The 72089-nt window shown below is 40.5% G+C and overlaps 2 non-coding genes across 2 annotated transcripts; both read left to right on the top strand.

Moving 5' to 3' along the window:
* Window positions 1-40829: 40829 nt before the first annotated feature.
* Window positions 40830-40933, top strand: LOC112740051 (small nucleolar RNA R71). The gene has a single exon (XR_003170986.1). It is a non-coding gene; the product is annotated as a small nucleolar RNA R71 (small nucleolar RNA).
* Window positions 40934-49958: 9025 nt separating this feature from the next.
* Window positions 49959-50062, top strand: LOC112740050 (small nucleolar RNA R71). Its single transcript, XR_003170985.1, has one exon. It is a non-coding gene; the product is annotated as a small nucleolar RNA R71 (small nucleolar RNA).
* The last annotated feature ends 22027 nt before the right edge of the window (window positions 50063-72089 follow it).

Below are 72089 nucleotides of genomic sequence, written 5' to 3'. Positions count from 1 at the left end.
TTTAGGAGCTTGTCCTCTAGCTCTCGTCATCGCCTAGTTTCTCTCCGGAGGTTCCTCTCAGCATCACGTTGATGCTCGGCCTCTTTTTCGAGCTATTTGAGGTGATCTGCTGTTCTCGGAGGACATCTAAAATTTGTGTATTTGGAGAATGCTTGTCTCCATTCGGTTGAGATGTATCCTTTGGTGTGATATCCGTGTTCTTATGCGGTGTTCTTTCTTCCAAACCGGAGTTGTGATCGTTGTCAAGGTTATCCGCCATGATGATGGGATGACTTCCAGGTCCTCGGCAACGGCGCCAATGTTCTGAGGGTTACCTGAAACTATGGGTCGATCTCGGATGATATCTACTTTGGTGGTCAGAGCTGTCGTGTCCGACTTGTTGGACCTGGTGGTGCTGCTGATCCTTGATCACCGGTGGGTGGTGGTACCTGCAAGAGACTCTGATGCTTAAGTTAGCATGGGCTTTTAGCAGGTTTTTAGTAGAATCAGAGTATGAGTTATACCTGGGTGCTCCAGTGTATTTATAGTAGTGTGGGCTGACCTTTCTAGATAAGATAAGTTAGTTATCTTATCTTATCTTTAAGTGAAGTCATCTTATCTCTAACGGGAACTGCCTTTATCTTTTTAGGCTTTAGCTGCCTTTAGATTGGGCTGTGTCCCTTTGTTTGGGCCTGCTTAGGCTTCTTGTGGCGATTTGGCTGAACTCTTTTAAGAAGAGGTCGGGGGACCTGACCTGAAGAGGTCAGTCGCTTTGTCTTCAATTAGCCCGGGTCAGATAGCTCGACCCAGGGTATGAACAGATAGCTTGCATATAGTTAGTCTGCATTGAATAAATGTTGATACCCTTTGCTTCTTTCTTGATTTTAGCATGAGGACATGCTTGGTTTAAGTGTAGGGAGGTTTGATAAACCCCAATTTTGTGGTTTATCTTGTGCTTAATCAAGGGAGAATTGCAAAACCATGCTATTTCATTGAATAAATGTGGGAAAAGGTGATAAAATCCCCCAAATTAAGCACAAGATAAACCACAAAATCGGGGTTTATCAGTCACCTACGCGTATGCGTGACGCTCGGTACGTGACCCACTTAAAGTGAAATCGCTGGGGGCAATTTCTGAGTTGCCCAAGCATAAATCCAACTCGTTTCTGAGGGTATTTCATGCAGAATTTAAGCTTGAGCAAAAGGGGAGCAGTTAGTTAGTCATGATGAGCCTTTAGTTAGTTTTCTAGAGAGAGAAGCTCCCTCTTCTCTCTAGAATTAGGTTAGGTTTATGTTGATTTCTCTTAGATCTAGACTTAATTCTTGTTCTCATCTTGTTTTCTTTACAATTTCTTGTTTCTACATCTTGATTCTCTTAGTTTGTAGTGTTAATTTCCCTTTTCATGCTCTCTTTTATGTTGATGAACCATTGTTGGATCTTGATTTCTTCTAATGCAATTTTATGTTTCCATGTCTTCTTTTATGTTTCTCTTCATTGCTATTGTTTATTTCTTACTCATGATGGTTATGGATCTTGTTAATTCTTGCATTTTGTGATGTTTACTTCTATTGCACTCTAGGTGTTTGATAAAATGGTTTCTATAGTTTTTGAGTAGTTTTCTTGACTCTTGGCCTAGGTTAAGGGAATTGAGTGACCTTGAGTCATTGCGTCTCATTGAATTGGTAATTTGAGAACCCTATGTGGTCAATTTGATGTCCATTGACACTAACCTACTATTAAGTTAATTAATAGCTAGGTTGGGACTTATGGTTGATGTTGATCAAGCCTATTTGACGTACTTCAAGCTTAGGAGTAGACATTAAACGTACTTAAAGCTTTTAGAAGTAGACTTAATGGGTTGGTCCCTCGTAATTATCAATATTTGGTTTGTAGACAAGGATGGTGATCTCAATTACCTCTGTCTAGCCAAGAGTTCTTTTCTTCTTTTATTAGTTCTTGTTATTTACTTTCTTGCCTTTATATTCTCTTGCCAATTATAAATCAAACCCTCTTGCATCTTCATAGCCAATAATTAAACACTTCATTACAATTCCTTGTGAGATGACCCGGAGTTTAAATACTTCGGTCAATTCTTTTCGGGGTTTGTACTTGTGACAACCAATTCTTTTTATTTGAGTATTGTTAGTTGGTTGGGATCTATACTATCAACGAGAATTATTTTGTGTGAAATTCTTAACCATACGACAATATTTCAGTTATCAGCATGATATTCTATTGTATATTCATCTGCTCCTTTTCTGTTGGCCCTAGAGGTCCTTTAGGCCCAAGTTCACCTACAGTGAGTTGTTATTCCTGTAGGCCGAAGTTCACCTACAGTGAATATCAATTGTGTATCTCAGGGTGTTCCTCCTGTAGGCCGAAGTTCACCTACAGAGAGTTGTGATTCCTGTAAGCAGAAGTTCACTTACAGGGGCGCCATTTCTGTAAGCCGAAGTTCACTTACAGGGGTACCATTTCTGCAGGCCGAAGTTTACCTACAGAAAGTTGTTGTGTTGTGTTTAGACTATTCGTGTAAGCCGAAGTTCACTTACGGGAGTGCTATTTCAGTAGGTCGACGTTCACCTACAGAGAATAAGCCATATCTAGGACTAGTTCCTAGGTAATGTCGGGCTGTAGGGTGTAAGCCGACATGTGATCTCATGGCCTGCATGGGACAGAGATGCATCATACTTGGTTGTGCATTTATGACTGTTGAATGAATGTATGTTTTGTTTGTTTGTATTCTATTCTTTGTGTCTGTGTTTTATTTTCTTGTATTCTTTTTTTCTTGTATTGCTTTCTGTTTTCTCTATTTTCTCTATTTATCTGTGTCTTCTATTTACTACTTCACTATATTCTGCTATTCGTTTGCAAAACAACACAGAATTAATGAACTTAACTAATAACCCTGACCCTACTAAGAACTCCTCAGTTCTTACCCCTTCTCTCTCCTTTTCTCCTCCATATGGAAGCAAGAGTATCCTTCCGTAGTCCACTGATGATCGTTCTATAAAAGCGTTCTGGCTTGGGTAGTCTTCTGAGTCTAAAGCGAGATTTGTTTTCTATTTATATGTATATACTGTGAGACAAGCCAATGTTTACACCTCGTTTGTATGCGAACTTTAACCTAAATCCTGTGTACGAGACTCCTGTTATATGCCTACGTGATGAAGTACCAGTGAGACGTCATATGACAATGTATGATCGTGCAGAGGAGTAGTAGACGATCTTCCACCTTTGATGACATTCCACTTGACTTGAGTTTTGAAGACTTAGAACATACTTTCCCTCGCTTTAGTAGTTTAGAGGGACTAGGTGAGTATAGAGCCTAGGCTAGCCTGGGCACTAGCTTAGGGACTTCTTGAACAGGTCAGGGCCTGAGATGTTGTATGTATATATATATGTATATAGTTATTACCTAGCTATATCTAGGGATGTTCTAGCTAAAAGTCTATACTCTAAAAAGGCTGAATCACCAAATATTGTCAACTGCTTGTGATGTACTTATGTGTGGTTGTTTATAACTGTTTTATTATTTATCATTTATGAATTGATTATAAATGATTCTGTTTATTAATCCAAACATTTTCAAAAAAAAAGTACCTCGCAAAATAACTACGCTTTTAACAACGAATCAGGCTTATATGATAAATAATAGATAATAATTAGGAAGACAAGTTAGTAGCGCTCAGTTTCTAGTATGATCATGACGTACCAGAAATTGGGTTGTTACAATTTGGTATCAGAGTAGTTCATTCCCAGTAGAGCCTGGGGAGTGGGCTGACTATGCTTCGTTGCATACTCTGCTTGTGTGTCTCATGATGTTAGGGTATCTTTAAGATACATTTGGCATGAATGTCTATGTGTGCTCATTTTGGGAATGTTGGTGCCTAACTTGAGATTTTAAGACTGATCACCTTAATGTTGATTGTTTGGTGCGGATAAGACCTCAATGACTGTGAATAGGCAAAGTTTAATCGAGCTCCGAATAACGAATTGATGCGAGGCACAACTATCCTTATAGCTGTTATAATCTCCATGGCTATGACTATGTGAGATTTAGGTGTTGTAAGGAACAGACCGATCTCTTCGTCAGGATGGCTTGAAGGAAATAGATCGCTTGAAGATGGGATGGATTCTTGCACGTGGCTGAAATTTTGAGGGAAAAATTTTCTTTTAGGAGGGTAGAATGTAACAACCCCGTTTTTCGAGTATGCGAGATCTTTTCTAAAGGCACGGATTTCTCCGAAAGATCAATAAAGGAAACACCTCTGCTGTATCATCAAGAATCTCAATCTTCATTGTCATTATGTCATCTTTAAGCTAGAACCTCTTTTGAGATAAGCTCAACAATGCAATCATGAAGAACCTAGTTTTTGAACTGTATCGGTTAAGAGTTTTGATTATAGTTTCCGTAAATAGTCTCAGTTTGACGAACCGGACTCGATTCATGAGAGAAGAGAGATAATAGTATAATATTATAATTATATTAGTATTAGAAGATGCTTGAATGATATTATAAGGTTACCTGGTTTGTTTTAGTTAAAAATAGGAAATCGGTTTAACCGGGTTCACAGTTTACTGGTGCAGCTTAGCACCAGCACTCTCTGATGATTTTAGCAATGCTAATGCCTTAAGATACATGTTCTATTCTCATATTAAATATGTTACCAGTGTCATTTATGCTAGTAGCTCAGAAAAGTATTTTTAGAGATGTTTTTACAAGTGTTCCGATACATCTAGTTTTAGCAGTTATATACTTTAGATATTTTAATATTATTTTAATCCACCTCCAAGCCAACCAATCACAACTCACCTTACACCCCCAAATCCTCCAAGGCTATCTCATTTCTTGATTTTGGCCGAAAATTACGAGAGAGAAAAGAGAGAAACTTTCATGACACTTAAATCTTCAAAGCTTGATTTCTTCTGAACTAAAACTCAAATCAAAACTCTGATTACACCAAAATGATCCTCTCTTACTCCTCTACATAACCATGTAACTTATCAAGGGTGGAAATAAGGTTAGATGGCTGTCCCTTTATGCTTTGAATTTGATTTTCAAGGAAGCATGCTTAAAACATGTGTTTTCTTGATGTTCTTCCTTAGATCTCTTGCTTAGCTTGACTTGTGAGCCAAGAATCTTCAATCCTCAGCACGTCTAAGGAGAGGAATCCGTTCCTAACATGTTGGTTAAGGTTTGATCAGTTGAGGTTTTATGGATTCAAAGTTTTTCTTGATGTGTTTTACGAGGAAAAAGTGCAAAAATAACACCTAAAAGCATAACCGGATTTGAGGCAGCAAATCAAGGTAGGGTTTGGTAAAATTAATCTTGATTAATTGTGTTTGAGTTTTGTGATTATAATATGGTTTGGTTATGCTTGAAATTGATTGTTTATATGAGTGATTCTTGTTTAAATTTTGGTGAAAATTTGATGAAATTTGATGATATTCAAGCTATGAATGCATGTTCTTATGACTGCTAGAATTTTGAATCCTAGGACTCCAATTAGGGTTGAATTATGGTAAAAGTTGGTGTTCATGCCCTGGGTCGAGCTGTATGACTCGGGCTGATCGAAGACAAGTCGACCGACCTCTCCAGGTCAGGATTACCCGACTTCCTCTCAAGGAGTTCGGCCAGAACGCTACAAGGAGCCCAAGCAGGCCCAAATAAAGGAACATAGCCTAATCTAAAGGCAACTAAAGCCTAGAAAGATAAGGGCGGTTCTCCTTAAATATAAGATGACTTCACTCAGATGATAAGATAAGATAACTAACTTACCTTATCTGGAAAGGTCAGCCTACACCATTATAAATACACTGGAGTACCCAGGTATAACTCATACTCTGATTCTACCAAAACCCTGCTTAAAGCCCATGCTAACTTAAGCATCGGAGTCTCTTGCAGGTACCACCACCCTCTGGTGATCAAGGATCAACAGCACCACCAGGTTCAACAAGTTGGACATGTCAGCTCCGGCCACCACCGCAGATCTCGTTCGAGATCGACCTACAGTTTCAGGTAACCCTCGGAACATTGGCGCCGTTGCCGGGGAACCTGGAAGTCATCCTATCATCATGGCGGACAACCTTGACAATGACCGTGACTCTGATCTAGAGAACAGGACACCGCATAAGAACGTGGACACCACACCCAAAGATACACCTCAACAAAACGGAGAGAAGTAGTCTCCAAACTCAGAAATTTTAGAAGCCCTCCGAGAACAACAAGATCGGCTTAAGCAGCTCGAACAGGAGGCAGAACACCAACGTAAAGCCGAGACGGACCTCCGAAGAGAAACTAGACGACGCCGAGAGCTAGAAGATAAGCTCCTAAAGCTTGAAGCTGATCTCAAAGCTAAAACAGCTCAACCCGGTCACGGCGACAGCCCCCACAAGGATCAAGATCGCTTCACCAAAGAAGTCATGAAAACTAAGGTTCCAAAGGATTTTAAAGCTTCCGACATGACCCCATACGATGGTACCTCCGATCCAAGCCATCATCTCAGCAACTTTAGAAGTAGAATGTATCTCACCGATGCCTCAGACGCTATTCAATGCAAAGGCTTCCCAACTACTCTAATAAAGACGGCAATTAAGTGGTTCGACAGCTTGCCTCCCAGATCCATCACCAGTTTTGATGACTTAGCTAAAAAGTTTCTTGCTAGATTTTCCATTCAGAAGGACAAAGCCAAATACGCCCCAAGGCTATTAGGAATCAAACAAGGAGATCGGGAGAGTCTTCCCTCTTACATGGAAAGATTCAACAAGGCTTGCCTAGACATGCAAAGCCTACCAACAGAAGCAGCCATCATGGGTCTCATCAATGGCCTATGAGAAGGACCCTTTAGTCACTCTATATCAAAGAAACACCCAACATCTTTAAATGAAGTTCAAGAACGGGCAGAGAAATTGATGAGCGGATAATTTATACGCTTTTTGGCATTGTTTTTAGTAGAATCTAGTTACTTTTAGGGATGTTTTCATTAGTTTTTATGTTAAATTCACATTTCTGGACTTTACTATGAGTTTGTGTGTTTTTCTGTGATTTCAGGTATTTTCTGGCTAAAATCGAGGGACTTGAGCAGAAATCAGATTCAGAGGTTGAAGAAGGACTGCTGATGCTGTTGGATTCTGACCTCCCTGCACTCAAAGTAGATTTTCTGGAGCTACAGAACTTGCAATGGCGCAATTCCAATTGCGTTGGAAAGTAGACATCCAGGGCTTTCCAGCAATATATAATAGTCCATACTTTGGCCAAAAATAGACGACGTAAACTTGCGTTCAACGCCAGCTTTCCACCCAAATCTGGCGTCCAGCGCCAGAAAAGGATCCAAAACCAGAGTTGAACGCCCAAACTGGCACAAATATTGGCGTTCAACTCCACAAATGGCCTCTACACGTGCAACACTCAAGCTCAGCCCAAGCACACACCAAGCGGGCCCCGGAAGTGGATTTATGCATCAATTACTTACTCATGTAAACCCTAGTAGCTACTTTATTATAAATAGGACCTTTTACTATTGTATTAGACATCTTTGGTCTCAGTTTTAATCCATTGTTCATCTTAGGAGACTATTGATCACGTTTAAGGGGGCTGGCCATCTCGGCCATGCCTGGACCTTTCACTTATGTATTTTTAACGGTAGAGTTTCTACACTCCATAGATTAAGGTGTGGAGCTCTGCAGTTCCTCAAAGATTAATGCAAAGTACTACTGTTTTCTATTCAATTCATCTTATTTCGCTTCTAAGATATCCATTCGCACCCAAGAACGTGATGAAGGTGATGATTATGTGTGACGCTCATCACCATTCTCCCCTATGAACACGTGCCTGACAAACACTTCCGTTCTACATGAAATAAGCTAGAATGAGTATCTCTTAGATCTCTTAATCAGAATCTTCGTGGCGTAAGCTAGAATGATGGCGGCATTCAAGAGAATCCAGAAAGTCTAAACCTTGTCTGTGGTATTCCGAGTAGGATTCAATGATTGAATGACTGTGACGAGCTTCAAACTCGCGAGTGCTGGGCGTTAGTGACAGACGGAAAAGGAGGGTGAATCCTATTCCAGCATGATCGAGAACCGACAAATGATTAGCCGTGCTGTGACAGAGCATGTGAGCATATTTTTCACTGAGAGGAGGGGATGTAGCCACTGACAACGGTGATGCCCTTGCATAAAGCCAGCCATGGAAAGGAGTAAGACTGATTGGATGAAGATAGCAGGAAAGCAGAGGTTCAGAGGAACGAAAGCATCTCCATTCGCTTATCTGAAATTCTCACCGATGAATTTACATAAGCATTTCTATCCCTTCTTTTATTTATTATTCAAAAACACCCTTATCAATTTATATCTGCCTAACTGAGATTTGCAAGGTGACCATAGCTTGCTTCATACCAACAATCTCCGTGGGATTCGACCCTTACTCACGTAAGGTATTACTTGGACGACGCAGTGCACTTGCTGGTTAGTTGTATCGAAGTTGTGAACCATGGTATTGGCACCATGTTCTTGGCGCCATTGCCAGGGAAAGAAAGAGCCGTAAATTTTACATAATCAAAGTGTAATCACGATTTCGCGTACCAAGTTGCTCACGTTGCCAGGGATTGTTTGAGCCTGGACATCACAATTTCGTGCACCAAGTTTTTGGCGCCGTTGCCGGGGATTGTTCGAGTTTGGACAACTAACGGTTCATCTTGTTGCTCAGATTAGGTAATTTTCTTTTTATTTTATTTTCAAAAATTTTTCAAAAATATTTCTAAAATTTTCTCATCTGTTTTCGAAAAAAAATAAAAAAGTTTTCAAAAATTCTATTCAAAATTTTTAAGAATGAATTCTAGTGTTTCATGAAGCATGTTGAAGCCTGGCTGGCTGTAAAGCCATGTCTAATTCCTTTGGGAATGAGTATGTCAGGCGTGTCATGTCTGAACTACATGCTGAAGCTTGGCTGGCCATTGGCCATGTCTAGTGTTTTGGACCGGAGCTTTCATTGAAAGCTTGGCTGGCTCATGAGCCATGTCTAATTCCTGGACTGAAGCTTTAGACTAAGAATGCAAGATTCCTGGAATTCGTGTTAAAAATTTTGGAATCCTTATTTTTTCTTTTTCAATTAATTTTTCGAAAAAAAGTCCAAAAAAAAATTAGAAAATCATAAAAATCAAAAACATTTTTTGTGTTTCTTGTTTGAGTCATGAGTCATATCATAAGTTTGGTGTCAATTGCATATGCATCTTGCATTTTTCGAAAATTTCATGCATTCATAGTGTTCTTCATGATCTTCAAGTTGTTCTTGGTAAGTTTTCTTGTTTGATCTTGATGATTTTTTGTTTTGTGTTGTATGGTGTTTTTCATATGCATTCTTGAATTCTTAGTGCGTAAGCATTAAAGAATTCTAAGTTTGGTGTCTTGCATGTTTTCTTTGCATTAAAAATTTTTCAAAATTGTGTCTATGATGTTCATCTTGACATTCATAGTGTTCTTGGTGTTCATCTTGACATTCATAGCATTCTTGCATGCATCACATGTTTTGATTCAAAATTTTCATGCATTGAGTCTTTTTGTTGTTTTTCTCTCTCATCATAAAAATTCAAAAATCAAAAAAATATCTTTCCCTTTTTCTCTCATCAAATTCGAAAATTTGGATTGACTTTTTCAAAAATTTTTAAAATCAAATTGTTTCTTATGAGTCAAATCAACTTTTCAATTTGAAAATCTCATCTTTTTCAAAATCTTTTTCAAAAATCAAATCTTTTTCAAATTCTTAGTTATTTTCGAAAATTTCAAAAATTTTTCAAAAATCTTTTTCTTATTTTTATCACAAATTTTCGAAAATAACATAAACAATTAATGTTTTGATTCAAAAATTTCAAGTTTGTTACTTGCTTGTTAAGAAAGATTCAAACTTTAAGTTCTAGAATCATATCTTGTGATTTCTTGTGAATCAAATCATTAATTGTGATTTCAAAAAAAATCAAATCTTTTTCAAAAACTAATTTCTATCATATCTTTTCAAAAATATCTTCTTATCTTATCTTTTTCAAAATATGATTTCAAAATATCTTTTCTAACTTCCTAACTTCTTATCTTTTCAAAATTTGTTTTAACTAACTAACTAACTTTTTGTTTGTTTCTTATCTTTTTCAAAACTACCTAACTAACTCTCTCTCTCTAATTTTCGAAAATATGTTCCCTCTTTTTCAAAAATTCTTTTTAATTAACTAATTATTTTATTTTTATTTTGAATTTTCGAAAAAAAAAACTACTAACCTTTTTCAAAAACTATTTTCAAAAATCACTAACTCTTTTTCAAAATTTATTTTCGAAAATTCCTTCTCTCTCATCTCCTTCTATTTGTTTATTCATCTACTAACATCTCTCCCTCACTCAAAAAAAAAAAAGAGGATCTCTATTATTATTATTTTTCTGTGCCCTCTTCTTTGTCATATGAGCAGGAGTAAGGACAAGAATATTCTTGTTGAAGCAGATCCAGATCCTGAAAGGACTCTGAAGAGGAAACTAAGAGAAGCTGAATTACAACAAACCAGCAAGCACCTGTCAGAAATTATCAAACAGGAAGAGGAGATGGCAGCCGAAAATAATAATAATGTAAGGAAGATGCTTGGTGACTTTACTGCACCTAATTCTAATTTACATGGAAGAAGCATCTCCATTCCTGCCATTGGAGCAAACAACTTTGAGCTGAAACCTCAATTAGTTTCTCTGATGCAGCAGAACTGCAAGTTTCATGGACTTCCATCTGAAGATCCTTTTCAGTTCTTAACTGAATTCTTACAGATATGTAATACTGTTAAGACTAATGGAGTAAATCCTGAAGTCTACAGGCTCATGCTTTTCCCTTTTGCTGTAAGAGACAGAGCTAGATTATGGTTGGATTCTCAACCCAAAGATAGCCTGAACTCTTGGGATAAGCTGGTCACGGCTTTCTTAGCCAAGTACTTTCCTCCTCAAAAGCTGAACAAACTTAGAGCTGATGTTCAAACCTTCAGACAGAAAGAAGGTGAATCCCTCTATGAAGCTTGGAAAAGATACAAACAGTTGACCAAAAGTTGTCCTTCTGACATGCTTTCAGAATCGACCATCCTGGATATATTCTATGATGGTTTATCTGAGCTATCAAAGATGTCACTGGACACTTCTGCAGGTGGATCCATTCACCTAAAGAAAACGCCTGCAGAAGCTCAAGAACTCATTGACATGGTTGCTAATAACCAGTTCATGTACACTTCTGAAAGGAATCCTGTGAGTAATGGGACGCCTATGAAGAAGGGAGTTCTTGAAGTTGATACTCTGAATGCCATATTGGCTCAGAATAAAATATTGACTCAGCAAGTCAATATGATATCTCAGAGTCTGCATGGAATGCAAGCTGCATCCAACAGTACTTAAGAGGCATCTTCTGGAGAAGAAGCTTATGATCCTGAAAACCCTGCAATAGCAGAGGTAAATTACTTAGGTGAACCTTATGGAAACACCTATAACTCATCATGGAGAAATCATCCAAATTTCTCATGGAAGGATCAAAAGCCTTAACAAGGCTTTAATAATGGTGGAAGAAACAGGTTTAGCAATAGCAAGCCTTTTCCATCATCCAGTCAGCAACAGACAGAGAACTCTGAACAAAATACTTCTAATTTAGCAAACTTAGTCTCTGATCTATCTAAGGCCACTTTAAGTTTCATGAATGAAACAAGGTCTTCCAATAGAAATCTGGAAGCACAAGTGGGCCAGCTGAGTAAAAGGATCACTGAAATCCCTCCTAGTACTCTCCCAAGCAATACAGAAGAGAATCCAAAAGGAGAGTGCAAGGCCATTGACATAAGCACCATGGCCGAACCTGTGAGGAGAGGAGAGGACGTGAATCCCAAGGAGGAAGACCTCCTGGGACGTCCAGTGATCAATAAAGAGCTTCCCTCTGAGGAACCAAAGGACTCTGAGGCTCATCTAGAGACCATAGAGATTCCATTGAACCTCCTTATGCCCTTCATGAGCTCTGATGAGTATTCCTCTTCTGAAGAGAATGAGGATGTTACAGAAGAGCAAACTGCCAAGTTTCTTGGTGCAATCATGAAGCTGAATGCCAAATTATTTGGCATTGATGCTTGGGTAGTTGAACCTCCCTTGTTCATCAATGAATTAAGTGATCTGGATCAACTGACATTGCCTCAGAAGAGACAGGATCCTGGAAAGTTCATAATACCTTGTACCATAGGCACCATGATCTTTAAGGCTCTGTGTGACCTTGGTTCAGGAATAAACCTCATGCCCCTCTCTGTAATAGAGAAACTGGGAATCTATGGGGTGCAAGATGCTAAAATCTCATTAGAGATGGCAGACAGTTCAAGAAAACAGGCTTATGGACAAGTAGAGGACGTGTTAGTAAAGGTTGAAGGCCTTTACATCCCTGCTGATTTCATAGTCCTGGATACTGGAAAGGAAGAGGATGAATCCATCATCCTAGGAAGACCTTTCCTGGCCACAGCAAGAGCTGTGATTGATGTTGACAGAGGTGAAATAGTCCTTCAATGGAATGAGAACTCCCTTGTGTTTAAAACTCAAGGATCTCCCTCTGCAACCATGAAGAGGAAGCAGAAAAAGCTTCTCTCAAAGCAGAGTCAACCAGAGCCCCCACAGTCAAACTCTAAGTTTGGTGTTGGGAGGCCACAACTAAACTCTAAGTTTGGTGTTGAACTCCCATATCCAAACTCTAAGTTTGGTGTTGGAGAGTCTCAACAAAGCTCTGCACATCTGTGAGGCTCCATGAGAGCCCACTGTCAAGCTATTGACATTAAAGAAGCGCTTGTTGGGAGGTAACCCAATTTTTATTTATCTAACTATATTTTCCTTAGTTATATGTCTTTGTAGGTTCATGATCATGTAGAGTCACAAAATAAATATAAAAATTGAAAACGGAATCAAAAACAGCAGAAGAAAAATCACACCCTGGAGGAGCATCTGTCTGGCGTTCAGCGCCAGAACAGAGCATGGTGCTGGCGCTGAATGCCCAAAATGGGCAGCTTCTGGGCGCTGAACGCCAGAACAGGCATGGTTCTGGCGTTCAACGCCAGAAATGGCACACAAATGGGCGTTGAACGCCCAAAATGGCCAACAACCTGGCGCTGAACGCCCAGAGTTGTGTGCAAAGGCATTTTTACATGCCTAATGGGTGCAGGGATGTAAATCCTTGAACACCTCAGGATCTGTGGACCCCACAGGATCCCCACCTACCCCCACTCACTTCTTCTCACCACTCTCTTTCACACAACCCCATAAACACTCTTCCCCAAAAACCCTTCACCAATCACCTCAAACTCTCTTCCCCATCACCTCTTCACCACTCACATCCATTCACTCTTCCCCATAAACCTACTTCATAAACTCCACCTACCTTCAAAAATTCAAAACTAATTTCCCACCCAAACCCACCCATATGGCCGAAACCTTTCCCCCCCTCCCTTCCCTATATAAAGCCCTCCATTCTTCATCAAATTCACACAACACACCCCTCTACACCCTTCTTGGCCGAAACACTCCCCACTCTCCCTCTCCTCCATTTCTTCTTCTTCTTCATCTATTCTTTCTTTTATTGCTCGAGGGCGAGCAATATTCTAAGTTTGGTGTGGTAAAAACATAAGCTTTTTGTTTTTCCATTACCATTGATGGCACCTAAGACCGGAGAATCCTCTAAGAAGGGGAAAGGGAAGACAAAAGCTTCCACATCCGAGTCATGGAAGATGGAAAGGTTCATCTCCAAAGCCCATCAAGACCACTTCTATGATGTTGTGGCCAAGAAGAAGGTGATCCCCGAGGTCCCTTTCAAACTCAAAAGAAATGAGTATCCGGAGATCCGACATGAAATTCAAAGAAGAGGTTGGGAAGTTCTAACAAATCCCATCCAACAAGTCGGCATCCTAATTGTTCAAGAGTTCTATGCCAATGCATGGATCACCAAGAACCATGATCAAAGTAAGAACCCGGATCCAAAGAACTATGTTACAATGGTTCAGGGGAAATACTTAGATTTTAGTCCGGAAAATGTGAGGTTGGCATTCAACTTACCAAACATGGAAGAGAACGCACGCCCCTACACAAGGAGAGTCAACTTTGATCAAAGGTTGGACCAAGTCCTTATGGACATATGTGTAGAAGGAGCTCAATAGAAGGTTGACTTCAAAGGCAAGCCGGTTCAACTAAGAAAATTGGACCTCAAGCCTGTAGCTAGAGGATGGTTGGAGTTCATTCAATGCTCAATCATTCCCACTAGCAACCGGTCTGAAGTTACTATAGACCAGGCCATCATGATCCATAGCATCATGATTGGAGAAGAGGTGGAAGTTCATGAGATTATACCTCAAGAACTCTACAAGGTGGCTGACAAATCCTCCACTATGGCAAGGTTAGCGTTTCCTCACCTCATTTGCCACCTATGCAATTCGGCTGGGATTGACAGAGAGGGAGATATCCTCATTAAAGAGGACAAGCCCATCACTAAGAAGAAGATGGAGCAAGCAAGAGAGCCCAGTCATGGAGCTCAAGAGGCGTATGAAGCTCATTTCCATGAGATCCCTGAGATGCCTCAAATGCACTTTCCTCCACAAAATTATTGGGAGAAAATCAACACCTCCCTAGGAGAATTGAGTTCCAATATGGGACAACTAAGGGTGGAACATCAAGAGCACTCCATCATGCTTCATGAAATAAGAGAAGATCAAAAAGCAATGAGGGAGGAGCAATAAAGACAAGGAAGAGACATAGAAGAGCTCAAGGACATCATTGGTTCCTCAAGAAGGAAACGCCACCATCACTAAGGTGGATTCATTCCTTGTTCTTGCTTTCTCTGTTTTTCGTTTTCTATGTTATGTGCTTATCTATGTTTGTGTCTTCATTACATGATCATTACTAGTAGTAACTATGTCTTAAAGTTATGAATGTCCTATGATACCATCACCTCTCTTAAATAAAAACTGTTTTAATTCAAAAGAACAAGAAGTACATGAGTTTCGAATTTATCCTTGAACTTAGCTTAATTATATTGATGTGGTGACAATGCTTCTTATTTTCTGAATGTATGCTTGAACAGTGCATATGTCTTTTGAAGTTGTTGTTTAAGAATGTTAAATATGTTGGCTCTTGAAAGAATGATGACTAGAAGACATGTTATTTGATAATCTGAAAAATCATAAAAATGATTCTTGAAGCAAGAAAAAGCAGCAAAGAACAAAGCTTGCAGAAAAAAAAGGGGGGGCGAAAAAAAAAATAGAAAGAAAAAGCAAGCAGAAAAAGCCAAAGCTCTTAAAACCAAGAGGCAAGAGCAAAAAGCCAATAACCCTTAAAACCAAAAGGCAAGGGCAAATAAAAAGGATCCCAAGGCTTTGAGCATCAGTGGATAGGAGGGCCTAAAGGAATAAAATCCTGGTCTAAGCGGCTAAACCAAGCTGTCCCTAACCATGTGCTTGTGGCGTGTAGGTGTCAAGTGAAAACTTGAGACTGAGCGGTTAAAGTCAAGGTCCAAAGCAAAAAAAAAAAAAAGAGTGTGCTTAAGAACCCTGGACACCTCTAATTGGGGACTTTAGCAAAAGCTGAGTCACAATCTGAAAAGGTTCACCTAATTATGTGTCTGTGGCATTTATGTACCCGGTGGTAATACTGGAAAACAAAGTGCTTAGGGCCACGGCCAAGACTCGTAAAGAAGCTGTGTTCAAGAATCATCATACTGAACTAGGAGAATCAATAACACTATCTGAACTCTGAGTTCATATAGATGCCAATCATTCTGAACCTCAATGGATAGAGTGAGATGCCAAAACTATTCAAGAGGAAAAAAGCTATAAGTCCCGCTCATTTGATTGGAGCTATGTTTCATTGATAGTTTGGAATTTATAGTATATTCTCTTCTTTTTATCCTATTTGATTTTTAGTTGCTTGGGGACAAGCAACAATTTAAGTTTGGTGTTGTGATGAGGGGATAATTTATACGCTTTTTGGCATTATTTTTAGTATGTTTTTAGTAGAATCTAGTTACTTTTAGGGATGTTTTCATTAGTTTTTATGTTAAATTCACATTTCTGGACTTTACTATGAGTTTGTGTATTTTTCTGTGATTTCAGGTATTTTCTGGCTGAAAATGAGGGACTTGAGCAGAAATCAGTTTCAGAGGTTGAAGAAGGACTGCTGATGCTGTTGGATTCTGACCTCCCTGCACTCAAAGTGGATTTTCTGGAGCTACAGAACTCGAAATGGCGCGCATTTAATTGCGTTGGAAAGTAGACATCCAGGGCTTTCCAGCAATATATAATAGTTCATACTTTGGCCAAGAATAGATGACGTAAACTGGCGTTCAACGCCAGCTTTCCACCCAAATCTGGCGTCCAGCGCCAGAAAAGGATCCAAAACCAGAGTTGAACGCCCAAACTGGCACAAATATTGGCGTTCAACTCCACAAATGGCCTCTACACGTGCAACACTCAAGCTCAGCCCAAGCACACACCAAGTGGGCCCCGGAAGTGGATTTATGCATCAATTACTTACTCATGTAAACCCTAGTAGCTAGTTTATTATAAATAGGACCTTTTACTATTGTATTAGACATCTTTGGTCTCAGTTTTAATCCATTGTTCATCTTAGGAGACTATTGATCACGTTTAAGGGGGCTGGCCATCTCGGCCATGCCTGGACCTTTCACTTATGTATTTTTAACGGTAGAGTTTCTACACTCCATAGATTAAGGTGTGGAGCTCTGCAGTTCCTCAAAGATTAATGCAAAGTACTACTGTTTTCTATTCAATTCATCTTATTTCGCTTCTAAGATATCCATTCGCACCCAAGAACGTGATGAAGGTGATGATTATGTGTGACGCTCATCACCATTCTCCCCTATGAACACGTGCCTGACAAACACTTCCGTTCTACATGAAATAAGCTAGAATGAGTATCTCTTAGATCTCTTAATCAGAATCTTCGTGGCGTAAGCTAGAATGATGGCGGCATTCAAGAGAATCCAGAAAGTCTAAACCTTGTCTGTGGTATTCCGAGTAGGATTCAATGATTGAATGACTGTGACGAGCTTCAAACTCGCGAGTGCTGGGCGTTAGTGACAGATGCAAAAGGAGGGTGAATCCTATTCCAGCATGATCGAGAACCGACAGATGATTAGCCGTGCTGTGACAGAGCATGTGAGCATATTTTCACTGAGAGGAGGGGATGTAGCCACTGACAACGGTGATGCCCTTGCATAAAGCTAGCCATGGAAAGGAGTAAGACTGATTGGATGAAGATAGCAGGAAAGCAGAGGTTTAGAGGAACGAAAGCATCTCCATTCGCTTATCTGAAATTCTCACCGATGAATTTACATAAGTATTTCTATCCCTTCTTTTATTTATTATTCAAAAACACCCTTATCAATTTATATCTGCCTAACTGAGATTTGCAAGGTGACCATAGCTTGCTTCATACCAACAATCTCCGTGGGATTCGACCCTTACTCACGTAAGGTATTACTTGGACGACCCAGTGCACTTGCTGGTTAGTTGTATCGAAGTTGTGAACCATGGTATTGGCACCATGTTCTTGGCGCCATTGCCAGGGAAAGAAAGAGCCGTAAATTTTACATAATCAAAGTGTAATCACGATTGCGCGTACCAAGTTGCTCACGTTGCCAGGGATTGTTTGAGCCTGGACATCACAATTTCGTGCACCAGAAATACATCAACATGGAGGAAAATTCTCGATTATGAGAGACCTTAAAATCCGGATTCTCTTACTCATCTCGGGATAAGGATAAAGAGTCCAAGAAAAAGGAAGATCAACACGAAGAGAAGCCTAAAAAATATCACAATTATACCCCTTTTCGGGTGTCTCTTGTGGATGTTTTTTGAGAAGTATGCAAAACCGAGAAGATTCCACCACCTCGTCAAATCAAAAGTAAAAAAGGAGGAGGAAATCAGACAGAATACTGTGAGTACCATCGAATCTATGGACATCCTGCAAACGAGTGCTTTGACCTGAAAAATGTCGTAGAAAAATTGGTAAGAGAGGGATGACTAGATCGATACTTAGCCAACAAAATGGATGAACCCAGAAAAAGAAGAAGGGATGAAGAGGTCGGACGAGCTAAATGACCACCCCGCACCCCGGAGAGGCACATTCACATGATAAATGGAGGATTCGCAGGAGGAGGGATCTCCAAATCATCTCACAAAAGGCACCTTAAAGAAGTATACCATGTTGGAGGAGAGGAAGGATCACCCAACCTTCCTACCATTACTTTTACACAAGAAGACGCGGCAGGCGTCATCTCGGGACATGATGATCCCATGGTCATTACTATCATATTGGCCAATGCCAACCTCCACCGCACACTGGTGGACCAAGGGAGCTCGGCAGATATCTTGTTTAAATCCGCCTTCGACAAACTCGGCCTACAAGAAAAAGAGCTCAAAGCATATTCGAACAAGTTATTTGAATTAGGAGACACTCCAATCCAACCTCTTGGATATATTTCACTACACACAACCTTTGGAAAAGGAACCCGGTCAAGGACACTCAACATAGACTACATCGTAGTCGACGTGAACTCAGCCTACAATGCCCTAATAGGTCAGACAATGCTAAATCAGCTTGCTGCAGTAGTGTCAACTCTACATCTATGCATGAAGTTTCCAACCCCAGAAGGGATGGCCACGATAAAAGGAGACCAGAAAACTGCGCGATGCTGTTACAATGAAAGTCTGAACTTTAGAGGCAAAGGAGAAGAAATTAACACTATCGAGCTCAGGGAAATCCGAGGTTGGGAAAAACTTCGTCCACAACTGGAGGGCGAGATCAAGGAAGTCCAGATCGAGGATGTCCTAGATAAGACAACACGTATTGGGGCGACTTTGAAAGGAGACATAAAGTAGTCTCTGATACAGTTCCTAAGAGACAAATGTCGACCTCTTTGCGTGGAAGGCCGCAGACATGCCGGGCATAGATTCCAAACTAATGTGCCACAAACTCGCAGTATACCCAGGATCTTGGCCAGTACAACATAAGCATCGGAAGCTTGGACCAAAGAGATCCCAAGCTGTGTAAGAACAGGTACAAGCTCTACTGGAGGCAGGATTCATAAGAGAAGTCAAGTACCCACTATGGCTGGCCAACGTTGTATTGGTAAAAAAGTCAAATGGAAAATGGCGAATGTGCACTGATTACACCGACCTCAATAAAGCATGTCCAAAAGATCCCTATCCAATTCCAAGCATAGACACTCTAGTGGATGCTTCCTCCGGATATAAGTACCTTTCCTTCATGGATACTTATTCAGGATATAATCAAATCACGATGTACCCACCCGATCAAGAGAAGACCTCATTCCTAACCCCAAAAGCAAATTACTATTATGTCGTCATGCCATTCGGTCTCAAAAACGCAGGAGTTACCTACCAAAGATTAATGAATAAAGTCTTCACAGACCATATCGGGAAACTCATGGAGGTATATGTGGATAACATGTTGATAAAAACACGAAGTGAGGAATCATTACTGTCCGACTTTGCCAAAGTGTTCAACACCATCAGAAAGCATGGCATGCGACTTAATCCTACAAAGTGTACCTTTGCAGTAGAAGCCAGCAAATTCCTGGATTTCAAGCTAACACAACGAGGAAGGATCCCCCAGAGTGATCTACTACAATGAAGAGGCCAACTCCCAACTCCAAAAGGAAGAGCTCGACCTACATCCGTAGAACAGCCACAAGCTAATGGACAAGCAGAAGCAGCTAACAAAGTCATATTGGCTGGGTTAAAACGGAGATTACAGGATGCAAAGGGATCCTGGGATGAAGAACTCTCACAAGTCCTATGGGCATATCGGACAACTCCACACTCCACCACAAAAGAATCACCTTTCCGATTGGCTTATGGAATGGAGGTAATGATCCCGGTAGAAATCGAAGAAGGATCCCCCAGAGTGATTGATAAACCACTATTTTATGGTTTATCTTGTGCTCAATTGAGTGGTTTTTATCTACTCTTTACCCACTTATTCATACTATTTGCATGGTTTTACATTTGCCTTCCTAATTATGTGCTTTGATTGAAAACATGCTTCTTTGATCTTATATTTGCTTATTATTAATCCTCTCTTATCACCATTAGATGCTTTGATATATGTGTTAAGTGATTTCAGAGATTACAGGGCAGGAATGGTTTAGAGGATGGAAAGGAAGCATGCAAAAGTGGAAGGAATACAAGAAGTTGGAAAATTGCTAAGCTGTCCAGCCTGACCTCTTCGCACTCAAACAGCTATAACTTTAGCTACAGAGGTCCAAACGACGCAGTTCCAGTTGCATTGGAAAGCTAACGTCCGGGGTTTCGATTTGATATATAATATGCTGTAGTTCCCTTGATGCTAGGCGACGCGACCGCGTGATCCATGCGGCCGCATCGCAATGACAGAAATCAGCGTGTTTGAATTCTTCTCCAGCAATTTCCGAGCTGTTTTCGACCCAGTTCGCGGCCCAAAAAACACATATTAGAGGTTATAAAGTGGGAAAATGCATCCATTTATAAGGAGGCTCTCATATTTACAATTTTAGGAGTAGATGTAGTTTTTAGAGAGAGAGGTTCTCTCCTCTCTCTTAGGATTATGATTTAGGATTTCTCTTAGTTTTAGGAGTGACTCTCAATCCCAGGTTCTTTATTTTTATTTATTTTCTCAATTTAATTTATGAACATCTATGCCAGATTTAATTTCTTTTGTTAATGCAATTCGAGGTATTTTCAGATTTAAGATTGCTTTGCTTATATTGATGCTTTTAATTTAATTTAGATATTTTTCTCCCTTTTGTCTTTGGTCAAGTGATTGGTAGTACTTGAGTTATCGAACTCAGCAAGTGATTGAAATTGGCAGATTTTGCTTTAGCTAGGATTGCTCTAACACTAGTCTCTCCACAGGAGTTGACTAGGACTTGAGAATCAAGCTAATCAGTCCACTTAACCTTCCTTTGTTTAATAAAGGCTGACCAAGTGGGATTAAAACCCAATTCTCTTCACACTTGATAAGGATAACTAGAATAGGAATTCCAATTCTAATACCTTGCCAAGAGTTTATTTTACAGTTATTTATTTATTTTTATTGCTTGAAAATATACCTATGCGCATTGCCCAAACTCTAGAACCCCAATTTACAAACTCATAACCAATAATAAGAACATACCTCCCTGCAATTCCTTGAGAAGACGACCCGAGGTTTGAATACTCGGTTAACAATTTTTAAGGGGTTTGTTACTTGTGACAACCAAAACGTTTGTACGAAGGGATTTTTGTCGGTTTAGAGACTATATCTACAACGCGACTGTTTTTATGACATTCTTTACTGGCAAAAATCACAACGTCAAAATGGCGCCGTTGCTGGGGAATTGCAAACGTGTGCCTTATTATTGGTTATTGTAAATATTTGCTTTTTACTTGCTTATTTGTTTTTATTTTTATTTTTATTTTTTGCTTTTTCGTAAATTAAAAGGTTATTGGTTTTTAAAAAATTTTTTCAAAAAATTTTTTTTTCTTGGTGTTCATCTTGATCTTCAAGTTGTTCTTCATGTTCATCTTGACCTTCAAGTTGTTCTTAGTTGTTTTCTTTATTTTGATCTAAAAATTTTTAAGTTTGTTATCATTTTATTGTTTTTTTGCTTTCCTTATTAAATTCAAAATTTAAAAAAATCAAATTTCAAAATTCAAACTTAAAAATTTTCAAAATTCAAATTTAAAAATTTTCAAATTTCAAAATTCAAATTTCAAAAATTTAAAATTCAAAATTTCAAAATTTCAAATTTCAAAATTTAATTTTCAAAATTTAAATAACCTTTTAATTTAAATTTATTTTTATTTTCATTTTTTTGCTACTATGAACTCTCACCCCTTTGGCTATGAGTCTGGTTACAATTATGTTGCAGGAAGAAGAAATTACAATGAGAATAGGCATCAAGGTTGGAACAATCAAAGATGGGAGGAGCCACAAGGATTTAATCAACCCTCATGGCAACAACAACCTCCAATGGACTATCAACAACCACCATCATATGCCTATGAACCTCCCCAACATAACTTGGGACCACCATACTCACAAGCCCTTTTCCACCATTCACCTCCTTATGACCCTAACCCTCATCCACCATACCAACCACCTTATGAACCAAATGAACCCTCCTATCTACCCCAAACCTCCATGGAGAAAGCACTTGCCGATCTAAACTCTACTATACAAGCGCTATTCACCCAAATCAGACCACCAAATACCTTTAACAATCAACCCTCAAGCTCTAGTGCACTTCTTTGTCAACCACAGAATAATCTCTCCATCCCATCACCACCATCCATGGAAGAGCACCCACATCCATCAATCCAAGAGCAAGATGATCCCAATTATGCTATTGATATGGAACAGGAAAGAAGGAATCATCTTCGCGAATCCATACTTCATAAAGAGCTAGAGGAGGCCCTACGGGTAAGGGTAAGAGAGACCCTTGAAGATGAAAGAATAATTGAAAGGAGTTGTCATAGAAAGAAAAACATCGAGGATGAGTACAATTTTATACTTAAACAACTGGACAAAGCAGCAATTATTAAAAAGGAAGAAGTGGTTGCGGACTTAAGAGATGCTGTACCTCCATTGGAAAGTCCAGTCACAGAGCCTCCTTCCCCGGTGTTTGATGTTGATGTTGAGAAAAGCGTACAACCTCCAAGGCAGATCATGGTTGAAGATTTTGTAGAGGTTGATCAAGAGGTAGAAGATGTCAAAGAAGAGCACAAGGGAGTGGAGCTTGAAATTACCTTGCCAAAGTTGTTGGAAACCCCTCCCCCTAAGTTGCCATCATCCTTCACAACATTCAAGTGGGTAAAATTCATATCCCACAGCTTTCTAATCCCACTCGAATATGGGCTACTGGAGACGGATGGTCAACTTAGAGCTCTTTGTGGCATTAAGAGTAAGAGGAAGATGGCCAGTGGTAAGAATTGTCAAGCAAGGTTCAACATGGTTGTGTGCTCAAAGTTTAAATGCAAAGGTTGGTGTAAAGATCAACTGAATGGGTCTAGGAAGTTGTTTGGTCGCTTACGTGAGAATTCAGACTGCTTGCCACCCGGAGGGAACAATATTGCTCAACCAAAAGACGGGTGCAAAGGCAAGGTCTGGGACCCCGGAATTCATCCCAGAAATCAACACTCTTGGGGCCTTGTCACTTGCTTTAACTTGCTTAAAGGCTTTCTTCGCCTAGTTTAGGATCCCGGAGGCCATTGGAATCACAAACATTGGTGGAGATTCCTGGATGAGTTCAAGCATAAGCCACCATAACAGGGAGCTCACTAAATGTCCAACTTAAGGACTCTAACTAAAAGTACTAGGTGGGAGACAACCCACCATGGTATAATCATTCCTTTCTCAATTTTAATTTTATTTAGTTTTGTTTAATTTTGAATTTTATTTTATTTCATTGAACCTGGAGTTTTGCATCACATTAACACTGCATTCTGCATTTGTTTTCAGATAAAAAAAAAGGAAAGAGAGCACGTGACGCGACCGCATCAGCGACGCGTCCGCGTCGCAAGGAGATGAGAGAATAATAAACTGAACAGAAAGTTACGCAGGAGCAGCGCTGGAGGCGTGCCAATGGCACAAATCGCCCCACGCGACCGCGTCACTCACGCGACCGCGTCATATGGGAATACTGGCCTCCCACACGACCGCGTTCCTCACGCGGCCGCGTGACCTGAAATCGGCGTAAAAAGGGTGTATGGCAGCAAGTTGGGCTGGAGTGAGGCTGGACTCGTGCTGGAAGCCCAAACCCTCCCATGCGAACGCGTGCCCCAGGCGTCCGCGTCGTCTTCAAAAGATGGCCAGTCACGCGACCGCATCACCCACGCGATCGCGTCACCCAGATTTTTAGCAAAAGAGTTTCGAACAGAGAGTTGCGCGACCGCGAGGCTGCACTCGTGCCAATCGCACAAAACAGGCCACGCGATCGCGTGACCCACGCGTTCGCGTCACCTGACCTTATCACGCACCACGCGACCGCATCACAAGCGGCGCACAGAATATTCACATCAGCCAATTTTCTTATCTTTTCTTCTCTAATCCTTATTTTTCTTATCTTTTCTTATTTCTTTCTTCTTCCTTTCTTATCTTCTTTCCCTTCTCATTCTTCTTATTTTTCTTTTTATTTTATTTTAATTTATTTGCATACTTTCATTCATTGCATTATTTTCATTGGTGTTAGAAATTTATTTGGGTCATTATTTCTATATTTTACTTGTGGATTATTAGAGGAATTATTTGACAATTATATATATTTATTTTTTAAAGGGTTGCTTGCATGTTCAATTTATTATTTTCATTAGATTATTTATCATGCATACTATGTGTTTGTGAAAACGCCCGTATGGCATTGTGCACTGCTTTTCAGTATCTTTTATACTACTACTCTGAATGCCTGCTTTTCACAAAACCCTTTTTCATATCATATTCATTCAATATAATTGTCATTACAAACATGTTGCTAGTTTGAAAGACTTGGTAATCTAACTTGGACATTGAATGCTTGATCTATGCTACTCATGCCTTTGCCTGCATGCCAATAAACACCTTGCATTCAATTGCTATCATATGCACTAGCTATTTTCCATTAATGACTTTTCACATGTACTCATGGGCGTGTGTTAACGTCATTCTTCTTTATTGTGCATTGATTACCACCTTTCCCGCTCTCTTCCTTGCTCTAACCTTTAGCTTTAAAAAGTTACCTTCTTTTTCCCTTTTCAGGATGGCCACCAAGAAGGGTAAAGAGAAAGCTACTCCCAAATTACCGGCAAGGAAAGGAACAAAAAGAGCCCCAGCTGAGGAACCACAACCCCCGTCCACTTGCAAATCTCAGTATGCACCGAGGACGGTGCAATCTTTAAGTGTGGGGAGGTCGATACCGATCTCCATGGGTTAGTACTTTCTTGTCTCAACACCAATGTTTAAATTTTTCTTTGTAGTTAGTTGTTGCATTTGCATGTTTGATTGCATGATTATTTGATTTTTGTGCATATTTTACCACTTGGTTAAAATAATATTTTCTTTTTCAAGAAACCTTTTAGAGAATTTCACTAATTTGAATAAAATTTAATGTTACACTTGTTTGAAGAGATATTATACTGGAACATGGTTTAGAGCTTGAACACACAAAACCCGTGAGATTGTTGAGCCTATTTGAATTGGTTGCATTTTATCAACCAAAATTTTGTTTTAGTGTGTATTTTTCTCTCTAAAATTGTAATCTTTGTCTTGCTTAATTCTATATTTCCATAATTTGATGTATGCATACACTTACATGATTGAGGCCTTTGTTTCACTGAGCTTACATACCCATATGGCCTTACCTTTCATTATCCTTTGCAAACCAATTTGAGCCTATTTTACCCCTTTGTTCTTTACTTTAGCACATCATTAACTCTAAGCGGAAATTGGGTTTGAAAATATTTGGTTTGAGAATTGGGTATGTTAGAATTTTCTAAAAATGTGAAAGAAATGTTTAGGACATGTTCATGCATTCAATAAATTAATCATATGCATTGAGAAAAACAAAAGAAAAAGAAAATATATATATATATATATATATATATATATAAAAGAGAGAAAAAGAAAAGAAAAAGTGCAAATAAGAGAAAGGGGACAAAATGCCCCAAAGTAAGTGGTGAAAGTAATACATATGTACGGTACTTAGAATTAGAATGCATGAATAATGTGGAAAACATGGTTGATGGATAGTTAGAATTTGTATTGTGATTACATGGATTGTCTAAAGTTAGGTGGAAAGTTTAAGTTAATTAAGGATTCAGATTTTAGTCCACTTGGTCAAATACAATCCTACCTTGACCCTAACCCCATTACAACCCTTAAAAGACCTCTTGATATGTGTATCTGTGCATTAAATTTGTGTTGATTGTTAGATGAAGAGTAAGCCTTAGAAAGCAAGGTTAGTAGAGAATTGAGAGATCGAACCTTAAACACCTGAGTGATTAGCGTGTATACACTACCAGTAAGGGTTCGATGCTCAATTCCGTATTCCCTGCTTTCATAAGCTATTTTCTTCTTACAAGTCTATTTGTGCTTCATTTTTATATTTGAATTAGTGAAATCCAATTCATATTTGTTCTTAAAAGATTTGTTTACTTTTAACCAAGTAGGTAGAAACATTTTGCATATAGTTGCATTCATATAGATAGGTTGCATTTCGTACATTCTACCATTCCTCTTCATCTTTATAGTTTCTCTTGAGCTTAGCATGAGGACATGCTAATGTTTAAGTGTGGGGAGGTTGATAAACCACTATTTTATGGTTTATCTTGTGCTCAATTGAGTGGTTTTTATCTACTCTTTACCCACTTATTCATACTATTTGCATGGTTTTACATTTGCCTTCCTAATTATGTGCTTTGATTGAAAACATGCTTCTTTGATCTTATATTTGCTTATTATTAATCCTCTCTTATCACCATTAGATGCCTTGATATATGTGTTAAGTGATTTCAGAGATTACAGGGCACAAATGGTTTAGAGGATGGAAAGGAAGCATGCAAAAGTGGAAGGAATACAAGAAGTTGGAGAAATTGCTAAGTTGTCCAGCCTGACCTCTTCGCACTCAAACAGCTATAACTTTAGCTACAGAGGTCCAAACGATGTGGATGCAGTTGCATTGGAAAGCTAACATTCGGGGCTTCGATTTGATATATAATATGTTATAGTTCCCCTGATGCTAGGTGACGCGACCACGTGATCCATGCGGCCGCTTCACAGTGACAGAAACCAGCGTGTTTGAATTCTTCTCCAGCGATTTCCGGGCTGTTTTCGACCCAGTTCGCGACTCAGAAAACACAGATTAGAGGTTATAAAGTGGGAGAATGCATCCATTCATAAGGAGGCTCTCATATTTACAATTTTAGGAGTAGATATAGTTTTTAGAGAGAGAGGTTCTCTCCTCTCTCTTAGGATTAGGATTTAGGATTTCTCTTAGTTTTAGGAGTGACTCTCAATCCCAGGTTCTTTATTTTTATTTATTTTCTCAATTTAATTTATGAACATCTATGCCAGATTTAATTTCTTTTGTTAATGCAATTCGAGATATTTTCAGATTTAAGATTGCTTTGCTTATATTGATGCTTTTAATTTAATTTAGATATTTTTCTCCCTTTTGGCTTTGGTCAAGTGATTGGTAGTACTTGAGTTATCGAACTCAGCAAGTGATTGAAATTGGCAGATTTTGCTTTAGCTAGGATTGCTCTAACACTAGTCTCTCCACAGGAGTTGACTAGGACTTGAGAATCAAGCTAATCAGTCCACTTAACCTTCCTTTGTTTAATAAAGGCTGACCAAGTGGGATTAAAACCCAATTCTCTTCACACTTGATAAGGATAACTAGAATAGGAATTCCAATTCTAATACCTTGCCAAGAGTTTATTTTACAGTTATTTATTTATTTTTATTGCTTGAAAATATACCTATGCGCATTGCCCAAACTCCAGAACCCCAATTTACAAACTCATAACCAATAATAAGAACATACCTCCCTGCAATTCCTTGAGAAGACGACCCGAGGTTTGAATACTCGGTTAACAATTTTTAAGGGGTTTGTTACTTGTGACAACTAAAACGTTTGTACGAAGAGATTTTTGTCGGTTTAGAGACTATATCTACAACGCGACTGTTTTTATGACATTCTTTACTGGCAAAAATCACAACGTCAGTGATCTACTACAATCAAGAGGCCAACTTCCAACTCCGAAGGGAAGAGCTCGACGTACTTCTAGAAATCTGAGAATGATCTCGGATCAGGGATGAGGCATTAAAACATCGAATGGCCTCAAGATACAATCGAAAGGTAGTACAGCGAAGCTTTGCTAACAACGACCTCATCCTAATCCGAAATGATATCGGAACAAATCGACCAGGAGAGGGGAAGCTAGCAGCTAATTAGAAAGGACCCTACCGAGTCATAGAGGTATTGGGAAAAGGCTACTACAAGGTATCCGAACTCGAGGGGCGAGAGCTACCAAGGTCATGGCACGCCTGCAACCTAAGAAGGTATTATAGTTAGAAGGTGATAAAAAGATCTTAGGTCAAGGTGCACTCTTTTTCCTGAAAAGGTTTTTTAATGAGGTACCAAGCCAAGATCTGCAAAATTGCCTAACTTAAAAGGGTAAGAACCCACAAGTATATATTTTGTTTGCCTATATGTCTACTTTCTATTGGAATAAAACTTTTCAGATTCTCTACGAAGTTTCTTTACCAAGACGCAGTAATCTGAACACTAAAATTCATCACCCGATTACAAAGCTACAGGTCGGCAAGGTGAAAACCAAATTCACCGCCTGACCATGATGAAAATGGAATTCATCGTCTGAACTTATACAAAGGACGGCAAGGTGAAAACCAAATTCACTGCCTGACTTCGACAAGGTCGACAAAGTGAGAACCAAACTCACCGTTCGATTTCTACAAAATCGGCAAGATGAAAGAGCGATAAAAACAGGTTAATGCAAGAAGTTATAAAAAGTAATCCATAGAAAGAGGCCTGACGAGGTCTGAGAAAAAATGGATTGCTAAAAATAACTTAGAATGGACTGATATGAAGAAGTCGGACCAATCAATCAAAGCGACAAAGTTATAAAAAGTAATCCATAGAAAGAGGCTTGGCCAGCCCTAATTAAAAATGGATTACTAAAAATAACTCGAGAAAGAATCAACAAGAGAAGTCGGACCAACAAAAGGCGTGTGTTAGAAAGGACACAGCTCGTCCTAGAAAGCCACGACCTCGCAAAAGCTATCAAGAATTATTCTAAAGGGGTTTCATGAGAACAATAGTAAGTCATCAGCTAGCCTCAAAAAGCAAGAAACAAACAAACTCAAAAGGCAATCAAAAGAGGTCGGACAGTAAAATCCAACACTCTAAAGATTCCTAGAAGCATCAAAGGTTGCAAACAAACATACCAAAAAGTAAATACACTGAAAAATCAGAAGGCCACCCGAAGGTCGACCTCAGGAGTTCAAAAACATTTGTTTTTCCTAAACAAAGTTGCTAAGAAAAGCAACTACAATGTCAAGGCCACACTAGGGCTCAATTACAATAAAGCAGAGTTTAAAAAAAAAGCCCACAGATCGGGCTGTACAAAATATATCAAGAAAAGTCACAATGATTCTGTTCATACCCTGGGTCGAGCTGTCCGAACCGGAATGTTCAGTAATAAAGCGACCGACCTCCTTAGGTCAAGCGGACCGACTTCTTTACGAAGAACTCGGCCAAATCGATAGAAAAGCCCAAAAAGGGACCAATTCAAGGAATACGACCCAAATCCAAAGGTCGTTCAGGCCTACAAAGAAGGGCGGTTCCGTTGAAGATGCGCTGACCTCAACCCAAAAGATAAAGATAAGATAAGATAACTAACTTATCTTATCCAAAAGGTCACATCTCACCATTATAAATACACTGGAGCACCCAGGTATAACTCATACTCTGATTCTACATAAAAACCTGCCTAATACCCGTGCTAACTTAAGCATCGGAGTTTCTTGCAGGTACCCCCCACCCTCCGGTGGCCAAGGATCAGCAGTGCAGCAAATCCAACAAGTCGGACACAACAGCTCCGGCCGCCACCAGCCAGCCGGACACGTCATCTCCGACCAGTACCAAAGATCTCATCCGAGATCGACCTCCAGTTTCAGGTAACCCTCGGAACATTGGCGCCGTTGCCGGAGAACCTGAAAGTCATCCCAAAACCATGGCGGACGGCCATGACAACGACCACGACTCGGATCTGGAGAACAGAACACCGCACAAGAATGCGAACACTACGCTAAAGGATACTCCGGAATCCAACGGGGACAAAAACTCACTAAATCCGGGAGCCATGGAAGCACTTCAAGATCGCTTAAAGCAACTTGAGAAAGAAACCCAGCAACAACGGGAGATCAGAAAGGATCTACAAAGAGAGGTACGGCGACGTCGAGAACTAGAAGAAAAACTACAGCAATTAGAGGCCGACCTCAAATCAAAAGCTCCACAGACCACTCCTGGGGAAAATTCATGCAAAGAACAGGATCCATTCACCAGGGGAATCATGAAAACCAAAATCCCAAAAGATTTCAAGCTCCCGGATATAGTTTTGTATGATGGCACTACAGATCCCAACCATCATCTCAGTAATTTTAGAAGCAGAATGTACCTTACCGATGCCTCAGATGCCGTTCGCTGCAAAGCTTTTCCAACAACTCTCACGAAAACGGCGATCAGATGGTTCGACAAGTTACCTCCGAAGTCCATCTCAAACTTCGACGACCTGGCCAAAAAGTTCCTGGCCAGATTCTCCATCCAGAAAGATAAGGCCAAGCACGCACCCAGCTTACTAGTGATCAAGCAAGGAGATCGGGAGAGCCTCCACAACTACATGGAAAGATTCAACAAAACATGCATGGACATACAAAGTTTACCAACAGAGGCCGCCATCATGGGGCTTATCAATGGCTTACGAGAGGGACCTTTCAGCCAATCTATATCAAAAAAGTATCCTACCTCCTTAGACGAAGTACAGGAGCGAGCAGAAAAATACATCAACATGGAAGAAAACGCTCGGTTGGGAGAAACCTCAAAATCTGGGGCCTCCTACCGAGACAAAGACAAGGACCCCAAGAGGAAAGAAGATTGACAGGGTGAGAAAATAAAAAAATACCACAATTACACTCCTCTCAAAGCATCCCTGGTCGACGTGTACAAAGAAGTCTGCCATACAGAAAAAATCCCCCCAGGGCAGCCATTCAAAGGCAAAAGGGGAGGAGGAAACCGAAAAAAATATTGTGAATACCATCGAATTTGAGGGCACTCTACCAATGAGTGCTTCGACTTGAAAAATATCATAGAAAAAATGGTAAGAGAAGAAAAATTAGATCGATTTCTGGCCACCCGGGATGATGACCAAAGAAAAAGACGGAGAGACGAAGATGATGGACGAACTGAACGGTCACCTCGGACACCAGAAAGACACGTCCACATGATACACGGCGGATTCGCAGGAGGTGGGATCTCCAAATCGTCCCGAAAGAGATATCTCAAAGAAGTATATCATGTTGAGGGAAAGGAGGAAGCACCCGACATCCCGTCGATAACATTTACTAAAGAGGACGCATCCGGCATCATCTCGGGACACGACGATCCCATGGTCATCACTATTATATTGGCAAATGCCAATCTACACCGCACACTAGTAGACCAAGGGAGTTCTGCCGACATCTTATTCAAAATAGCCTTCGACAAGCTCGGCTTAGACGAAAAGGAACTTAGAGCATACCCGAACAATCTGTTTGGACTAGGAGACACTCCGATACAACCGCTGGGATACGTATCGCTACACACTACTTTTGGAAAAGGGAACCAATCTAGGACCCTCAAAATAGACTACATTGTGGTCGACGTAAGTTCGGCCTACAATGCTCTCATAGGTCGGACAATACTCAATCAACTCGGCGCAATAGTCTCAACTCCGCACCTATGCATGAAATTCCCAACTACAGAGGGGATAGCCACAATAAAAGCAGATCAAAAGATGGCACGTCGCTGTTATAACGAGAGCTTAAACCTCAAAGGCAGAGGAGAAGAGTTTCATACCATTGAGCTTGGCGGAGCTCAGCATCGAGAAGAACTCCGTCCGCACCCAGAAGGTGAGGTAGAGAAGGTTCAGATTGGAGACACCTCAGACAAAACGACTAATATCGGCACGGTCCTAAGAGGAGACTCAAAAGAATTACTGATACAATTCTTACGAGATAATGTCGACCTCTTCACATGGAAAGCCGCAGACATGCTAGGCATAGACCCTAAGCTAATGTGCCACAAGTTGGCGGTCTATCCAGGATCTCGGCCGGTGCAGCAGAAGCGAAGAAAACTCGGACCAGAACGATCCCAAGCTGTGGAAGAACAAGTACAAACGTTACTGGAGGCAGGATTCATAAGAGAAGTCAAGTACCCACTATAGCTAGCCAACGTCGTCTTGGTGAAAAAATCAAACGGGAAGTGGCGCATGTGTACCGATTACACCGATCTCAACAAAGCCTGCCCAAAAGATTCATACCCACTCCCAAGTATTGACGCTCTGGTAGATGCTTCCTCCGGATATAGATACCTCTCGTTTATGGACGCCTATTCGGGATACAACCAAATCCCCATGTATCCACCAGATCAAGAAAAGACCTCGTTCTTAACACCAAAGGCGAATTACTGCTACATCGTGATGCCTTTCGGTCTCAAGAACGCGGGAGCTACTTATCAAAGGCTAATGAATAAAGTCTTCTCAGATCACATCGGAAAAATCATGAAAGTCTATGTGGATGACATGTTGATAAAAACACAAAGCGAAGATATATTACTGTCCGACTTGGCTCAAGTGTTTGACACTATAAGGAAGCATAACATGTGACTCAACCCCGCAAAATGCACTTTCGCAGTTGAAGCAGGCAAATTCTTGGGTTTCATGCTCACACAAAGGGGAATTGAAGCAAATCCAGACAAATGTCAAGCTATACTCAACATGAAGAGCCCAACCTGTGTCAAAGAAGTACAACAACTCAACGGGAGATTGGCCGTCCTATCCCGATTCTTAGCAGGAGCTGCGATAAGATCTCTCCCCTTCTATGCTACTTTAAGAAAGGGAAAACAGTTCGAATGGACGACAGAATGTGAGCAAGCTTTCCGAGACTTCAAGGAGTTCTTAGGATGGCCACCTATCCTATCTCGACCACGAGAAGGAGAACCACTCATATTATAGTAGGAAGCCGGGCGATAGCCTCAGCACTAGTCAGAGAAGACGAAAATGGACAGCAACCCGTCTACTTCATTAGCAAAGCACTACAGGGATCCGAGCTGAACTACCAGAAAATAGAAAAATTTGCCTATACTCTCATCCTAACATCTCGACGACTCCGCCCGTACTTCCAGGCTCACACCATTAAGGTTAGAACCAACCAGCCCATAAAAGGAATATTGCAGAAAACAGATTTAGCAGGCAAAATTCTACAATGGGCAGTCGAGTTGTCAGAATTCGACCTCCAATATGAAGCTCGGACGGCCATCAAATCACAGTATCTGGCCGACTTCATCACAGAATTCACAGATACCCTGGAAACTCCCACAGAATGGAATCTCTACGTGGACGGTTCCTCAAATAAAACTCGAAGCGGCGCAGGCGTGATAATAGAAAGCAACCAAGGAACCCAAGTTGAGCTCTCCCTCAAGTTCGGTTTCCCGGCCTCCAATAACCAAGCGGAATATGAAGCATTATTAGCTAGTTTGAAGCTGGCTAAAGAGGTCGGAGCTAAAAAAACTTAACATTTACAGCGATTCACAAGTGGTCACATCACAAATAACAGGGAGCTACCAAGCCAAAGACCCCACCATGAAAAAGTATTTGGATAAAACCAAGGAACTACTCGGACAAATCGGGGAATATAAGATCTGCCACATACCCCGCGAACAAAATGCCCGAGCTGATGCACTCTCAAAACTAGCCAGCACCAAACTAGGGGGCAACAATAGAAGCCTCATCCAGGAAATGTTGCAAAACCCGTCAATCTCGGAAGAGGAAAAAGTCCTGGCCATAACAAGTCAGGACCAAGGATGGATGACCCCCATAATCAACTACCTCAAAGAAGGAACACTCCCCGCAGAAGAAAAGGAGGCAAAGAAGTTAAAAAGGGAGGCACAGTACTACACCATCATAAAAAACATCCTGTACAAAAGAGGAATCTCAATACCTTTACTAAAATGCGTGCCGACCTCCAACACAAGGGAAGTGCTAGAAGAAATACACGGCGGCATTTGTGGCAATCATCTCGGAGCACGAGCTCTCGCCAAAAAAGTACTCCGGGTGGGATTTTATTGGCCAACTCTACAGAAAGAAGCCATAGAATTTGTAAAGACATGTCCACCATGTCAAAAACATGCCAACTTTCACATCGCCCCGCCAGAGGAGCTCATCAGCGTGACTTCGCCTTGGCCGTTTGCAAAATGGGGACTCGATCTTCTCGGCCCCTTCCCACAGGGATCAGGACAAGTTAAATTCCTCATAGTGGGAGTAGATTATTTTACAAAGTGGATCGAGGCAGAGCCCCTAGCCAATGCCACCGCTCAAAGAAGCCGGAAATTCTTATATCGAAACATTGTCAGAAGGTTCGGGGTTCCATATTCAATAACCACAGACAATGGCACTGGTGCACGAAATTGTGATGTCCAGGCTCAAACAATCCCTGGCAACGTGAGCAACTTGGTCCTCTGATCTCAATACATAATTGTCACAACTTCGATACAACTAACCAGCAAGTGCACTGGGTCGTCCAAGTAATACCTTACGTGAGTAAGGGTCGAATCCCACGGAGATTGTTGGTATGAAGCAAGCTATGGTCACCTTGCAAATCTCAGTCAGGCAGATATAAAGTGATAATGGTGTTTTCGAATATTATATAATAAAATAGGGATAGAGATACTTATGTAAATCATTGGTAGGAATTTCAGATAAGCGAATGGAGATGCTTTTCGTTCCTCTGAACCTCTGCTTTCCTGCTATCTTCATCCAATCAGTCTTACTCCTTTCCATGGCTGGCTTTATGCAAGGGCATCACCGTTGTCAGTGGCTACATCCCCTCCTCTCAGTGAATAATATGCTCACGCACCCTGTCACGGCACGGCTATTCATCTGTCGGTTCCCGATCATGCTGGAATAGGATTCACCCTCCTTTTGCGTCTGTCACTAACGCCCAGCACTCGCGAGTTTGAAGCTCGTCACAGTCATTCAGTCATTGAATCCTACTCAGAATACCATAGACAAGGTTTAGACCTTCCGGATTCTCTTGAATGCCGCCATCATTTTAGCTTACGCCACGAAGATTCTGGTTAGGAGATCTAAGAGATACTCATTCTAGCTTAATTCATGTAGAACAGAAGTGTTTGTCAGGCACGCGTTCATAAGGGAGAAGGATGATGAGCGTCACACATAATCATCACCTTCATCATGTTCTTGGGTGCGAATGGATATCTTAGAAGCGAAATAAGAAGAATTGAATAGAAAACAGTAGTACTTTGCATTAATCTTTGAGGAACAGTAGAGCTCCACACCTTAATCTATGGAGTGTAGAAACTCTACCGTATGAAAATACATAAGTGAAGGTCCAGGCATGGCCGTGTGGCCAGCCCCTATGGTCTAAGAACAATGCATTCAAAGATGGTCAAAAAGACGCCTAATACAATAGTAAGAGGTCCTATTTATAATAAACTAGTCACTAGGGTTTACATAAGTGAGTAATTGATGCATAAATTCACTTCCTGGGCCCACTTGGTGTGTGTTTGGGCTGAGCCTGAGTGTTGCACGTGCAGAGGCCATTTGTGGAGTTGAACGCCAGTTTCTGTGCCAGTTTGGGCGTTCAGCTCTGGTTTTGGATCCTTTTCCGGCGCTGGACGCCAGATTTGGGTAGAAGGCTGACGTTGAACGCCAGTTTACGTCGTCTATTCTTGGCCAAAGTATGGACTATTATATATTGCTGGAAAGCGCTGGATGTCTACTTTCCAACGCAATTGGAATCGCGCCATTTCGAGTTCTGTAGCTCCAGAAAATCCACTTTGAGTGCAGGGAGGTCAGAATCCAACAGCATCAGCAGTCCTTCTTCAACCTCTGAATCTGATTTCAGCTCAAGTCCCTCAATTTCAGCCAGAAAATACCTGAAATCACAGAAAAACACACAAACTCATAGTAAAGTCCAGAAATGTGAATTTAACATAAAAACTAATGAAAACATCCCTAAAAGTAACTAGATCCTACTAAAAACATACTAAAAATAGTGTCAAAAAGCGTATAAATTATCCGCTCATCACAACACCAAACTTAAATTGTTGCTTGTTCCCAAGCAACTGAAAATCAAATAGGATAAAAAGAAGAGAATATACTATAAATTCCAAACTATCAATGAAACATAGCTTCAATCATATGAGCGGGACTTATAGCTTTTTGCCTCTTGAATAGTTTTGGCATCTCACTTTATCCATTGAGGTTCAGAATGATTGGCATCTATAGGAACTTCAGATTTCGAATAGTGCTATTGACTCTCCTAGTTCAGTATGATGATTCTTGAACACAACTTCTTTATGAGTCTTGGCCGTGGCCCTAAGCACTTTGTTTTCCAGTATTACCACCGGATACATAAATGCCACAGACACATAATTGGGTGAACCTTTTCAGATTGTGACTTAGCCTTGCTAAAGTCCCCAAATAGAGGTGTCCAGGGTTCTTAAGCACACTCTTTGTTTTTTTTTTTTTTTTTTTTTGCTTTGGACCTTGACTTTAACCGCTCAGTCTCAAGTTTTCACTTGACACCTACACGCCACAAGCACATGGTTAGGGACAGCTTGGTTTAGCCGCTTAGACCAGGATTTTATTCCTTTAGGCCCTCCTATCCACTGATGCTCAAAGCCTTGGGATCCTTTTTATTTGCCCTTGCCTTTTGGTTTTAAGGGTTATTGGCTTTTTCTGCTTGCTTTTTCTTTTTCTTTCTATTTTTTTTTTGCCTATTTTTTTCTTCTCCTTTTTTTTTTTCTGCAAGCTTTGTTCTTTGCTGCTTTTTCTTGCTTCAAGAATCATTTTTATGATTTTTCAGATTATCAAATAACGTGTCTCCTAGTCATCATTCTTTCAAGAGCCAACATATTTAACATTCTTAAACAACAACTTCAAAAGACATATGCACTGTTCAAGCATTCATTCAGAAAACAAGAAGCATTGTCACCACATTAATATAATTAAACTAAGTTCAAGGATAAATTCAAAACTCATGTACTTCTTGTTCTTTTGAATTAAAACATTTTTCATTTAAGAGAGGTGATGGATTCATAGGACATTCATATCTTTAAGACAAAGTTACTAACTACTAATGATCATGTAATGAAGGCACAAACATAGATAAGCACATAATACAGAAAACGAAAAACAGAGAAAGCAAGAACAAGGAATGAATCCACCTTAGTGATGGTGGCGTTTCCTTCTTGAGGAACCAATGATGTCCTTGAGCTCTTCTATGCCTCTTCCTTGTCTTTGTTGCTCCTCCCTCATTGCTTTTTGATCTTCTCTTATTTCATGAAGCATGATGGAGTGCTCTTGGTGTTCCACCCTTAGTTGTCCCATATTGGAACTTAATTCTCCCAAGGAGGTGTTGATTTTCTCCCAATAATTTTGTGGAGGAAAGTGCATTTGAGGCATCTCAGGGATCTCATGGAAATGAGCTTCTTGCGCCTCTTGAGCTCCATGACTGGGCTCTCTTGCTTGCTCCATCTTTTTCTTAGTGATGGGCTTGTCCTCTTTGATGAGGATATCTCCCTCTATGTCAATCCCAGCCGAATTGCATAGGTGGTAGATGAGGTGAGGAAAGGCTAACCTTGCCATGGTGGAGGACTTGTCAGCCACCTTGTAGAGTTCTTGAGGTATAATCTCATGAACTTCCACCTCTTCTCCAATCATGATGCTATGGATCATGATGGCCCGGTCTATAGTAACTTCAGACCGGTTGCTAGTGGGAATGATTGAGCATTGAATAAACTCCAACCATCTTTTAGCTATAGGCTTGAGGTCCAATCTTCTTAGTTGAACCGGCTTGCCTTTGGAGTCAATCTTCCATTAAGCTCCTTCTACACATATGTCCATAAGGACTTGGTCCAACCTTTGATCAAAGTTGACTCTCCTTGTGTAGGGGCGTGCGTTCTCTTCCATGTATGGCAAGTTGAACGCCAACCTCACATTCTCCGGACTAAAATCTAAGTATTTCCCCCGAACCATTGTAACATAGTTCTTTGGATCCAGGTTCTTACTTTGATCATGGTTCTTGGTGATCCATGCATTGGCATAGAACTCTTGAACCATTAGGATGCCGACTTGTTGGATGGGATTTGTTATAACTTCCCAACCTCTTCTTTGAATTTCATGTCGGATCTCCGGATACTCATTTCTTTTGAGTTTAAAAGGGACCTCAGGGATCACCTTCTTCTTGGCCACAACATCACAAAAGTGGTCTTGATGGGCTTTGGAGATGAACCTTTCCATCTCCCATGACTCGGATGCGGAAGCTTTTATCTTCCCTTTCCCTCTTCTAGAGGATTCTCCGGTCTTAGATGCCATCAATGGTAATGGAAAAACAAAAAAAGCTATGCTTTTACCACACCAAACTTAGAATATTGCTCGCCCTCGAGCAATAAACAAAAGAATAGAAGAAGAAGAAGAAGAAATATGGAGAGGGAGAGGGAGATGTGGTTTCGGCCAAGAGGAGTGTAGAGGGGTGTGTTGTGTGAATTTGATGAAGAATGGAGGTCTTTATATAGGGAAGGGAGGGGGGTTATTGTTCGGCCATATGGGTGGGTTTGGGTGAGAAATTGGTTTTGAATTTTGAAGGTAGGTGGAGTTTATGAGGTAGGTTTATAGGGAAGAGTGGATGGATGTGAGTGGTGAAGGTTTAGTGGGGAAGAGAGATTGAGGTGATTGGTGAAGGCTTTTTGGGGAAGAGTGTTTATGGGGTTATGTGAAAGAGAGTGGTGAGAAGAAGTGAGTGGAGGTAGGTGGGGATCCTGTGGGGTCCACAGATCCTGAGTGGATCTTGTGGGGTCCACAGATCCTGAGGTGTTCAAGGATTTACATCCCTGCACCCATTAGGCATGTAAAAATGCCTTTGTATCCAACTCTGGGCGTTCAGCGCCAGGTTGGTGGCCATTTTAGGCGTTCAACGCCCATCTGTGTGCCATTTCTGGCGTTGAACGCCAGAACCATGCCTGTTCTGGCGTTCAGCGCCCAGAAGCTGCCCATTTTGGGCGTTCAGTGCCAGAACCATGCTCTGTTCTGGCGCTGAACGCCAAACAGATGCTCCTCCAGGGTGTGATTTTTCTTCTGCTGTTTTTGATTCCGTTTTCAATTTTTATGTTTATTTTGTGATTCCACATGATCATGAACCTAAGAAAACATGAAAAATAATAAAAATAAGAATTAGATAAACATTGGGTTGCCTCCCAACAAGTGCTTCTTTAATGTCAATAGCTTGACAGTGGGCTCTCATGGAGCCTCACAGATGTGCAGAGCTTTGTTGAGACTCTCCAACACCAAACTTAGAGTTTGGATATGGGAGTTCAACACCAAACTTAGAGTTTGGTTGTGGCCTCCCAACACCAAACTTAGAGTTTGACTGTGGGGGCTCTGGTTGACTCTGCTGGGAGAGAAGCTTTTCCTGCTTCCTCTCCATGGTTGCAGAGGGGGATCCTTGAGTTTTGAATACAAGGGAGTTCTCATTCCATTGAAGGAATATTTCACCTCTGTCAACATCAATCACAGCTCTTGCTGTGGCCAGGAAAGGTCTTCCTAGGATGATGGATTCATCCTCTTCCTTTCCAGTATCCAGGACTATGAAATCAGCAGGTATGTAAAGGCCCTCAACCTTTACTAATACATCTTCTACTTGTCCATAAGCCTGTTTTCTTGAGCTGTCTGCCATCTCCAGTGAGATTTTAGCAGCTTGCACCCCATAGATTCCCAGTTTCTCTATTACAGAGAGGGGCATGAGGTTTATTCCTGAACCAAGGTCACACAGAGCCTTAAAGACCATGGTGCCTATGGTGTAGGGTATTATGAACTTTCCAGGATCCTGTCTCTTCTGAGGCAATGTCAGTTGATCCAGATCACTTAGTTCATTGATGAACAAGGGAGGTTCAACTTCCCAAGCATCAATGCCAAATAATTTGGCATTCAGCTTCATGATTGCACCAAGAAACTTGGCAATTTGCTCTTCAGTGACATCCTCATTCTCTTCAGAAGAGGAATACTCATCAGAGCTCATGAAGGGCATAAGGAGGTTCAATGGAATCTCTATGGTCTCTAGATGGGCCTCAGAGTCCTTTGATTCCTCAGAGGGAAGCTCCTTATTGATCACTGGACGTCCCAGGAGGTCTTCCTCCTTTGGATTCACGTCCTCTCCTCTCCTCACAGGTTCGGCCATGGCGCTTATGTCAATGGCCTTGCACTCTCCTTTTGGGTTCTCTTCTGTATTGCTTGGGAGAGTACTAGGAGGGATTTCAGTGATCCTTTTACTCAGCTGGCCCACTTGTGCTTCCAAATTTCTAATGGAAGACCTTGTTTCATTCATGAAACTTACAGTGGCCTTGGACAGATCAGAGACTAGATTTGCTAAATTAGAAGCATTTTGTTCAGTGTTCTCTGCCTGTTGCTGAGTGGATGATGGAAAAGGTTTATTATTGTTAAACCTGTTTCTTCCACCATTATTAAAGCCTTGTTGGGGCTTTTGATCCTTCCATGAGAAATTTGGATGATTTCTCCATGTTGCGTTATAGGTGTTTCCATAAGGTTCACCTAAGTAATTTACCTCTGCTATTGCAGGGTTCTCAGGATCATAAGCTTCTTCTTCAGAAGATGCCTCTTGAGTACTGTTGGATGCAGCTTGCATTCTATGCAGACTCCGAGAAATCATATTGACTTGCTGAGTCAATATTTTGTTCTGAGCCAATATGGCATTCAGAGTATCAACCTCAAGAACTCCCTTCTTCATAGGCGTCCCATTACTCACAGGATTCCTTTCAGAAGTGTACATGAACTGGTTATTAGCAACCATGTCAATGAGTTCTTGAGCTTCTGCAGGCGTTTTCTTTAGGTGAATGGATCCACCTGCAGAAGTGTCCAGTGACATCTTTGATAGCTCAGATAAACCATCATAGAATATATCCAGGATGGTCCATTCTGAAAGCATGTCAGAAGGACACTTTTTGGTCAACTGTTTGTATCTTTCCCAAGCTTCATAGAGGGATTCACCTTCTTTCTGTCTGAAGGTTTGAACATCAGCTCTGAGCTTGCTCAGCTTTTGAGGAGGAAAGTACTTGGCTAAGAAAGCCGTGACCAGCTTATCCCAAGAGTTCAGGCTGTCTTTAGGTTGAGAATCCAACCATAATCTAGCTCTGTCTCTTACAACAAAAGGGAAAAACATGAGCCTGTAGACTTCAGGATCTACTCCATTAGTCTTAACAATATCACATATCTGCAAGAATTCAGTTAAAAACTGAAAAGGATCTTCAGATGGAAGTCCATGAAACTTGCAGTTCTGCTGCATCAGAGAAACTAATTGAGGTTTCAGCTCAAAGTTGTTTGCTCCAATGGCAGGAATGGAGATGCTTCTTCCATGTAAATTGGAATTAGGTGCAGTGAAGTCCCCAAGCATCTTCCTTACATTATTATTATTTTCGGCTTCCATCTCCTCTTCCTGTTCAAAAATTTCTGAAAGGTTATCTCTGGATTATTGTATTTTGGCTTCTCTTAATTTTCTCTTTAGAGTCCTTTCAGGTTCTGGATCTGCTTCCACAAGAATGTTCTTATCCTTGCTCCTGCTCATATGACAAAGAAGAAGGCACAGAAAAATAATAATAATAATAGAGATCCTTTATACCATAATATAGGGATCCCTTTGTGAGTGGAAGAAAAGAGGGGGAGACAAAGAATGTGATTGTAAAGGAAGAAACACAACTGTACGGATGGAAGAGATGTGAGATGAGATGTTAGGATATGAATGAATAAATAGAATAGGATGGGGGAGGGATAATTTTCGAAAATTATTTTGAAAAAGAGTTAGTGATTTTTGAAAAATGGTTTTTGAAAAATGTTAGAAATTTTCGAAAATTAAGATTTTAAAAATTAAAATAATTAATAAATTAAAAAGAAATTTTGAAAAAGAGGGGAGATATTTTCGAAAATTAGAGAGAGAGAGAGTTAGTTAGGTAGTTTTGAAAAAGTTAAGAAACAAACAAAAAGTTAGTTAGTTAGTTGAAACAAATTTTGAAAAGATAAGAAGTTAGGAAGTTAGAAAAGATATTTTGAAAAGATATTTTTGAACAAGATAAGATAAGAAGATATTTTGAAAAGATATGATAGGAATTAGTTTTGAAAAAGATTTGATTTTTAAAATCACAATCAATGACTTGATTCATAAGAAATCACAAGATATGATTCTAGAACTTAAAGTTTGAATCTTTCTTAACAAGCAAGTAACAAACTTCAAATTTTTGAATCAAAACATTAATTGATTATGTTATTTTCGAAAATTTGGTATAAAAATAAGAAAAAGATTTTTGAAAAATATTTTTGGAATTTTCGAAAATAACTAAGAATTTTGAAAAAGATTTGATTTTTGAAAAAGATTTTGAAAAAGATAAGATTTTCAAATTGAAAATTTGATTTGACTCATGAGAAACAATTTGATTTTAAATATTTTTGAAAAAGTCAACTCAAATTTTCGAATTTGATGAGAGAAAAAGGGAAAGATATTTTTTTTTATTTTTTTTGAATTTTTATAATGAGAGAGAAAAACACAAAAAAAATGCAATGCATGAAATTTTTAGATCAAAACATGTGATGCATGCAAGAATGCTATGAATGTCAAGATGAACACCAAGAACACTTTGAATGTCATGATGAACATCAAGAACATATTTTTGAAAAAAAATTTTTATGCAAAGAAGACATGCAAGACATCAAACTTAGAATTCTTTAATGCTTAGGCACTAAGAATTCAAGAATGCATATGATAAACATGAAAAGACACAAAACAAAAAATCATCAAGATCATACAAGAAGACTTACCAAGAACAACTTGAAGATCATGAAGAACACTATGAATGCATGATATTTTCGAAAAATGCTAGATGCATATGCAAGTGACACCAAACTTATGATATGACTCAAGACTCAAACAAGAAACAGAAAATATTTTTGATTTTTATGATTTTCTAAATTTTTTTTTTAGATTTTTATTTTATATTTTTCGCATATTAAGAGAAAAAAATAAGGATTCCAAAAATTTTTAATATGAATTCCAGGAATCTTGCCATGTTAGTCTAAAGCTTCAGTCCAGGAATTAGACATGGCTCACTAGCCAGCCAAGCTTTCAAAGAAAGCTCCAGTCCAAAACACTAGACATGGCCAATGGCCAGCCAAGCTTCAGCAGGTGATCATGGATCAGCAGCAGGTGGATGAGCAACAACTAGGTTGCTCTTGATAACAAATTGCAAGCCTCAGTCCAAATGAATTTAGACATGGCTTTACAGCCAGCCAGGCTTCACATGCTTCATGAAACACTAGAATTCATTCTTAAAAATTTTGAATAAATTTTTGAAAACATTTTTTTTTTCGAAAACAGATGAGAAAGTTTTGAAAGATTTTTGAAAAATTTTTGAAAAGAAAACAAAAAGAAAATTACCTAATCTGAGCAACAAGATGAACCGTCAGTTGTCCAAACTCGAACAATCCCCGGCAACGGCGCCAAAAACTTGGTGCACGAAATTGTGATGTCCAGGCTCAAACAATCCCCGGCAACGTGAGCAACTTGGTGCTCTGATCTCAATACATAATTGTCACAACTTCGATACAACTAACCAGCAAGTGCACTGGGTCGTCCAAGTAATACCTTACGTGAGTAAGGCTCGAATCCCACGGAGATTGTTGGTATGAAGCAAGCTATGGTCACCTTGTAAATCTCAGTCAGGCAGATATAAAGTGATAATGGTGTTTTCGAATATTATATAATAAAATAGGGATAGAGATACTTATGTAAATCATTGGTAGGAATTTCAGATAAGCGAATGGAGATGCTTTTCGTTCCTCTGAACCTCTGCTTTCCTGCTATCTTCATCCAATCAGTCTTACTCCTTTCCATGGCTGGCTTTATGCAAGGGCATCACCGTTGTCAGTGGCTACATCCCCTCCTCTCAGTGAATAATATGCTCACGCACCCTGTCACGGCACGGCTATTCATCTGTCGGTTCCCGATCATGCTGGAATAGGATTCACCCTCCTTTTGCGTCTGTCACTAACGCCCAGCACTCGCGAGTTTGAAGCTCGTCACAGTCATTCAATCATTGAATCCTACTCAGAATACCACAGACAAGGTTTAGACCTTCCGGATTCTCTTGAATGCCGCCATCATTTTAGCTTACGCCACGAAGATTCTGGTTAGGAGATCTAAGAGATACTCATTCTAGCTTAATTCATGTAGAACAGAAGTGTTTGTCAGGCACGCGTTCATAAGGGAGAAGGATGATGAGCGTCACACATAATCATCACCTTCATCACGTTCTTGGGTGCGAATGGATATCTTAGAAGCGAAATAAGAAGAATTGAATAGAAAACAGTAGTACTTTGCATTAATCTTTGAGGAACAGTAGAGCTCCACACCTTAATCTATGGAGTGTAGAAACTCTACCGTATGAAAATACATAAGTGAAGGTCCAGGCATGGCCGTGTGGCCAGCCCCTATGGTCTAAGAACAATGCGTTCAATGATGGTCAAAAAGACGCCTAATACAATAGTAAGAGGTCCTATTTATAATAAACTAGTCACTAGGGTTTACATAAGTGAGTAATTGATGCATAAATCCACTTCCTGGGCCCACTTGGTGTGTGTTTGGGCTGAGCCTGAGTGTTGCACGTGCAGAGGCCATTTGTGGAGTTGAACGCCAGTTTCTGTGCCAGTTTGGGCGTTCAGCTCTGGTTTTGGATCCTTTTCCGGCGCTGGACGCCAGATTTGGGTAGAAGGCTGGCGTTGAACGCCAGTTTACGTCGTCTATTCTTGGCCAAAGTATGGACTATTATATATTGCTGGAAAGCGCTGGATGTCTACTTTCAACGCAATTGGAATCGCGCCATTTCGAGTTCTGTAGCTCCAGAAAATCCACTTTGAGTGCAGGGAGGTCAGAATCCAACAGCATCAGCAGTCCTTCTTCAACCTCTGAATCTGATTTCAGCTCAAGTCCCTCAATTTCAGCCAGAAAATACCTGAAATCACAGAAAAACACACAAACTCATAGTAAAGTCCAGAAATGTGAATTTAACATAAAAACTAATGAAAACATCCCTAAAAGTAACTAGATCCTACTAAAAACATACTAAAAACAGTGTCAAAAAGCGTATAAATTATCCGCTCATCACAACACCAAACTTAAATTGTTGCTTGTTCCCAAGCAACTGAAAATCAAATAGGATAAAAAGAAGAGAATATACTATAAATTCCAAACTATCAATGAAACATAGCTTCAATCATATGAGCGGGACTTATAGCTTTTTGCCTCTTGAATAGTTTTGGCATCTCACTTTATCCATTGAGGTTCAGAATGATTGGCATCTATAGGAACTTCAGATTTCGAATAGTGCTATTGACTCTCCTAGTTCAGTATGATGATTCTTGAACACAACTTCTTTATGAGTCTTGGCCGTGGCCCTAAGCATTTGTTTTCCAGTATTACCACCGGATACATAAATGCCACAGACACATAATTGGGTGAACCTTTTCAGATTGTGACTTAGCCTTGCTAAAGTCCCCAAATAGAGGTGTCCAGGGTTCTTAAGCACACTCTTTGTTTTTTTTTTTTTTCTTTTTGCTTTGGACCTTGACTTTAACCGCTCAGTCTCAAGTTTTCACTTGACACCTACACGCCACAAGCACATGGTTAGGGACAGCTTGGTTTAGCCGCTTAGACCAGGATTTTATTCCTTTAGGCCCTCCTATCCACTGATGCTCAAAGCCTTGGGATCCTTTTTATTTGCCCTTGCCTTTTGGTTTTAAGGGTTATTGGCTTTTTCTGCTTGCTTTTTCTTTTTCTTTCTATTTTTTTTTTCGCCTATTTTTTTCTTCTCCTTTTTTTTTTTCTGCAAGCTTTGTTCTTTGCTGCTTTTTCTTGCTTCAAGAATCATTTTTATGATTTTTCAGATTATCAAATAACATGTCTCCTAGTCATCATTCTTTCAAGAGCCAACATATTTAACATTCTTAAACAACAACTTCAAAAGACATATGCACTGTTCAAGCATTCATTCAGAAAACAAGAAGCATTGTCACCACATCAATATAATTAAACTAAGTTCAAGGATAAATTCAAAACTCATGTACTTCTTGTTCTTTTGAATTAAAACATTTTTCATTTAAGAGAGGTGATGGATTCATAGGACATTCATATCTTTAAACAAAGTTACTAACTACTAATGATCATGTAATGAAGGCACAAACATAGATAAGCACATAATACAGAAAACGAAAAACAGAAAAAGCAAGAACAAGGAATGAATCCACCTTAGTGATGGTGGCGTTTCCTTCTTGAGGAACCAATGATGTCCTTGAGCTCTTCTATGCCTCTTCCTTGTCTTTGTTGCTCCTCCCTCATTGCTTTTTGATCTTCTCTTATTTCATGAAGCATGATGGAGTGCTCTTGGTGTTCCACCCTTAGTTGTCCCATATTGGAACTTAATTCTCCCAGGGAGGTGTTGATTTGCTCCCAATAATTTTGTGGAGGAAAGTGCATTTGAGGCATCTCAGGGATCTCATGGAAATGAGCTTCTTGCGCCTCTTGAGCTCCATGACTGGGCTCTCTTGCTTGCTCCATCTTTTTCTTAGTGATGGGCTTGTCCTCTTTGATGAGGATATCTCCCTCTATGTCAATCCCAGCCGAATTGCATAGGTGGTAGATGAGGTGAGGAAAGGCTAACCTTGCCATGGTGGAGGACTTGTCAGCCACCTTGTAGAGTTCTTGAGGTATAATCTCATGAACTTCCACCTCTTCTCCAATCATGATGCTATGGATCATGATGGCCCGGTCTATAGTAACTTCAGACCGGTTGCTAGTGGGAATGATTGAGCATTGAATAAACTCCAACCATCTTTTAGCTATAGGCTTGAGGTCCAATCTTCTTAGTTGAACCGGCTTGCCTTTGGAGTCAATCTTCCATTGAGCTCCTTCTACACATATGTCCATAAGGACTTGGTCCAACCTTTGATCAAAGTTGACTCTCCTTGTGTAGGGGCTGCGTTCTCTTCCATGTATGGCAAGTTGAACGCCAACCTCACATTCTCCGGACTAAAATCCAAGTATTTCCCCCGAACCATTGTAACATAGTTCTTTGGATCCAGGTTCTTACTTTGATCATGGTTCTTGGTGATCCATGCATTGGCATAGAACTCTTGAACCATTAGGATGCCGACTTGTTGGATGGGATTTGTTATAACTTCCCAACCTCTTCTTTGAATTTCATGTCGGATCTCCGGATACTCATTTCTTTTGAGTTTAAAAGGGACCTCAGGGATCACCTTCTTCTTGGCCACAACATCATAGAAGTGGTCTTGATGGGCTTTGGAGATGAACCTTTCCATCTCCCATGACTCGGATGTGGAAGCTTTTATCTTCCCTTTCCCTCTTCTAGAGGATTCTCCGGTCTTAGATGCCATCAATGGTAATGGAAAAACAAAAAAAGCTATGCTTTTACCACACCAAACTTAGAATATTGCTCGCCCTCGAGCAATAAACAAAAGAATAGAAGAAGAAGAAGAAGAAATATGGAGAGGGAGAGGGAGATGTGGTTTCGGCCAAGAGGAGTGTAGAGGGGTGTGTTGTGTGAATTTGATAAGAATGGAGGTCTTTATATAGGGAAGGGAGGGGGGTTATTGTTCGGCCATATGGGTGGGTTTGGGTGAGAAATTGGTTTTGAATTTTGAAGGTAGGTGGAGTTTATGAGGTAGGTTTATAGGGAAGAGTGGATGGATGTGAGTGGTGAAGGTTTAGTGGGGAAGAGAGATTGAGGTGATTGGTGAAGGCTTTTTGGGGAAGAGTGTTTATGGGGTTATGTGAAAGAGAGTGGTGAGAAGAAGTGAGTGGAGGTAGGTGGGGATCCTGTGGGGTCCACAGATCCTGAGTGGATCTTGTGGGGTCCACAGATCCTGAGGTGTTCAAGGATTTACATCCCTGCACCCATTAGGCATGTAAAAATGCCTTTGTATCCAACTCTGGGCGTTCAGCGCCAGGTTGGTGGCCATTTTAGGCGTTCAACGCCCATCTGTGTGCCATTTCTGGCGTTGAACGCCAGAACCATGCCTGTTCTGGCGTTCAGCGCCCAGAAGCTGCCCATTTTGGGCGTTCAGTGCCAGAACCATGCTCTGTTCTGGCGCTGAACGCCAAACAGATGCTCCTCCAGGGTGTGATTTTTCTTCTGCTGTTTTTGATTCCGTTTTCAATTTTTATGTTTATTTTGTGATTCCACATGATCATGAACCTAAGAAAACATGAAAAATAATAAAAATAAGAATTAGATAAACATTGGGTTGCCTCCCAACAAGTGCTTCTTTAATGTCAATAGCTTGACAGTGGGCTCTCATGGAGCCTCACAGATGTGCAGAGCTTTGTTGAGACTCTCCAACACCAAACTTAGAGTTTGGATATGGGAGTTCAACACCAAACTTAGAGTTTGGTTGTGGCCTCCCAACACCAAACTTAGAGTTTGACTGTGGGGGCTTGGTTGACTCTGCTGGGAGAGAAGCTTTTCCTGCTTCCTCTCCATGGTTGCAGAGGGGGATCCTTGAGTTTTGAATACAAGGGAGTTCTCATTCCATTGAAGGAATATTTCACCTCTGTCAACATCAATCACAGCTCTTGCTGTGGCCAGGAAAGGTCTTCCTAGGATGATGGATTCATCCTCTTCCTTTCCAGTATCCAGGACTATGAAATCAGCAGGTATGTAAAGGCCCTCAACCTTTACTAATACATCTTCTACTTGTCCATAAGCCTGTTTTCTTGAGCTGTCTGCCATCTCCAGTGAGATTTTAGCAGCTTGCACCCCATAGATTCCCAGTTTCTCTATTACAGAGAGGGGCATGAGGTTTATTCCTGAACCAAGGTCACACAGAGCCTTAAAGACATGGTGCCTATGGTGTAGGGTATTATGAACTTTCCAGGATCCTGTCTCTTCTGAGGCAATGTCAGTTGATCCAGATCACTTAGTTCATTGATGAACAAGGGAGGTTCAACTTCCCAAGCATCAATGCCAAATAATTTGGCATTCAGCTTCATGATTGCACCAAGAAACTTGGCAATTTGCTCTTCAGTGACATCCTCATTCTCTTCAGAAGAGGAATACTCATCAGAGCTCATGAAGGGCATAAGGAGGTTCAATGGAATCTCTATGGTCTCTAGATGGGCCTCAGAGTCCTTTGATTCCTCAGAGGGAAGCTCCTTATTGATCACTGGACGTCCCAGGAGGTCTTCCTCCTTGGGATTCACGTCCTCTCCTCTCCTCACAGGTTCGGCCATGGCGCTTATGTCAATGGCCTTGCACTCTCCTTTTGGGTTCTCTTCTGTATTGCTTGGGAGAGTACTAGGAGGGATTTCAGTGATCCTTTTACTCAGCTGGCCCACTTGTGCTTCCAAATTTCTAATGGAAGACCTTGTTTCATTCATGAAACTTACAGTGGCCTTGGACAGATCAGAGACTAGATTTGCTAAATTAGAAGCATTTTGTTCAGTGTTCTCTGCCTGTTGCTGAGTGGATGATGGAAAAGGTTTATTATTGTTAAACCTGTTTCTTCCACCATTATTAAAGCCTTGTTGGGGCTTTTGATCCTTCCATGAGAAATTTGGATGATTTCTCCATGTTGAGTTATAGGTGTTTCCATAAGGTTCACCTAAGTAATTTACCTCTGCTATTGCAGGGTTCTCAGGATCATAAGCTTCTTCTTCAGAAGATGCCTCTTGAGTACTGTTGGATGCAGCTTGCATTCTATGCAGACTCTGAGAAATCATATTGACTTGCTGAGTCAATATTTTGTTCTGAGCCAATATGGCATTCAGAGTATCGACCTCAAGAACTCCCTTCTTCATAGGCGTCCCATTACTCACAGGATTCCTTTCAGAAGTGTACATGAACTGGTTATTAGCAACCATGTCAATGAGTTCTTGAGCTTCTGCAGGCGTTTTCTTTAGGTGAATGGATCCACCTGCAGAAGTGTCCAGTGACATCTTTGATAGCTCAGATAAACCATCATAGAATATATCCAGGATGGTCCATTCTGAAAGCATGTCAGAAGGACACTTTTTGGTCAACTGTTTGTATCTTTCCCAAGCTTCATAGAGGGATTCACCTTCTTTCTGTCTGAAGGTTTGAACATCAGCTCTGAGCTTGCTCAGCTTTTGAGGAGGAAAGTACTTGGCTAAGAAAGCCGTGACCAGCTTATCCCAAGAGTTCAGGCTGTCTTTAGGTTGAGAATCCAACCATAATCTAGCTCTGTCTCTTACAGCAAAAGGGAAAAGCATGAGCCTGTAGACTTCAGGATCTACTCCATTAGTCTTAACAATATCACATATCTGCAAGAATTCAGTTAAAAACTGAAAAGGATCTTCAGATGGAAGTCCATGAAACTTGCAGTTCTGCTGCATCAGAGAAACTAATTGAGGTTTCAGCTCAAAGTTGTTTGCTCCAATGGCAGGAATGGAGATGCTTCTTCCATGTAAATTGGAATTAGGTGCAGTGAAGTCCCCAAGCATCTTCCTTACATTATTATTATTTTCGGCTGCCATCTCCTCTTCCTATTCGAAAATTTCTGAAAGGTTATCTCTGGATTATTGTATTTTGGCTTCTCTTAATTTTCTCTTCAGAGTCCTTTCAGGTTCTGGATCTGCTTCCACAAGAATGTTCTTATCCTTGCTCCTGCTCATATGACAAAGAAGAAGGCACAGAAAAATAATAATAATAATAGAGATCCTTTATACCATAATATAGGGATCCCTTTGTGAGTGGAAGAAAAGAGGGGGAGACAAAGAATGTGATTGTAAAGGAAGAAACACAACTGTACGGATGGAAGAGATGTGAGATGAGATGTTAGGATATGAATGAATAAATAGAATAGGATGGGGGAGGGATAATTTTCGAAAATTATTTTGAAAAAGAGTTAGTGATTTTTGAAAAATGGTTTTTGAAAAATGTTAGAAATTTTCGAAAATTAAGATTTTAAAAATTAAAATAATTAATAAATTAAAAAGAAATTTTGAAAAAGAGGGGAGATATTTTCGAAAATTAGAGAGAGAGAGAGTTAGTTAGGTAGTTTTGAAAAAGTTAAGAAACAAACAAAAAGTTAGTTAGTTAGTTGAAACAAATTTTGAAAAGATAAGAAGTTAGGAAGTTAGAAAAGATATTTTGAAAAGATATTTTTGAACAAGATAAGATAAGAAGATATTTTGAAAAGATATGATAGGAATTAGTTTTGAAAAAGATTTGATTTTTAAAATCACAATCAATGACTTGATTCATAAGAAATCACAAGATATGATTCTAGAACTTAAAGTTTGAATCTTTCTTAACAAGCAAGTAACAAACTTCAAATTTTTGAATCAAAACATTAATTGATTATGTTATTTTCGAAAATTTGGTATAAAAATAAGAAAAAGATTTTTGAAAAATATTTTTGGAATTTTCGAAAATAACTAAGAATTTTGAAAAAGATTTGATTTTTGAAAAAGATTTTGAAAAAGATAAGATTTTCAAATTGAAAATTTGATTTGACTCATGAGAAACAATTTGATTTTAAATATTTTTGAAAAAGTCAACTCAAATTTTCGAATTTGATGAGAGAAAAAGGGAAAGATATTTTTTTTTATTTTTTTTGAATTTTTATAATGAGAGAGAAAAACACAAAAAAAATGCAATGCATGAAATTTTTAGATCAAAACATGTGATGCATGCAAGAATGCTATGAATGTCAAGATGAACACCAAGAACACTTTGAATGTCATGATGAACATCAAGAACATATTTTTGAAAAAAAATTTTTATGCAAAGAAGACATGCAAGACATCAAACTTAGAATTCTTTAATGCTTAGGCACTAAGAATTCAAGAATGCATATGATAAACATGAAAAGACACAAAACAAAAAATCATCAAGATCATACAAGAAGACTTACCAAGAACAACTTGAAGATCATGAAGAACACTATGAATGCATGATATTTTCGAAAAATGCTAGATGCATATGCAAGTGACACCAAACTTATGATATGACTCAAGACTCAAACAAGAAACAGAAAATATTTTTGATTTTTATGATTTTCTAAATTTTTTTTTTTGGATTTTTATTTTATATTTTTCGCATATTAAGAGAAAAAAATAAGGATTCCAAAAATTTTTAATATGAATTCCAGGAATCTTGCCATGTTAGTCTAAAGCTTCAGTCCAGGAATTAGACATGGCTCACTAGCCAGCCAAGCTTTCAAAGAAAGCTCCAGTCCAAAACACTAGACATGGCCAATGGCCAGCCAAGCTTCAGCAGGTGATCATGGATCAGCAGCAGGTGGATGAACAACAACTAGGTTGCTCTTGATAACAAATTGCAAGCCTCAGTCCAAATGAATTTAGACATGGCTTTACAGCCAGCCAGGCTTCACATGCTTCATGAAACACTAGAATTCATTCTTAAAAATTTTGAATAAATTTTTGAAAACATTTTTTTTTTCGAAAACAGATGAGAAAGTTTTGAAAGATTTTTGAAAAATTTTTGAAAAGAAAACAAAAAGAAAATTACCTAATCTGAGCAACAAGATGAACCGTCAGTTGTCCAAACTCGAACAATCCCCGGCAACGGCGCCAAAAACTTGGTGCACGAAATTGTGATGTCCAGGCTCAAACAATCCCCGGCAACGTGAGCAACTTGGTGCTCTGATCTCAATACATAATTGTCACAACTTCGATACAACTAACCAGCAAGTGCACTGGGTCGTCCAAGTAATACCTTACGTGAGTAAGGCTCGAATCCCACGGAGATTGTTGGTATGAAGCAAGCTATGGTCACCTTGTAAATCTCAGTCAGGCAGATATAAAGTGATAATGGTGTTTTCGAATATTATATAATAAAATAGGGATAGAGATACTTATGTAAATCATTGGTAGGAATTTCAGATAAGCGAATGGAGATGCTTTTCGTTCCTCTGAACCTCTGCTTTCCTGCTATCTTCATCCAATCAGTCTTACTCCTTTCCATGGCTGGCTTTATGCAAGGGCATCACCGTTGTCAGTGGCTACATCCCCTCCTCTCAGTGAATAATATGCTCACGCACCCTGTCACGGCACGGCTATTCATCTGTCGGTTCCCGATCATGCTGGAATAGGATTCACCCTCCTTTTGCGTCTGTCACTAACGCCCAGCACTCGCGAGTTTGAAGCTCGTCACAGTCATTCAATCATTGAATCCTACTCAGAATACCACAGACAAGGTTTAGACCTTCCGGATTCTCTTGAATGCCGCCATCATTTTAGCTTACGCCACGAAGATTCTGGTTAGGAGATCTAAGAGATACTCATTCTAGCTTAATTCATGTAGAATAGAAGTGTTTGTCAGGCACGCGTTCATAAGGGAGAAGGATGATGAGCGTCACACATAATCATCACCTTCATCACGTTCTTGGGTGCGAATGGATATCTTAGAAGCGAAATAAGAAGAATTGAATAGAAAACAGTAGTACTTTGCATTAATCTTTGAGGAACAGCAGAGCTCCACACCTTAATCTATGGAGTGTAGAAACTCTACCGTATGAAAATACATAAGTGAAGGTCCAGGCATGGCCGTGTGGCCAGCCCCTATGGTCTAAGAACAATGCGTTCAAAGATGGTCAAAAAGACGCCTAATACAATAGTAAGAGGTCCTATTTATAATAAACTAGTCACTAGGGTTTACATGAGTGAGTAATTGATGCATAAATCCACTTCCTGGGCCCACTTGGTGTGTGTTTGGGCTGAGCCTGAGTGTTGCACGTGCAGAGGCCATTTGTGGAGTTGAACGCCAGTTTCTGTGCCAGTTTGGGCATTCAGCTCTGGTTTTGGATCCTTTTCCGGCGCCGGACGCCAGATTTGGGTAGAAGGCTGGCGTTGAACGCCAGTTTACGTCGTCTATTCTTGGCCAAAGTATGGACTATTATATATTGCTGGAAAGCCCTGGATGTCTACTTTCCAACGCAATTAGAAGCGCGCCATTTCGAGTTCTGTAGCTCCAGAAAATCCACTTTGAGTGTAGGGAGGTCAGAATCCAACAGCATCAGCAGTCCTTCTTCAACCTCTGAATCTGATTTCAGCTCAAGTCCCTCAATTTCAGCCAGAAAATACCTGAAATCACAGAAAAACACACAAACTCATAGTAAAGTCCAGAAATGTGAATTTAACATAAAAACTAATGAAAACATCCCTAAAAGTAACTAGATCCTACTAAAAACATACTAAAAACAGTGTCAAAAAGCGTATAAATTATCCGCTCATCAGGCACCCAATTCACAGATGCAGGCTTCAGAAAACTAGTAGCCGACTTGAATATAAAGCACCAGTACACCTCCGTCGAATATCCACAAGCCAATGGGCAGGCCGAAGCTGCTAACAAAGTCATATTGGCCGGATTAAAACGGAGATTACAAGATGCAAAGGGAGCCTGGGCAGAAGAGCTCCACAGGTCCTGTGGCATATCGAACAATGCCACATTCCACCACGAAGGAATCCCCTTCCGATTAGCATACGGAACAGAGGCGATGATTCCAATAGAGATTGAGGAAGGTCGCCCAGAATAGTTCACTACAATGAGGAAGCAAACTTCCAACTTTCAGAGAGAAGAGCTCGACTTGTACCCAAATCCAAAAGAGCTCGGATCAGGGAAGCTCTAAACGCCGAATGGCTTCCAGATATAATCAAAAGGTAGTGCCGAGAAGTTTCATAGAAAATGATCTCATCCTAATCCGAAATGATATCAGAACAACTCGACCAGGAGAGGGAAAGCTGGCAGCAAACTAGAAAGGACCCTACCGAGTTGTAGAAGTACTTGGAAAGGGTTACTACAGACTATCTGAACTCGATGGACGAGAGCTTCCCAGGTCATGGCACGCCTGCAACCTCAGAAGGTACTACAGTTAGAAAAGATAAAAGATCTCATCATTGGATGCACTCTTTTTCCTAAAAAGGTTTTTTAATGAGGCATCAAGTTGAGACTCAGACAATCCTATATGTATATATTTGCACTTTTCCTTTAAATAAAATATATTTTAGATACTCTACAAAGATTTTAAGACGCATTAATCTGAAGCATTCATTGTCGATGCAGAAATGATAATTTCACTGCACGATCACGATAAAGACAACCGTCTGATAAAGGTGAAAACGCAATTCATCTAAAGGACGATCTAGAGATGACAACCACTTTCTACAAATTGGCAAAGATGAACACAGAATAATGTTAGAAGTTATCGAAAGTAATATGAAAAAGAACCTGACGAGGTCTTACGGATTGCTAAAATAATAACTTAAAGACTGGCCGACGTTGAGAAGTCGGACCAAGTCAACCCAAGTTAAAAGTAAACCCTGGAAAGAGGTCTGGCCAACCCTATTAAAGAGGATTACTTTAACTTAGAAGGGCTCGACATGACAAAGTCAGCCCAAAATGAGAAGTTATCAAAGTAGTCCCTGAAAGAGATCTGACAAAGATCCAAGAAAGACGACTACAAATAACTTAAAGGAGACCGATATAACCAAATCGGACTCCTACTACTTAAAAGTTATCAAAGTAGTCCCTGAAAGAGATCTGACAAAGATCCAAGAAAGAGGACTACAAATAACTTAAAGGAGACCGATATAACTAAGTCGGACTCCTACTACTTAAAAGTTATCAAAGTAGTCCCTGAAAGAGATCTGACAAAGATCCAAGAAAGAGGACTACAAATAACCTAAAGGAGACCGATATAACCAAGTCAGACTCCTACAACTAAAAAGTTATAAAAGTAATCTCTGAAAGAGATCGGACAAAGATCCAAGAAAGAGGATTACAAAAATAACTTAAAGGAGAACGATATAACCAAGTCGGACTCCTACAACTGGAAAGTTATCAAAGCAATCCCTGAAAGAGACCTGACAAAGATCCAAGAAAGAGGATTACGAATATAACTTAAAGGAGACCGATATAACCAAGTCAGACTCCTACTACTAAAAAAGTTATGAAAGTAATCCCGGGAAGATATCCGACAAAGATCCAGGAAAGGGATTACAAAAATAACTTAGAAAAGGATTGCGAAAACAACTCGGAGGACTAACTTGAAGAAATCGGTTACAAATCGTCAGAAATACAAGCCGGAGCGAGAACGAACCAAAAATCAAGTTAGACCTACCTAGTCACAACCACAAAGGATTCAAGATACAAAGTACAAAGCAATCCAAAAGAGATACCAAGTCAAGCACAAAAAGCGCGATATCATCCACAAGGTTATAAAAGCCTCGGAGGCCACCAAAACCTATCTCAAAAAAGCTAAAGCATGCTACCATTTGTTTTTCATAAAAAACAAAAGTTGCTAGGCAAGCAACGGGAAAGTGTCAGCAATTAAACATAAAGAGTTTAAAAAAGCCCACAAGCCGGGCCAACTACATATCCAGAATAAAGTTAAAACTAAGGGTCAGAAGATTTTTTAGCAGCATCAGGCCGAGGAGATAGAGGCCGAGTCTGAAGAGGAACGGCATCTACAAGATCTGGCAGTCAGGGTCAGAAGCGGGAGGACCAACCTCGGTAGGGACAGTAGAAGTCGACACCTTGGTAGAGGCTACAGGGGGAGGATCGACATCATCCTCATCCTCGTCATCAGGGACAACCTTGCCATCCCTGACAACGTTCTCCAAGCTAAAGAGGGTCAGGTCGGCCTCGGGAGCAATAACCCGAACTTGTTCCCTCAGGTTCTCATAGGTAGCAGTTACACTGCCAACAAGATGACCTTGGAGTTCGGAATAATTAGCCCGGGCATTCTCCAACTCTTCTCTCAGACGCAACACCTCCCGGTAAGACGTCGAATAACTGTCCTTATGCCGCATAGCCGTGTCCTCGGCCAGTCTCAGAGAACCAGCCAGAGAAGTAGAACTAGCTTTTTCATTCTCCAAGTCTTTCTCCAACTTGGCCACCCTTATTTCAAGCTCCTCCTTCAAGTCCTTCGTCCGATCAAACTCCTGTTTGGCCTCCTCCATAAAAGCTTTAATAGCATGGAGAGGAAGACTTTGAGCAGTTCGATATAGGGCTGCCCCCATGTGTGCCAACTTGATACCACTCCGGGTGATATAATCAAAATGATGAAGAAGCGACACGTCGTCCATAGGAAGAACACCATAAGGGCCGATTTGTTGATCTACAAACTCAATCGCATCAAAGTCAGGAGCATCAAGCTTGAAAGGCTCAGTTGTTCTTTGCTTTTTACTAGCAGGGGAACCGGATGCTGCAATAGAAGATTGTGGAGGATCGACCAGACGGACCCGGGGAGTAGGAATTGCTTTCCTCGGCCCGGGAGAACTCGATATAGGAGGTTTAACTGGAGGCTGAGAAGATCCCTCTCCGGCCGCCTTGGCCGAGATGTTTAAAGCAGCGGTCGCCTTCTTCGCCTTCTTATAGGCTCTCATAGAATCATTATTCTTCGACATCTCTGAAAAACACAAAAATCAAAGACAAGTTACAACACAGGAGAAACAAAACTCGGGAGCAAGTATAAAAACAAATCAGACAGTACCCAAAGCAGCCCGAACCAAAGATGGATCACTCAAAAATCTCTTCGTGTCCAGATGGGGTGGCTTCCCCCACAAATCTTCAAGAACAACTACAAAGGCCCGCTCAACCTCACTAAGCATTTCTCATGTGTAACGTGGCACTCTTACATTCTTTTGCCCCTCCAGAGGAAAAGCAGGCTCATCATTTTCATCAAGAAAAAAGGGGCGAACCCCCTCAACGGCATGGACTCGGAAGAAATAGTTCTTAAAATCTTTAAACGACTCATCATACATGGCAAAAACTTTATGCCCCTGGGCCGACCTGAAAGAAACCCAGGAAGCTTTCTTTCTGGAGGAACCTCCAGGTTTGGCCGAGACAAAAAGATAAAGGAAAAGAGTTTCAGAAGGTGTTATGTCTAACTCCTGACACAGAAGTTGAAATATTTTGATAAAACCCCAGGAGTTCGGATGAAGCTGGGACGGAGCAATATTGCAGGACCACAACAAGTCAGTTTCAAAAGCAGTAAAATGGAAAGTAATGTTTAATTGGCTGAAGAAGTATTCATAAGCATAGAAAGAGGGATGCTCCCCCTCGACGGAAGTCGGAAAACAAACTCTCTCATCGGAATCAGGAGCAACAAGCTCATAATCACTCTCGCGGGCACTGTTATCACAAATCTTATGGCGCTTCCTCAGCTCTGTGCAAAATTCAGCATCCACAATAGAAACACACAACAAAACAAGGGAGTCCAGCCAATCGGACATCCCCTCGGGAACTCTGGAAGACATCTCTACAATGTTATTGCGAGAAGACATGAGGCCAACTAATCCTACAAGTAAGAAAAGAAGATGGGATTACTAAAAACATCTCGGACAAGAGAGAAAACAACTCAATACGATGCAGGTGAACACACAAAAAAGGAAAACCCCAAGACTCAAACCAAAATCTTGGGGCATCCTTTAGAGGCAGTAACAAAGCAAGGTTTCCAGGAAAATCTACAGCTCTCACCCCAGCATCTTTCAAACAAGAAAAAGACTTCAAACAAGCAAGCACTTCCAGAAGCATAAGTCATCACAGTCAACCAAGCAAAAAGCATTCCCAAAACATCAAAACACGCCAAATGGAAATCATCAAAGGTACGAACTTTTGAGAAATCAGACAAAAAGCAATCAAGCAAAGCAAGGAACAGATGCAGAGTTTCTATCAGATAGTAAAAAATCAGAAGTAACAAACAAAAACCGTATAAAGCCTCGACGGAAATGCCAAAGGAACACACAAAAGAAAGCCAAGAAAAACGCATTTACAGCGACAAACAAATGCAAAATCACGAAAAGGTTCAAACTTTCAAAACTTGCAAAAGCAAAAGCTTCACCAAAAAACTAAAGATGAAGCCGTGAAAGAAGCAAGAAAGTTAGTACCAACCTAAAAAGGCAGCAGACTTCAGGGAAAGTGAAGAGGGACGGCGAAATCTGGAATCACTACCTCGAAGCAAAAGAAAAGACACGAACAAAAGAAAACGTCGCTGGGCTGAAACGCGAAACTACGAACTCCAGGAAGAGGCTTCAGAAAAATCAAACAAATGCCGCAACACAAAGAAAAGTTGAAAGCGAGAGAATGAAGGGAAAAATGCGAAGAAGTTACGAAAAGGGCGAAAGAAGAGAAACCGTTTCTGGGTTTTCAAAATCAAAATAACGAGCCAAAAGAAAACGGGGAAATTAATGCTAAAATTAAAAGGCATTAAACCCTCGCACGTTCCCAAAGCGCCGATATAAAAGTGCGTGCTTTTAGAGAAAAATGTTCTACATTCAAAAGCTTCTACAAAGGAATTGACAAAATGCTTGAGATCGGCTTCACTAAAGAAAGACCGAAGTTAAGAACTCGACCTCAAAAAGAAGACCGAGCTCAAGCAGGGGCACTGTTCATACCTTGGGTCGAGCTGTCCGAACCGGGATGTTCAGTAATAAAGCGACCGACCTCCTTAGGTCAAGCGGACCGACTTCTTTACGAAGAACTCGGCCAAATCGACAGGAAAGCCCCAAAAGGGCCCAATTCAAGGAATACGACCCAAATCCAAAGGTCGTTCAGGCCTACAGAGAAGGGCGGTTCCGTTGAAGATACGCTGACCTCAACCCAAAAGATAAATATAGGATAAGATAACTAACTTATCTTATCCAAAACTTCACATCTCACCATTATAAATACACTGGAGCACCCAGGTATAACTCATACTCTCATTCTACATAAAAACCTGCCTAATACCCATGCTTAACTTAAGCATCGGAGTTTCTTGCAGGTACCCCCCACCCTCCGGTGGCCAAGGATCAGCAGTGCAGCAAATCCAACAAGTCGGACACAACAGCTCCGGCCGCCACCAGCCAGCCGGACACGTCATCTCCGACCAGTACCAAAGATCTCATCCGAGATCGACCTCCAGTTTCAGGTAACCCTCGGAACAGATTCCCAGTTCTCCTCTGGAGCAGCACTCTGAGTGGTTGTGGGAGGAACAGTCTTTATAGGAATCGCATCTACAGTTCCGTCCTCCTGATTCATAATTTGGACGTCAGGGTCGGACTCAGGATAGCCGACCTCAGCAGCAGTTGAAGAAGCCGGCATAGCAGTAGCTTTGGCTGACGGCTCACGGCGAGGACCATCCTCCTCATCCTCATCTGGGGCTGGCACAATCTTACCATTCTCAACAATATTATCCAAACTATAAAGACTCAGGTCGAGCTCGAGAGCAAGAACCCGGGCCTGAGCTTTTAGCTTCTCATATGCGTCAGTCACACTGCCCACAAGATGGCCCTGAAGCTCAGCATAATCAGTATAAGCCAACTTAAGTCTCTCCCTGACCTCCAACAACTCACCGTAAGTTGTAGGGTAACTCTCCTTCGACCTCTTGGCCATCTCCTCGGCCAAATTTGCAGCCACCTCAGCCCTGGTAGCCCGAGACTTTTCCTTCTCTAAATCCAGCTCCAGCTTAATAACTCTAGCATCTAGCTCGTCCTTCAACCCCTTAATCTTGTCATACTCCGACTTGACTTCCAGCATAAATGCCTTCGTCGCATGGACGGGAGAGTCTTGAATTGAGCAAAACAAAGCCACACCCATGTGTGCCATCCGAACACTACTTCTGGTGATAAAATCCAGGTGGTTCAGAATGAACACATCGTCCATAGAAGGTCGGCCATAAGGGGTAATCTGGTTATCAACAAACCCCACAGCATCAAAGCCAGGGACATCCAGATTATAAGGTTCAGCAGTCTTCTGCTTCTTGGAGGGAGGACCAGTAGCAGAAGGAGAGGCTGCACCAGAGGTCGGCTGGGAAGGATCAGAAGAAGCCAAGCAAACTTGGGGAGTAGGGATAATCTTCCTCGATCCAGAAGTATCGAGGTTGACCTCCCCTGGGCACCCTTTGAAGATTCCTCCCCAGTACCTTTGGCCAAAATATTTTGAGCCGCGTTAGCCTTCCTCACCCTCTTAAAAGCCTTCATACCATCAGTAGTCTTCACCATCTCTGAAAAAAAAAAGAAAACAAAGCAAAGGCCAGAGTTACAAATGAGAAAGGGATGTATTGACAAAACAAACAAAATAAAGACAGGGCTAAGAAGAAATCAGCAGCTACCTAATTCAGCTCGAAGGAGGGAGGGATTCCCCAAGAACCTCCTCGTATCAAGATGGGGAGGCTCCCCCCAATTTTCCTCCAGTACATGTACAAAGGCCTGCTCGACCTCATCTAACATCTCCTAAGAATACCTAGACACTACCACATTCTTTTGCCAGCATAAGGGGAAGGCAGGTTCATTATTCTGTTCCAAGAAAAAAGGCCGAGCTCCTTCAACAGCTCAGACATTGAAGTAATAATTCTTGAAATCCCTAAGAGACTCATCATACATGGAAAAAACTTTCTTCCCCTGGGCAGCTCGAAAAGAAACCCAGGAAGCCTTCTTCTTAGCCATCCCAGGTTTTGTCAACACAAAAAGATAAAGAAAGAGAGTTTGAGAAGGTCGGACATCTAGTTCCTTGCATAACAATTGAAAGATCTTTATGAAACCCCACAAGTTCGAATGGAGTTGGGATGGGGCTACATTACAGGACCACAAGAAGTCGGCCTCAAAGGAAGTAAAAGGGATGCTGATGTTCATTTGGCTGAAAAAGTAATCATAAGCGTAAAAGAATGGACGTTCCCCCTGAGTCAGAGAAGGAAAACAAACTCTCTCATCTGGATCAGGTGCTACCACTTCATAATTATTCTCCTGATCTCTATTACTACAAAGTCGGTGATGCCTCCTAAGTTGCATGCAATATTCAGAATTCACCACAGAAACACACATCAAAACAAGGGAGTCCATCCAGTCAGACATGCCCTCAGGGACTTTGGAAGACATCTCGACAATGTTTTTGTGAGAAGACATAGGCTAACTAGTCCTACAGTGAGAAAAAGGAAAAATGGGTTACTAATCAAATAGCTCGGACAAAATAAAAAACATCTTGGACAAATACAGAGATAACTCAAACAATTGCATGCGAATGATAAAAGACTCTGAAATAGCAGTAAAAGGAAACCCCAGGACTTACACTAAGGTCCAGGGGCATCCTTTGGAGGCAATAACAAAGTAAAAGCCCAAGAAAGGAGGGAAATCAACAGTCTATATCCCGACACCTCTCAAACAAGAAAACAACCCTCCTTTGACAGCGATAATTCACAAAAAAAGTCATCAAAGTCACGATCTTTTCACAGTTTATCAGTAAAGGAATTTTCATCACATCTAAAGGAAGTCATCCATGCCACACAAAACAGCATACCATAAAAAATCAAACAGACCACGCAATAATCATCAAGAAAGATCCAACTTTTTTGAAAGAAACAGTTCACTACTGCAAACTACAAACTTACAGTTGGACGAAAATGGCGATTCATACAAATCGAAGAAACCCTCAGAGCACACATTACAATGATAATCAGACACAACAAAAGCAGAAAAAGATGCAAACTTTCCAAAATGAATTCAAGCAAAGATCAAAACTTTTCAAAAGTAGAACAATGTAAACACAAGAAGAACGGCGTGGAAGGTAAAAGAGAAATAAGAAGAAAACTAACCTGTAGAAAAGAAGGAGACGATCAGAGATTGAAGCAAGCGACACTGGCCAATCACCTCTCAAGTAAAAGAAAAGGGAAGCGCGAAAATGAAGAAATGGAAAAAGGAAAAAGCTACAGTGAGCAAGAGAAGATAAAATTGAAAGAAGCTTTGAAAATTAAAAAATGAGATACAAAAGAGGGAACCAAAAGAAACGGCCAGGGAGTTAATGGGTTTTACTCTCGCACGTTCCCAAGGAAAGGCAAAATCCACGTTGCAATTAAAAGGGGTGAAAAATATGCTCTGCATTCAAGCCACTAAATGGAAACTCTACAACGAGATCAAGATGCTCGAGCTCGGCTTCTCAACAAAAAGGATCGAAGTCTAAAAAAAGGACATGACTCCAAAAGGAAGACCGCACTCAAGAAGGGGCACTGTTCATGCCCTGGGTCGAGCTGTATGACCCGGGCTGATCGAAGACAAGTCGACCGACCTCTCCAGGTCAGGATTACCCGACCTCCTCTCAAAGAGTTTGGCCAGAACGCTACAAGGAGCCCAAGCAGGCCGAAATAAAGGAACATACCCCAATCTAAAGGCAACTAAAGCCTAGAAAGATAAGGGTGGTTCCCCTTAAAGATAAGATGACTTCACTCAGAAGATAAGATAAGATAACTAACTTACCTTATCTGGAAAGGTCAGCCTACACCATTATAAATACACTGGAGCACCCAGGTATAACTCATACTCTGATTCTACAAAAAACCTGCTTAAAGCCCATGCTAACTTAAGCATCGGAGTCTCTTACAGGTACCACCACCCTCTAGTGATCAAAGATCAGCAGCACCACCAGGTTCAACAAGTCGGACACATCAGCTCCAGCCACCACTGCAGATCTCGTCCGAGATCGACCTACAGTTTCAGGTAACCCTCGAAACAGTCGGTTACTGAAAAAATTGAAAAACAGGTAAAAATAGAGAAAGAATCTGAAGAATTTACGTAGAACACGAAGAACACTTTGAGTGTGGTGAAGAACAATGTAGAACACCTTTTTGATCCATTAAAGGGCAAGGAAGTAAATATTTTGGTGTTTGGGGGTTATTTTGTAATTTCCAAAAGTTAGGGTGGTTAAAGTAAAAATATTAAAAGTTGCGGGTGGTAAAAAGTAAATTTTAAAGGTTAAAGTTAAAAAGGGGTAAATTTAAAAAATTTAATGATAAAATAATAAATAATAATAAAATATTAAATAATAATATTTAATTAAAAATAATATTTTAATAAAAATAATATAATAACGCAAAAAAGATAGTTTTTCATAAAAGCTTTAGAAAGACAACTTTAAACTCAAGGAGTGGTAATAACATATTAGTGAGGCAACGATAAATGAAAGATAAAAAGTTAAAGAAGAGAAGAAAAGTGAAGAAAAAGTCTGTAAAGTTTTAATGATAGAAACAAATAGAGATTAGTGAACGAACTAGGAGGAACATAGTTAGTTCTTGAGTTGCTCCTAGGGTTAGGTATAATATGAAAATTTAAACTGTTTCAGTATAGACTTAATGAACCTATACTTAGGACAGGCTAACTATTCATACTGAAATTTACATAAGCTATAAATACATATGTGGAACAGAAAAACCATAGTAGAGTAAAGAGACAAAAAGAAAAGAGTAGTCAGAGCAAAGTAAAGAGACAAAGAGAAAGGGGTAATATAATAAAGTGTTAAGCCTTGTGGCATGATATTCTATTGTATATTCATCTGCTCCTTTTCTGTTGGCCATAGAGGTCCTGTAGACCCATGTTCACCTACAGTGAGTTGTTATTCCTGTAGGCCAAAGTTCACCTATAGTGAATATCAATTGTGTATCTCAGGGTGTTGCTCTTGTAGGCCGAAGTTCACCTACAGTGAGTTGTGATTCCTGTAAGCTAAAGTTCACTTAGGGGGGCACCATTTTTGTAAGCCAAAGTTCACTTACAAGGGTGCCATTTCTGTAGGCCGAAGTTCACCTACAGAAAGTTGTTGTGTTGTGTTTAGACTATTCCTGTAAGCTGAAGTTCACTTACGGGAGTGCTATTTCTGTAGGCCGAAGTTCACCTACAGAGAATAAGCCATATATAGGACTGGTTCCTACGTAATTGATGCCAGGGCATTTTGGCCAGTTTCACTGACCTTTTCTTTACTGTTTTTAGGGTAGTTTCATGCATTTTCTTAGAAAATAACCTCTTTTTGGGTAGATATTCACTTACATCTTGATTCAAGCATACATTGTGCACTTTACATGATTTCATGAGGATTTTGCATGAATTTAATGACAAATTGGATGTTGCATTTCCCATGACTTGGATTAGAACTTTGATGCACTTTATTGCTTGATTTCAGGACAAAAGAAGCAAGGAAGAACCACGTTAGCAGCCACGTTAATCTAACTAATGTGACCTCTAACGTGGAATGGGAGCTAACTTGCAAAGTTAATGAGAAAAGTGATGAGCGGATATTTTATACGCTTTTTGGGGATAATTTCATATAGTTTTGAGTATGTTTTAGTTAGTTTTTAGTCTATTTTTATTAGTTTTTAGGAAAAATTCATATTTCTGGACTTTACTATGAGTTGTGTGTTTTTCTGTAATTTCAGGTATTTTTCTGGCTGAAATTAAGGAGCTGAGCAAAAATCTGATTCAGGCTGAAAAAGGACTGCTGATGCTGTTGGATTCTGACCTCCCTGCACTCAAAGTGGATTTTCTGGAGCTACAGAACTCGAAATGGCATGCTTCCAATTGCATTGGAAAGTAGACATCCAGGGCTTTCCAGCAATATATAATAGTCCATACTTTGCACAAGGATAGATGACGTAAACTGGCGTTCAACGCCAGTTCTCTGCCCAATTCTGGCGTCCAGCGCCAGAAAAGGATCAAAAGCTGGAGTTGAACGCCCAAACTGGCATAAAAACTGGCGTTCAACTCCACAAATGGCCTCTACACGTGAATTGCTTAAGTCTCAGCCCAGCACACACCATGTGGGCCCCAGAAGTAGATCTCTGCATCATCCATCATAGTCTACTCATATTTTGTAACCCTAGGCTACTAGTTTAGTATTTAAACAACTTTTAGAGACTTATTTTGTATCTCATGACATTTCAGATCTAAACTTTGTATTCTCTGACGGCATGAGTCTCTAAACCCCATTGTTGGGGGTGAGGAGCTCTGCTGTGTCTCGATGAATTAATGCAAGTATTTCTGTTTTCCATTCAAACACGCTTGTTCCTATCTAAGATGTTCATTCGCGCTTAACTGTGATGGAGGTGATGATCTGTGACACCCATCACCTTCCTCAAATCACGAACGTGTGCCTGACAACCACCTCCGTTCTATATCCGATTGAATGAGTATCTCTTAGATTCCTTAATCAGAATCTCCGTGGTATAAGCTAGAACTGATGGCGGCATTCATGAGAATCCGGAAAGTCTAAACCTTGTCTGTGGTATTCCGAGTAGGATTCAACGATTGAATGACTGTGACGAGCTTCAAACTCCTGAAGGCTGGGCGTTAGTGACAGACGCAAAAGGATAGTAAATCCTATTCCAACCGGATCGAGAACCAACCGGTGATTAGCCGTGCTGTGACAGAGCGCGTGAGCGTAGTTTTCACTGGAAGGATGGAAGGTAACCATTGACAACGGTGATCCACCAACACACAGCTTGCCATAGGAGGATGTGCGTGCGTGAACAAGAAGACAGAGGAAAGCAGATATTCAGAAGATAAAGCACCTCCAAAACTCCAACATATTCTCCATTACTACACAACAAGTAACCTTTAATTTATGCTCTCTTGGTTATTCGCAATTCAACTGATAAACATAATTGACTTCCTGACTAAGATTTACAAGATAACCATAGATTGCTTCAAACCAACAATCTCCGTGGGATTCGACCCTTACTCACGTGAGGTATTACTTGGACGACCCAGTGCACTTGCTGGTTAGTGGTACGCGTTGTGAAAAGTGTGATTCACAATTCGTGCACCAAGTTTTTGGCGCCGTTGCCGGGGATTGTTCGTGTTTGGACAACTAACGGTTTATTTTGTTGCTTAGATTAGGAAAAATTTTTCTTTTTAGTTAGAGTCTTTTATTATTTATCCCTTGTTAAAACACTTTAAATTTATAGCTCAATTAGTTAGAACGTGGTGTTTATGTTCATGGTAATTGGCTATCATATTTTTAAAATCTTTTTCAAAAATATTTTTTTTATTAAATCCTGTGCCAAACTTTAAGTTTGGTGTTTTCTTGTTGATTTTTCAAAAAAAAAAAAAATTTCTAAAATTTCTTTTCGTTTTCTAAAAAATTTTAAGTTTGGTGTTCTTCCCTAGTGTTCTTGAGTTTTTCTTGTGTCTTGATCTTAAAAATTTTTAAGTTTGGTGTTCCTTGGTGTTTTCCCTCCAAAAATTTACGAAAAATAAGGAGTATTAGATCTAAAAATTTTAAATCCTGTGCTATCTTTTTGTTTCTCCCTTTTCCCTTAAACATCCAAAAATATCTTTTCCCTCTATTTTTAAAGCATTTTTTTTCGAAAATCATTTTAAAAAAACAAAAATCATATCTTTTTCAAAACTTCCTAACTATTTCCTCTCTCTTCAATTTTTCGAAAATCTTCACCCACTTTTATTTATTTTTATTTTTATTTTATTTTCAAAAAAAAAATTAAATAAATAAAATAAAATAAATAAAAAGGTAAATCAATCCAAGTTATATCCCTTTATCCATCATGGACATAAGTGGAAATGAACAGTCCAGGAGGACTCTGGGGTCATATTCTAACCCCTCTACTGCTTCATATGGGAGTAGCATCTGCATACCCTCCATTGGAGTTAGTAGCTTTGAGTTGAATCCTCAGCTCATTATCATGGTGCAGCAAAGTTGTCAGTATTTCGGTCTCCCACAGGAAGAACCTACAGAGTTTCTGGCACAATTTTTACAAATTGCTGACACAGTGCATGATAAGGAAATAGATCAGGATGTCTACAGACTATTACTGTTTCCATTTTCTGTAAAAGATCAAGCTAAGAGGTGGGTAAATAACCAACCTAAGGCCAGCATAAGAACATGGAAACAGCTGACAGAAAAATTCCTGAATCAGTATTTTCCTCCAAAAAGGATGACACAGCTAAGGCTGGACATCCAAGGCTTTAAACAAGGAGATAATGAATCTCTTTATGATGCCTGGGAGAGATACAGAGAGATGCTACGAAAATACCCCTCTGAAATGTTTTCAGAGTGGGTTCAGTTAGACATCTTCTACTATGGGCTTGCAGAAGGAGCTCAGATGTCTCTAGATTACTCAGCTGGTGGATCTATCCATATGAGAAAGACAATTGAAGAGGCTCAAGAGCTCATTGATACAGTTGCCAGGAATCAGCATCTGTACCTAAGCAGCAACCCTTCCATGAATGAAGAGGTTAAAACAGTAACTGCTGAATTCAGTATTGTAAAACAAGCTGCTGAATTCAATCAGCAATTGGATTTTCTAACAAAGCAGCTAGCTGAATTCAAGGACAGGCTACAAGAGACAAGGATAGCTAATATACATATGGACGAACAGTTTAAGCAAACAAAGCAGCAGCTATCAAGGCAAATAGCAGAAGAATGCCAAGCAGTTCAATTAAGAAGTGGGAAAACATTAAATACCCCACCTCAAGGCATCAAAAATTCAAGAAATGAGCAACCCACCAAAGATTCACCTGAGGACAGTTAGAGCCCAGGGAAAAATAATTCTGGCACTAAAATGCCAGAAAAGGGGTGGAAGGCTGGTGCTGAACGCCGAGACCATGCCCAAAACTGGCGTTCAGCGCCAGAAACAAGGCAGGATTGGCGTTCAACGCCAGAAATGGGCAAGAATCTGGCGTTGAACGCCCAAATGGGGCAGAATCCAGCGTTGAACGCCCAAAATGGGCACATTTTTGGCGTTCAGGCGCCAGGAACAGACAGTAAGCTGGCGTCTAACGTCACTCCAGCCTCTGACTCTGGCACTCAATTGCCAGTGAGGGATCAGATACACACAAGTGCTGATAACAACCCCTCTAAAAAGGCTTCTTTAACCACTAAGGTTGAGGAATATAAAGCCAAGATACCTTATCCTCAAAAACTCCGGAAAGAGGAGTAGGATAAGCAATTTGCTCGCTTCGCAGATTATCTAAGGACTCTTGAAATAAAGATTCCATTTGCAGAGGCACTTGAGCAAATACCTTCTTATGCCAAGTTCATGAAAGAGATCTTGAGTCATAAAAAGGAGTGGAGAGAAACAGAAAGAGTTCTCCTCACTGAAGAATGCAGTGCAGTCATTCTGAAAAGCTTTCCTGAAAAGCTTAAAGACCCTGGGAGTTTTCTGATACCATGCATATTAGAAGGTGATTGCACCAAGACAGCTTTCTGCAATCTTGGGGCAAGCATCAACCTGATACCTGCATCCACTATCAGGAAGCTTGGCTTAACTGAAGAAGTTAAACCAACCCGGATATGTCTCCAACTTGCTGATGGTTCCACTAAATACCCATCAGGCGTGATTGAGGACATGATTGTCAGAGTTGGGCCATTCGCCTTTCCCACTGACTTTGTTGTGCTGGAAATGGAGGAGCACAAGAGTGCTACTCTCGTTCTAGGAAGACCCTTCCTAGCAATTGGACGATCCCTCATTGACGTCCAACAGGGGGAAATAACCCTGAGAGTCAATGATGATGAGTTTAAGTTGAACGCTGTCAAAGCCATGCAGCATCCAGACACATCAACAGACTGCATGAAAGTTGATCTCATTGACTCTTTGGTAGAAGAAATCAACATGGCTGAGAGTCTCGAATCAGAGTTGGAAGACATCTTTAAAGATGTTCAGCCTGATTTGGAGGATTCAGAGGACATGAAAGAGCCTCTGAACTTTCTTCTGAAAGAGGAAAAACCTCCTAAACCCGAGCTCAAGCCACTACCACCATCCTTGAAATATGCATTTCTGGGAGAAGGTGACACTTTTCCAGTGATCATAAGCTCTGCTTTAAATTCACAGGAAGAGAAAGTACTTATTCAAGTGCTAAGGACACACAAGACAGCTCTTGGGTGGTCCATAGGTGACCTTAAGGGCATAAGCCCAGCTAGATGCATGCACAAAATCCTATTGGAGGACAATGCCAAACCAGTGGTTCAACCACAGAGGCGGCTAAATCCAGCCATGAAGGAAGTGGTGCAGAAAGAGGTCACCAAGTTACTAGAGGCTGGGATTATTTATCCTATTTCTGATAGCCCCTGGGTGAGCCCTGTTCAAGTCGTCCCAAAAAAGGGAGGCATGACAGTGATTCATAATGAAAAAAATGAACTGGTTCCTACAAGAACAGTTACAGGGTGGCGCATGTGTATTGACTACAGAAGGCTCAATACAGCCACCAGAAAGGATCATTTTCCTTTACCATTCATAGACCAAATGCTAGAAAGACTAGCAGGTCATGATTATTACTGCTTTCTGGATGGCTACTCAGGCTACAACCAGATTGCAGTGGATCCCCAGGATCAAGAGAAAACAGCATTCACATGTCCATCTGGAGTGTTTGCTTATAGAAGGATGCCATTTGGGCTATGTAATGCGCCTGCAACCTTCCAGAGATGCATGCTCTCTATTTTCTCTGACATGGTGGAAAAATTTCTGGAAGTCTTCATGGATGACTTCTCAGTATATGGAGACTCATTCAGCTCCTGTCTTGATCACCTGAAACTTGTTCTGAAAAGATGCCAAGAGACCAACCTAGTTTTAAACTGGGAAAAGTGTCACTTCATGGTGACTGAAGGAATTGTTCTTGGGCATAAAATCTCAAACAAGGGAATAGAGGTGGATCAAGCAAAAATAGAGGTAATTGAAAAATTACCACCACCTGCCAATGTTAAGGCAATCAGAAGCTTTTTGGGGCATGCAGGATTCTATAGGAGGTTTATAAAGGATTTTTCAAAAATCGCAAAACCTCTAAGCAATCTGCTAGCTGCTGACACGCCATTTGTGTTTGACACAAAGTGCCTGCAAGCGTTTGAAACGCTGAAAGCTAAGCTGGTCACAGCACCAGTCATTTCTGCACCAGACTCGACATTACCATTTGAGCTAATGTGTGATGCCAGTGATCATGCCATTGGTGCAGTATTGGGATAGAGGCATGACAAGCTTCTGCATGTCATTTATTATGCCAGTCGCGTTCTAAATGATGCCCAGAAAAATTACACAACCACAGAAAAAGAACTACTTGCAGTGGTTTACGCCATTGACAAGTTCAGATCATACTTAGTAGGATCAAAAGTGATTGTGTATACTGACCATGCTGCTCTTAAATATCTACTCACAAAGCAGGATTCAAAACCCAGGCTCATCAGATGGGTATTGCTTCTGCAAGAGTTTGATATAGAAATAAGAGACAGAAAAGGGACAGAGAACCAAGTGGCTGATCATCTGTCCCGGATAGAGCCAGTGGAAGGGACGCCCCTCCCTTCTCTTGAGATCTCTGAAACGTTTCCTGATGAGCATTTATTCGCCATTCAGGAAGCACCATGGTTTGCCGATATTGCAAACTATAAAGCTGCAAGGTTCATACCCAAGGAGTACAACAGGACACAAAAGAAGAAATTAATTACTGATGCAAAGTACTACTTGTGGGATGAACCTTATCTCTTTAAGAGATGTGCAGACGGAATTATCCGTAGGTGTGTGCCTAGAGAAGAAGCACAAAGGATCCTGTGGCATTGCCACGGATCTCAATATGGAGGCCATTTCGGAGGTGAGCGAACAGCCACCAAGGTCCTCCAATGTGGCTTCTATTGGCCCACACTCTATAAAGATTCCCGAGAGTTTGTACGTAATTGTGACAGTTGCCAAAGAGCTGGTAATCTGCCTCATGGTTACGCCATGCCTCAACAAGGAATCTTGGAAATTGAGTTGTTTGACGTATGGGGAATTGACTTCATGGGACCTTTCCCACCATCATACTCAAACACTTATATTCTGGTGGCAGTTGACTATGTATCAAAATGGGTTGAGGCTATTGCCACACCCACCAATGATACTAAAACAGTGCTGAAGTTCCTCCAGAAACATATTTTTAGCAAGTTTGGTGTCCCTAGAGTACTAATCAGTGATGGGGGCACTCACTTCTGCAATAAACAGCTTTACTCTGCCATGGTTCGGTATGGAATTCGCCACAAGGTGGCCACTCCATATCATCCACAAACCAATGGGCAGGCTGAAGTCTCTAACAGAGAATTAAAGAGAATCCTGGAACGGACAGTAAATACCCGTAGAAAGGATTGGGCAAGGAGCTTGGATGATGCTCTGTGGGCTTACAGAACAGCATTCAAGACCCCTATAGGGACCTCTCCATACCAACTGGTGTATGGTAAGGCATGTCACCTGCCCGTGGAATTGGAACATAAGGCCTACTGGGCAACCAGATTCCTAAACTTTGATGCCAAATTAGCAGGAGAAAAAAGATTGCTCCAGCTAAATGAGCTAGAGGAGTTCAGATTCACAGCTTTCGAAAATGCCAAGCTATATAAAGAAAAATAAAAAATGTGGCATGACAGAAAGCTGTCATC

The sequence above is a fragment of the Arachis hypogaea genome, chromosome 13, assembly GCF_003086295.3.
Source record: "Arachis hypogaea cultivar Tifrunner chromosome 13, arahy.Tifrunner.gnm2.J5K5, whole genome shotgun sequence".
NCBI lineage: Eukaryota > Viridiplantae > Streptophyta > Magnoliopsida > Fabales > Fabaceae > Arachis > Arachis hypogaea.
The sequence above is the reverse complement of the archived record's forward strand: the minus strand, read 5'-3'. Positions and strand labels throughout refer to the sequence as shown.